Here is a 72,089-nt window from a genome sequence, read left to right as displayed (position 1 = left end):
CTTTCGGTTAACAGCCGATCGCGCTAGCCAATTGCGCCACGGAGACAGTCCTGCTCTACTCTCACCACCATCAGAACATATCTTCAAAGCTATCAGCCCAAAAAAAAAAGCGCCGCACCACCGCCGGGTGGGCTCGAAACTCCAACCGTTCGGTTAACAGCCGATCGCGCTAGCCAATTGCGCCACGGAGACAGTCCTGCTCCACTCTCACCACCATCAGAACATATCTTCATAGCTATCAGCCCAAAGAAAAAAAAGCGCTGCACCACCACCGGGTGGGCTCGAACTTCCAACGTTTCGGTTAATAGCCGATCGCGCTAGCCAATTGCCCCACGGAGACAGTCGTGCTCCACTCTCACCACCGTCAGAACAATCCTTCAGAGCTATCACCCCAAAGAAAAAAAAGCGCCGCACCACCACCGGTTGGGCTCGAACCTCCAACCTTTCGGTTAACAGCCGATCGCGCCAGCCAATTGCGCCACGAAGACAGTCCTGCTCCACTCTCACCACCATCAGAACATATCTTCAAAGCTATTACCGCAAAGAAAAAAGCGACACACCACTCCCGGGAGGGCTCGAAACTCCAACCTTTCGGTTAACAGCTGATCGCGCTAGCCCATTGCGCCACGGAGACAGTCCTGCTCCACTCTCACCACCATCAGAACATATCTTCAAAGCTATCAGCCCAAAGAAAAAAAAGCGCCGCACTACCACCGGGTGGGCTCGAACCTCCAACTCTTCGGTTAACAGCCGATGAAGCTAGCCAATTGCGCCACGGAGACAGTCCTGCTCCACTCTCACCACCATCAGAACATATCTTCAAAGCTATCAGCCCAAAGAAAAAAAAGCGCCGCACCACCACCGGGTGGGCTCGAACCTCCAACCTTTCGGTTAACAGCAGATCGCGCTAGCCAATTGCGCCACGGAGACAATTGTGCTCCACTCTCACCACCCTCAGAACATATCTTCAGAGCTATCACCCCAAAGAAAAAAAAGCGCCGCACCACCACCGGTTGGGCTCGAACCTCCAACCTTTCGGTTAACAGCCGATCGCGCTAGCCAATTGCGCCACGAAGACAGTCCTGCTCCACTCTCACCACCATCAGAACATATCTTCAAAGCTATTACCGCAAAGAAAAAAGCGACACACCACTCCCGGGAGGGCTCGAAACTCCAACCTTTCGGTTAACAGCTGATCGCGCTAGCCCATTGCGCCACGGAGACAGTCCTGCTCCACTCTCACCACCATCAGAACATATCTTCAAAGCTATCAGCCCAAAGAAAAAAAAGCGCCGCACCACCACCGGGTGGGCTCGAACCTCCGACCTTTTGGTTAACAGCCGATCGCGCTAGCCAATTGCGCCACGGAGACAGTCCTGCTCCACTCTCACCACTATCAGAACATATCTTCAAAGCTATCAGCCCAAAGAAAAAAAAGCGCCGCACTACCACCGGGTGGGCTCGAACCTCCACCTCTTCGGTTAACAGCCGATGACGCTAGCCAATTGCGCCACGGAGACAGTCCTGCTCCACTCTCACCACCATCAGAACATATCTTCAAAGCTATCAGCCCAAAGAAAAAAAAGCGCCGCACCACCACCAGGTGGGCTCGAACCTCCAACCTTTCGGTTAACAGCAGATCGCGCTAGCCAATTGCGCCACGGAGACAATTGTGCTCCACTCTCACCACCATCAGAACATATCTTCAGACCTATCACCCCAAAGAAAAAAAAGCGCCGCACCACCACCGGGAGGGCTCGAACCTCCAACCTTTCGGTTAACAGCCGATCGCGCTAGCCAATTGCCCCACGGAGACAGTCGTGCTCCACTCTCACCACCGTCAGAACATTTCTTCAGAGCTATCACCCCAAAGAAAAAAAAAGCGCCCACCACCACCGGTTGAGCTCGAACCTCCAACCTTTCGGTTAACAGCCGATCGCGCTAGCCAATTGCGCCACGGAGACAGTCCTGCTCTACTCTCACCACCATCAGAACATATCTTCAAAGCTATCAGCCCAAAGAAAAAAAAGCGCCACACCACCGCCGGGTGGGCTCGAAACTCCAACCTTTCGGTTAACAGCCGATCGCGCTAGCCAATTGCGCCACGGAGACAGTCCTGCTCCACTCTCACCACTATCAGAACATATCTTCAAAGCTATCAGTGCAAAGAAAAAAAGCGCCGCACCACCACCGGGTGGTGCTCGAACCTCCAACCTTTCGGTTAACAGCCGATCGCGCAAGCCAATTGCGCCACGAAGACAGTCCTGCTCCACTCTCACCACCATCAGAACATATCTTCAAAGCTATCAGCGCAAAGAAAAAAGCAACACACCACTCCCGGGAGGGCTCGAACCTCCAACCTTTCGGTTAACAGCCGATCGGGTAAGCCAATTGCGCCACGAAGACAGTCCTGCTCCACTCTCACCACCGTCAAAACATTTATTCAGAGCTATCACCGCAAAAGAAAAAAGCGCCGCACCACCACCGGGAGGGCTCGAAACTCCAACCTTTCGGTTAACAGCCGATTGCGCTAGCCCATTGCGCCACGGAGACAGTCCTGCTCCACTCTCACCACCATCAGAACATATCTTCAAAGCTATCAGCGCAAAGAAAAAAAGCGCCGCACCACCACCGGGTGGGCTCGAACCTCCAACCTTTCGGTTAACAGCCGATCACGCAAGCCAATTGCGCCACGGAGACAGTCCTGCTCCACTCTCACCACTATCAGAACATATCTTCAAAGCTATCAGTGCAAAGAAAAAAAGCGCCGCACCACCACCGGGTGGTGCTCGAACCTCCAACCTTTCGGTTAACAGCCGATCGCGCAAGCCAATTGCGCCACGAAGACAGTCCTGCTCCACTCTCACCACCATCAGAACATATCTTCAAAGCTATCAGTGCAAAGAAAAAAGCAACACACCACTCCCGGGAGGGTTCGAAACTCCAAGCTTTCGGTTAACAGCCAATCGCGGTAGCCAATTGCGCCACGGAGACAGTCCTGCTCCACTCTCACCACCATCAGAACATATCATCAAAGCTATCACCACAAAGAAAAAAAAGCGCCGCACCACCATCGGGTGGGCTCGAAACTCCAACCTTTCGGTTAACAGCCGATCGCGCTAGCCAATTGTGCCATGGAGACAGTCGTGCTCCACTCTCAGCCCCATCAGAACATATCTTCAAAGCTATTACCACAAAGAAAAAAGCAACACACCACTCCTGGGAGGGCTCGAACCTCCAACCTTTCGGTTAACAGCCGATCGCGCAAGCCAATTGCGCCACGGAGACAGTCCTGCTCCACTCTCACCACCATCAGAACATATCTTCAAAGCTATCAGTGCAAAGAAAAAAGCAACACACCACTCCCGGGAGGGCTCGAAACTCCAACCTTTCGGTTAACAGCCGATTGCGTTAGCCCATTTCGCCACGGGGACAGTCGTGCTCCACTCTCACCACCGTCAGACCATTTCTTCAGAGCTATCAGTGCAAAGAAAAAAGCAACACACTACTCCCGGGAGGGCTCGAACCTCCAACCTTTCGGTTAACAGCCGATCGCGTAAGCCAATTGCGCCACGAAGACAGTCCTGCTCCACTCTCACCACCGTCAAAACATTTATTCAGAGCTATCAACCCAAAGAAAAAAAGCGCCGCACCACCACCGGGAGGGCTCGAAACTCCAACCTTTCGGGTAACAGCCGATCGCGCTAGCCCATTGCGCCACGGAGACAGTCCTGCTCCACTCTCACCACCATCAGAACATATCTTCAAAGCTATCAGCACAAAGAAAAAAGCAACACACCACTCCCGGGAGGGCTCGAACCTCCAACCTTTCGGTTAACAGCCGATCGCGCTAGCCAATTGCCCCACGGAGACAGTCGTGCTCCACTCTCACCACCGTCAGAACATTTCTTCAGAGCTATCACCCCAAAGAAAAAAAAAGCGCCCACCACCACCGGTTGGGCTCGAACCTCCAACCTTTCGGTTAACAGCCGATCGCGCTAGCCAATTGCGCCACGGAGACAGTCCTGCTCCACTCTCACCACCATCAGAACATATCTTCAAAGCTATCAGCCCAAAAAAAGCGCCATACCACCACCGGGTGTGCTCGAACCTCCGACCTTTTGGTTAGCAGCTGATCGCGCTAGCCAATTGCGCCATGGAGGCAGTCCTGCTCCACTCTAACCACCATCAGAACATATCTTCAAAGCTATCAGCCCAAAGAAAAAAAGCGCCGCACCACCACCGTGTGGGCTCGAACCTCCAACTTTTCGGTTTACAGCCGATCACGCTAGCCAATTGCGCCACGGAGACAGTCCTGCTCCACTCTCACCACTATCAGAACATATCTTCAAAGCTATCAGTGCAAAGAAAAAAAGCGCCGCACCACCACCGGGTGGTGCTCGAACCTCCAACCTTTCGGTTAACAGCCGATCGCGCAAGCCAATTGCGCCACGAAGACAGTCCTGCTCCACTCTCACCACCATCAGAACATATCTTCAAAGCTATCAGCGCAAAGAAAAAAGCAACACACCACTCCCGGGAGGGCTCGAACCTCCAACCTTTCGGTTAACAGCCGATCGGGTAAGCCAATTGCGCCACGAAGACAGTCCTGCTCCACTCTCACCACCGTCAAAACATTTATTCAGAGCTATCACCGCAAAAGAAAAAAGCGCCGCACCACCACCGGGAGGGCTCGAAACTCCAACCTTTCGGTTAACAGCCGATTGCGCTAGCCCATTGCGCCACGGAGACAGTCCTGCTCCACTCTCACCACCATCAGAACATATCTTCAAAGCTATCAGCGCAAAGAAAAAAAGCGCCGCACCACCACCGGGTGGGCTCGAACCTCCAACCTTTCGGTTAACAGCCGATCACGCAAGCCAATTGCGCCACGGAGACAGTCCTGCTCCACTCTCACCACTATCAGAACATATCTTCAAAGCTATCAGTGCAAAGAAAAAAAGCGCCGCACCACCACCGGGTGGTGCTCGAACCTCCAACCTTTCGGTTAACAGCCGATCGCGCAAGCCAATTGCGCCACGAAGACAGTCCTGCTCCACTCTCACCACCATCAGAACATATCTTCAAAGCTATCAGTGCAAAGAAAAAAGCAACAACCACTCCCGGGAGGGTTCGAAACTCCAAGCTTTCGGTTAACAGCCAATCGCGGTAGCCAATTGCGCCACGGAGACAGTCCTGCTCCACTCTCACCACCATCAGAACATATCATCAAAGCTATCACCACAAAGAAAAAAAAGCGCCGCACCACCATCGGGTGGGCTCGAAACTCCAACCTTTCGGTTAACAGCCGATCGCGCTAGCCAATTGTGCCATGGAGACAGTCGTGCTCCACTCTCACCCCCATCAGAACATATCTTCAAAGCTATTACCACAAAGAAAAAAGCAACACACCACTCCTGGGAGGGCTCGAACCTCCAACCTTTCGGTTAACAGCCGATCGCGCAAGCCAATTGCGCCACGGAGACAGTCCTGCTCCACTCTCACCACCATCAGAACATATCTTCAAAGCTATCAGTGCAAAGAAAAAAGCAACACACCACTCCCGGGAGGGCTCGAAACTCCAACCTTTCGGTTAACAGCCGATTGCGTTAGCCCATTTCGCCACGGGGACAGTCGTGCTCCACTCTCACCACCGTCAGACCATTTCTTCAGAGCTATCAGTGCAAAGAAAAAAGCAACACACTACTCCCGGGAGGGCTCGAACCTCCAACCTTTCGGTTAACAGCCGATCGCGTAAGCCAATTGCGCCACGAAGACAGTCCTGCTCCACTCTCACCACCGTCAAAACATTTATTCAGAGCTATCACCCCAAAGAAAAAAAGCGCCGCACCACCACCGGGAGGGCTCGAAACTCCAACCTTTCGGGTAACAGCCGATCGCGCTAGCCCATTGCGCCACGGAGACAGTCCTGCTCCACTCTCACCACCATCAGAACATATCTTCAAAGCTATCAGCGCAAAGAAAAAAGCAACACACCACTCCCGGGAGGGCTCGAACCTCCAACCTTTCGGTTAACAGCCGATCGCGCTAGCCAATTGCCCCACGGAGACAGTCGTGCTCCACTCTCACCACCGTCAGAACATTTCTTCAGAGCTATCACCCCAAAGAAAAAAAAAGCGCCCACCACCACCGGTTGGGCTCGAACCTCCAACCTTTCGGTTAACAGCCGATCGCGCTAGCCAATTGCGCCACGGAGACAGTCCTGCTCCACTCTCACCACCATCAGAACATATCTTCAAAGCTATCAGCCCAAAAAAAGCGCCATACCACCACCGGGTGTGCTCGAACCTCCGACCTTTTGGTTAGCAGCTGATCGCGCTAGCCAATTGCGCCATGGAGGCAGTCCTGCTCCACTCTAACCACCATCAGAACATATCTTCAAAGCTATCAGCCCAAAGAAAAAAAGCGCCGCACCACCACCGTGTGGGCTCGAACCTCCAACTTTTCGGTTTACAGCCGATCACGCTAGCCAATTGCGCCACGGAGACAGTCCTGCTCCACTCTCACCACCATCAGAACATATCTTCAAAGCTATCAGCGCAAAGAAAAAAGCAACACACCACTCCCGGGAGGGCTCGAAACTCCAACCTTTTGGTTAACAGCCGATCGCGCTAGCCAATTGCGCCACGGAGACAGTCCTGCTCTACTCTCACCACCATCAGAACATATCTTCAAAGCTATCAGCCCAAATAAAAAAAAGCGCCGCACCACCGCCGGGTGGGCTCGAAACTCCAACCGCTCGGTTAACAGCCGATCGCGCTAGCCAATTGCGCCACGGAGACAGTCCTGCTCCACTCTCACCACCATCAGAACATATCTTCAAAGCTATCAGCCCAAAGAAAAAAAAGCGCCGCACCAGCACCACCACCGGGTGGGCTCGAACTTCCAACGTTTCGGTTAACAGCCGATCGCGCTAGCCGATTGCGCCACGGAGACAGTCCTGCTCCCCTCTCACCACCATCAGAACATATCTTCAAAGCTATCAGCCCAAAGAAAAAAAAGCGCCGCACCACCACCAGTTGGGCGGAACCTCCGACTTTTCGGTTAACAGCCGATCGCGCTAGCCAATTGCCCCACGGAGACAGTCGTGCTCCACTCTCACCACCGTCAGAACAATCCTTCAGAGCTATCACCCCAAAGAAAAAAAAAGCGCCGCACCACCACCGGTTGGGCTCGAACCTCAAACCTTTCGGTTAACAGCCGATCGCGCTAGCCAATTGCGCCACGAAGACAGTCCTGCTCCACTCTCACCACCATCAGAACATATCTTCAAAGCTATTACCGCAAAGAAAAAAGCAACACACCACTCCCGGGAGGGCTCGAAACTCCAACCTTTCGGTTAACAGCTGATCGCACTAGCCCATTGCGCCATGGAGGCAGTCTTGCTCCACTCTCACCATCATCAGAACATATCTTCAAAGCTATCAGCGCAAAGAAAAAAAAGCGCTGCACCACCATCGGGTGGGCTCGAACCTCCAACCTTTCGGTTAACAGCCGATCGCGCTAGCCCATTGCGCCATGGAGACAGTCTTGCTCCACACTCACCACCATCAGAACATATCTTCAAAGCTATCAGCGCAAAGAAAAAAGCAACACACCACTCCCGGGAGGGCTCGAAACTCCAACCTTTCGGTCAACAGCCGATCGCGCTAGCCAATTGCGCCACGGAGACAGTCCAGCTCTACTCTCACCACCATCAGAACATATCTTCAAAGCTATCGCCCCAAAGAAAAAAAAAGCGCCGCACCACCGCCGGGTGGGCTCGAAACTCCAACCTTTCGGTTAACAGCCGATCGCGCTAGCCAATTGCGCCACGGAGACAGTCCTGCTCCACTCTCACCACTATCAGAACATATCTTCAAAGCTATCAGTGCAAAGAAAAAAAGCGCCGCACCACCACCGGGTGGTGCTCGAACCTCCAACCTTTCGGTTAACAGCCGATCGCGCAAGCCAATTGCGCCACGAAGACAGTCCTGCTCCACTCTCACCACCATCAGAACATATCTTCAAAGCTATCAGCGCAAAGAAAAAAGCAACACACCACTCCCGGGAGGGCTCGAACCTCCAACCTTTCGGTTAACAGTCGATCGGGTAAGCCAATTGCGCCACGAAGACAGTCCTGCTCCACTCTCACCACCGTCAAAACATTTATTCAGAGCTATCACCGCAAAAGAAAAAAGCGCCGCACCACCACCGGGAGGGCTCGAAACTCCAACCTTTCGGTTAACAGCCGATTGCGCTAGCCCATTGCGCCACGGAGACAGTCCTGCTCCACTCTCACCACCATCAGAACATATCTTCAAAGCTATCAGCGCAAAGAAAAAAAAGCGCCGCACCACCACCGGGTGGGCTCGAACCTCCAACCTTTCGGTTAACAGCCGATCACGCAAGCCAATTGCGCCACGGAGACAGTCCTGCTCCACTCTCACCACTATCAGAACATATCTTCAAAGCTATCAGTGCAAAGAAAAAAAGCGCCGCACCACCACCGGGTGGTGCTCGAACCTCCAACTTTTCGGTTAAGAGCCGATCGCGCAAGCCAATTGCGCCACGAAGACAGTCCTGCTCCACTCTCACCACCATCAAAACATATCTTCAAAGCTATCAGTGCAAAGAAAAAAGCAACACACCACTCCCGGGAGGGTTCGAAACTCCAAGCTTTCGGTTAACAGCCAATCGCGGTAGCCAATTGCGCCACGGAGACAGTCCTGCTCCACTCTCACCACCATCAGAACATATCATCAAAGCTATCACCACAAAGAAAAAAAGCGCCGCACCACCATCGGGTGGGCTCGAAACTCCAACCTTTCGGTTAACAGCCGATCGCGCTAGCCAATTGCGCCATGGAGACAGTCGTGCTCCACTCTCACCACCATCAGAACATATCTTCAAAGCTATTACCACAAAGAAAAAAGCAACACACCACTCCTGGGAGGGCTCGAACCTCCAACCTTTCGGTTAACAGCCGATCGCGCAAGCCAATTGCGCCACGGAGACAGTCCTGCTCCACTCTCACCACCATCAGAACATATCTTCAAAGCTATCAGTGCAAAGAAAAAAGCAACACACCACTCCCGGGAGGGCTCGAAACTCCAACCTTTCGGTTAACAGCCGATTGCGTTAGCCCATTTCGCCACGGGGACAGTCGTGCTCCACTCTCACCACCGTCAGACCATTTCTTCAGAGCTAACAGTGCAAAGAAAAAAGCAACACACTACTCCCGGGAGGGCTCGAACCTCCAACCTTTCGGTTAACAGCCGATCGCGTAAGCCAATTGCGCCACGAAGACAGTCCTGCTCCACTCTCACCACCGTCAAAACATTTATTCAGAGCTATCACCCCAAAGAAAAAAAGCGCCGCACCACCACCGGGAGGGCTCGAAACTCCAACCTTTCGGGTAACAGCCGATCGCGCTAGCCCATTGCGCCACGGAGACAGTCCTGCTCCACTCTCACCACCATCAGAACATATCTTCAAAGCTATCAGCGCAAAGAAAAAAGCAACACACCACTCCCGGGAGGGCTCGAACCTCCAACCTTTCGGTTAACAGCCGATCGCGCTAGCCAATTGCCCCACGGAGACAGTCGTGCTCCACTCTCACCACCATCAGAACATATCTTCAAAGCTATCAGCCCAAAGAAAAAAAAGCGCCGCACCACCACCGGGTGTGCTCGAACCTCCGACCTTTTGGTTAGCAGCTGATCGCGCTAGCCAATTGCGCCATGGAGGCAGTCCTGCTCCACTCTAACCACCATCAGAACATATCTTCAAAGCTATCAGCCCAAAGAAAAAAAGCGCCGCACCACCACCGTGTGGGCTCGAACCTCCAACTTTTCGGTTTACAGCCGATCACGCTAGCCAATTGCGCCACGGAGACAGTCCTGCTCCACTCTCACCACCATCAGAACATATCTTCAAAGCTATCAGCGCAAAGAAAAAAGCAACACACCACTCCCGGGAGGGCTCGAAACTCCAACCTTTTGGTTAACAGCCGATCGCGCTAGCCAATTGCGCCACGGAGACAGTCCTGCTCTACTCTCACCACCATCAGAACATATCTTCAAAGCTATCAGCCCAAATAAAAAAAAGCGCCGCACCACCGCCGGGTGGGCTCGAAACTCCAACCGCTCGGTTAACAGCCGATCGCGCTAGCCAATTGCGCCACGGAGACAGTCCTGCTCCACTCTCACCACCATCAGAACATATCTTCAAAGCTATCAGCCCAAAGAAAAAAAAGCGCCGCACCAGCACCACCACCGGGTGGGCTCGAACTTCCAACGTTTCGGTTAACAGCCGATCGCGCTAGCCGATTGCGCCACGGAGACAGTCCTGCTCCCCTCTCACCACCATCAGAACATATCTTCAAAGCTATCAGCCCAAAGAAAAAAAAGCGCCGCACCACCACCAGTTGGGCGGAACCTCCGACTTTTCGGTTAACAGCCGATCGCGCTAGCCAATTGCCCCACGGAGACAGTCGTGCTCCACTCTCACCACCGTCAGAACAATCCTTCAGAGCTATCACCCCAAAGAAAAAAAAAGCGCCGCACCACCACCGGTTGGGCTCGAACCTCAAACCTTTCGGTTAACAGCCGATCGCGCTAGCCAATTGCGCCACGAAGACAGTCCTGCTCCACTCTCACCACCATCAGAACATATCTTCAAAGCTATTACCGCAAAGAAAAAAGCAACACACCACTCCCGGGAGGGCTCGAAACTCCAACCTTTCGGTTAACAGCTGATCGCACTAGCCCATTGCGCCATGGAGGCAGTCTTGCTCCACTCTCACCATCATCAGAACATATCTTCAAAGCTATCAGCGCAAAGAAAAAAAAGCGCTGCACCACCATCGGGTGGGCTCGAACCTCCAACCTTTCGGTTAACAGCCGATCGCGCTAGCCCATTGCGCCATGGAGACACTCTTGCTCCACACTCACCACCATCAGAACATATCTTCAAAGCTATCAGCGCAAAGAAAAAAGCAACACACCACTCCCGGGAGGGCTCGAAACTCCAACCTTTCGGTCAACAGCCGATCGCGCTAGCCAATTGCGCCACGGAGACAGTCCAGCTCTACTCTGACCACCATCAGAACATATCTTCAAAGCTATCGCCCCAAAGAAAAAAAAGCGCCGCACCATCCCCGGGTGGGCTCGAACCTCCAACCTTTCGGTTAACAGCCGATCGCGCTAGCCAATTGCGCCATGGAGACAGTCCTGCTCCACTCTCAGCACCATCAGAACATATCTTCAAAGCTATGAGCACAAAGAAAAAAAGCGCCACACCATCACCGGGTGGGCTCGAACCTCCAACCTTTCGGTTTACAGCCGATCGCGGTAGCCAACTGCGCCACGGAGACAGTCGTGCTCCACTCTCACCACCATCAGAACATATTTTCAAAGCTATCAGCGCAAAGAAAAAAGCAACACACCACTCCCGGGAGGGCTCGAACCTCCAACCTTTCGGTTAACAGCCGATCGGGTAAGCCAATTGCGCCACGAAGACAGTCCTGCTCCACTCTCACCACCGTCAAAACATTTATTCAGAGCTATCACCGCAAAGAAAAAAAGCGCCGCACCACCACCGGGAGGGCTCGAAACTCCAACCTTTCGGTTAACAGCCGATCGCGCTAGCCCATTGCGCCACGGAGACAGTCCTGCTCCACTCTCACCACCATCAGAACATATCTTCAAAGCTATCAGCGCAAAGAAAAAAGCAACACACCACTCCCGGGAGGGCTCGAAACTCGAACCTTTCGGTTAAAAGCCGATCGCGCTAGCCCTTTGCGCCACGGAGACAGTCTTGCTCCGCTCTCACCACCAACAGAACATATCTTCAAAGCTATCAACCCAAAGAAAAAAAGCGCCGCACCACCACCGGGTGGGCTCGAAACTCCAACCTTTCGATTAACAGCCGATCGCGCTAGCCAATTGCGCCATGGAGACAGTCCTGCTCCACTCTCACCATCATCAGAACATATCCTAAAAGCTGTTACCACAAAGAAAAAAAGCAACACACCACTCCCGGGAGGGCTCGAAACTCCAACCTTTCGGTTAACAGCCGATCGCGCAAGCCAATTGCGCCACGGAGACAGTCCTGCTCCACTCTCACCACCATCAGAACATATCTTCAAAGCTATCAGTGCAAGAAAAAAGCAACACACCACTCCCGGGAGGGCTTGAAACTCTAACCTTTCGGTTAACATCCGATCGCGGTAGCCCATTGCGCCACGGGGACAGTCTTGCTCCACTCTCACCACCATCAGAATATATCTTCAAAGCTATCAGTGCAAAGAAAAAAAAGCGCCGCACCACCACCGGGGGGGCTCGAACCTCCAACCTTTCGGTTAACAGCCGATCGCGCAAGCCAATTGCGCCACGGAGACAGTCCTGCTCCACTCTCACCACCGTCAAAACATTTATTCAGAGCTATCACCCCAAAGAAAAAAAAGCGCCGCACCACCACCGGGAGGGCTCGAAACTCCAACCTTTCGGTTAACAGCCGATCGCGCTAGCCCATTGCGCCACGGAGACAGTCTTGCTTCACTCTCACCACCATCAGAACATATCTTCAAAGCTATCAGCACAAAGAAAAAAAAGCACCGCACCACCACCGGGTGGGCTCGAACCTCTAAACTTTCGGTTAACAGCCGATCGCGCTAGCCAATTGCGCCATGGAGACAGTCCTGCTCCACTCTCACCACCATCAGAACATATCTTCAAAGCTATCAGCCCAAAGAAAAAAAGCGCCGCACCACCACCGTGTGGGCTCGAACCTCCAACCTTTCGGTTAACAGCCGATCGCGCAAGCCAATTGCGCCACGGAGACAGTCCTGCTCCACTCTCACCACCATCAGAACATATCTTCAAAGCTATCAGTGCAAAGAAAAAAGCAACACACCACTCCCGGGAGGGCTCGAAACTCCAACCTTTCGGTTAACAGCCGATTGCGTTAGCCCATTTCGCCACGGGGACAGTCGTGCTCCACTCTCACCACCGTCAGACCATTTCTTCAGAGCTAACAGTGCAAAGAAAAAAGCAACACACTACTCCCGGGAGGGCTCGAACCTCCAACCTTTCGGTTAACAGCCGATCGCGTAAGCCAATTGCGCCACGAAGACAGTCCTGCTCCACTCTCACCACCGTCAAAACATTTATTCAGAGCTATCACCCCAAAGAAAAAAAGCGCCGCACCACCACCGGGAGGGCTCGAAACTCCAACCTTTCGGGTAACAGCCGATCGCGCTAGCCCATTGCGCCACGGAGACAGTCCTGCTCCACTCTCACCACCATCAGAACATATCTTCAAAGCTATCAGCGCAAAGAAAAAAGCAACACACCACTCCCGGGAGGGCTCGAACCTCCAACCTTTCGGTTAACAGCCGATAGCGCTAGCCAATTGCCCCACGGAGACAGTCGTGCTCCACTCTCACCACCGTCAGAACATTTCTTCAGAGCTATCACCCCAAAGAAAACAAAAGCGCCCACCACCACCGGTTGGGCTCGAACCTCCAACCTTTCGGTTAACAGCCGATCGCGCTAGCCAATTGCGCCACGGAGACAGTCCTGCTCCACTCTCACCACCATCAGAACATATCTTCAAAGCTATCAGCCCAAAAAAAGCGCCATACCACCACCGGGTGTGCTCGAACCTCCGACCTTTTGGTTAGCAGCTGATCGCGCTAGCCAATTGCGCCATGGAGGCAGTCCTGCTCCACTCTAACCACCATCAGAACATATCTTCAAAGCTATCAGCCCAAAGAAAAAAAGCGCCGCACCACCACCGTGTGGGCTCGAACCTCCAACTTTTCGGTTTACAGCCGATCACGCTAGCCAATTGCGCCACGGAGACAGTCCTGCTCCACTCTCACCACCATCAGAACATATCTTCAAAGCTATCAGCGCAAAGAAAAAAGCAACACACCACTCCCGGGAGGGCTCGAAACTCCAACCTTTTGGTTAACAGCCGATCGCGCTAGCCAATTGCGCCACGGAGACAGTCCTGCTCTACTCTCACCACCATCAGAACATATCTTCAAAGCTATCAGCCCAAATAAAAAAAGCGCCGCACCACCGCCGGGTGGGCTCGAAACTCCAACCGCTCGGTTAACAGCCGATCGCGCTAGCCAATTGCGCCACGGAGACAGTCCTGCTCCACTCTCACCACCATCAGAACATATCTTCAAAGCTATCAGCCCAAAGAAAAAAAAGCGCCGCACCAGCACCACCACCGGGTGGGCTCGAACTTCCAACGTTTCGGTTAACAGCCGATCGCGCTAGCCGATTGCGCCACGGAGACAGTCCTGCTCCCCTCTCACCACCATCAGAACATATCTTCAAAGCTATCAGCCCAAAGAAAAAAAAGCGCCGCACCACCACCAGTTGGGCGGAACCTCCGACTTTTCGGTTAACAGCCGATCGCGCTAGCCAATTGCCTCACGGAGACAGTCGTGCTCCACTCTCACCACCGTCAGAACAATCCTTCAGAGCTATCACCCCAAAGAAAAAAAAAGCGCCGCACCACCACCGGTTGGGCTCGAACCTCAAACCTTTCGGTTAACAGCCGATCGCGCTAGCCAATTGCGCCACGAAGACAGTCCTGCTCCACTCTCACCACCATCAGAACATATCTTCAAAGCTATTACCGCAAAGAAAAAAGCAACACACCACTCCCGGGAGGGCTCGAAACTCCAACCTTTCGGTTAACAGCTGATCGCACTAGCCCATTGCGCCATGGAGGCAGTCTTGCTCCACTCTCACCATCATCAGAACATATCTTCAAAGCTATCAGCGCAAAGAAAAAAAAGCGCTGCACCACCATCGGGTGGGCTCGAACCTCCAACCTTTCGGTTAACAGCCGATCGCGCTAGCCCATTGCGCCATGGAGACAGTCTTGCTCCACACTCACCACCATCAGAACATATCTTCAAAGCTATCAGCGCAAAGAAAAAAGCAACACACCACTCCCGGGAGGGCTCGAAACTCCAACCTTTCGGTCAACAGCCGATCGCGCTAGCCAATTGCGCCACGGAGACAGTCCAGCTCTACTCTCACCACCATCAGAACATATCTTCAAAGCTATCGCCCCAAAGAAAAAAAAAGCGCCGCACCATCCCCGGGTGGGCTCGAACCTCCAACCTTTCGGTTAACAGCCGATCGCGCTAGCCAATTGCGCCATGGAGACAGTCCTGCTCCACTCTCAGCACCATCAGAACATATCTTCAAAGCTATGAGCACAAAGAAAAAAAGCGCCACACCATCACCGGGTGGGCTCGAACCTCCAACCTTTCGGTTTACAGCCGATCGCGGTAGCCAACTGCGCCACGGAGACAGTCGTGCTCCACTCTCACCACCATCAGAAATATTTTCAAAGCTATCAGCGCAAAGAAAAAAGCAACACACCACTCCCGGGAGGGCTCGAACCTCCAACCTTTCGGTTAACAGCCGATCGGGTAAGCCAATTGCGCCACGAAGACAGTCCTGCTCCACTCTCACCACCGTCAAAACATTTATTCAGAGCTATCACCGCAAAGAAAAAAAGCGCCGCACCACCACCGGGAGGGCTCGAAACTCCAACCTTTCGGTTAACAGCCGATCGCGCTAGCCCATTGCGCCACGGAGACAGTCCTGCTCCACTCTCACCACCATCAGAACATATCTTCAAAGCTATCAGCGCAAAGAAAAAAGCAACACACCACTCCCGGGAGGGCTCGAAACTCGAACCTTTCGGTTAAAAGCCGATCGCGCTAGCCCTTTGCGCCACGGAGACAGTCTTGCTCCGCTCTCACCACCATCAGAACATATCTTCAAAGCTATCAGCCCAAAGAAAAAAAGCGCCGCACCACCACCGGGTGGGCTCGAAACTCCAACCTTTCGATTAACAGCCGATCGCGCTAGCCAATTGCGCCATGGAGACAGTCCTGCTCCACTCTCACCATCATCAGAACATATCCTAAAAGCTGTTACCACAAAGAAAAAAAGCAACACACCACTCCCGGGAGGGCTCGAAACTCCAACCTTTCGGTTAACAGCCGATCGCGCAAGCCAATTGCGCCACGGAGACAGTCCTGCTCCACTCTCACCACCATCAGAACATATCTTCAAAGCTATCAGTGCAAGAAAAAAGCAACACACCACTCCCGGGAGGGCTTGAAACTCTAACCTTTCGGTTAACATCCGATCGCGGTAGCCCATTGCGCCACGGGGACAGTCTTGCTCCACTCTCACCACCATCAGAATATATCTTCAAAGCTATCAGTGCAAAGAAAAAAAAGCGCCGCACCACCACCGGGGGGGCTCGAACCTCCAACCTTTCGGTTAACAGCCGATCGCGCAAGCCAATTGCGCCACGGAGACAGTCCTGCTCCACTCTCACCACCGTCAAAACATTTATTCAGAGCTATCACCCCAAAGAAAAAAAAGCGCCGCACCACCACCGGGAGGGCTCGAAACTCCAACCTTTCGGTTAACAGCCGATCGCGCTAGCCCATTGCGCCACGGAGACAGTCTTGCTTCACTCTCACCACCATCAGAACATATCTTCAAAGCTATCAGCACAAAGAAAAAAAAGCACCGCACCACCACCGGGTGGGCTCGAACCTCTAAACTTTCGGTTAACAGCCGATCGCGCTAGCCAATTGCGCCATGGAGACAGTCCTGCTCCACTCTCACCACCATCAGAACATATCTTCAAAGCTATTAGCTCAAAGAAAAAAGCAACACACCACTCCCGGGAGGGCTCGAAACTCGAACCTTTCGGTTAACAGCCGATCGCGTTAGCCCTTTGCGCCACGGAGACAGTCTTGCTCCGCTCTCACCACCATCAGAACATATATTCAAAGCTATCAGCGCAAAGAAAAAAAAGCGCCGCACCACCACGGGGTGGGCTCGAACCTACAACCTTTCGGTTAACAGCCGATCGCACTAGCCAATTGCGCCACGGAGACAGTCGCGCTCCACTCTTACCACCATCGGAACATATCTTCAAAGCTATCAGCACAAAGAAAAAAGCAACACACCACTCCCGGGAGGGCTCGAACCTCCAACTTTTCGGTTAACAGCCGATCGCGCTGGCCAATTGCGCCACGGAGACAGTCCTGCTCCACTGTCACCACCATTAGAACATATCTTTCAAGCTATCATCCAAAGAAACAAAGCGCAGCACCACCACAAGGTGGGCTCGAACCTCCAACCTTTCGGTTAACGGCCAATCGCGCTAGCCCATTGCGCAACGGAGACAATCGTGCTCCACGCTCACCACCATCAGAAAATATCTTCAAAGCTATCAGCGCAAAGAAAAAAGCAACACACCACTCCCGGGAGGGCTCGAAACTCCAACCTTTCGGTCAACAGCCGATCGCGCTAGCCAATTGCGCCACGGAGACAGTCCTACTCTACTCTCACCACCATCAGAACATATCTTCAAAGCTATCAGCCCAAAGAAAAAAAAGCGGCATACCACCACTGGGTGGGCTTGAACCTCCGAACTTTTGGTTAAAAGCCGATCGCGCTAGCCAATTGCGCCATGGAGACAGTCCTGCTCCACTCTCACCACCATCAGAACATATTTTCAATGCTATCAGCCCAAAGAAAAAAAAGCGCCGCACCACCACCGGGTGGGCTCGAACCTCCAACTTTTCGGTTAACAGCCGATCGCGCTAGCCATTTGCGTCACGGAGACAGTCCTGCTCTACTCTCACCACCATCAGAACATATCTTCAAAGCTATCAGCCCCCAGAAAAAAAGCGCCGCACCACCACCGGGTGGGCTCGAACCTTTAACTTTTCGGTTAACAGCCGATCGCGCTAGCCAATTGCGTCACAGAGACAGTCGTGCTCCATTCTCACCACCGTCAGACCATTTCTTCAGAGCTATCGCCCCAAAGAAAAAAAAAGCGCCGCACCACCCCCGGGTGGGCTCGAACCTCCAACCTTTCGGTTAACAGCCGATCGCGCTAGCCAATTGCGCCATGGAGACAGTCCTGCTCCACTCTCAGCACGATCAGAACATATCTTCAAAGCTATGAGCACAAAGAAAAAAAGCGCCACACCATCACCGGGTGGGCTCGAACCTCCAACCTTTCGGTTTACAGCCGATCGCGCTAGCCAACTGCGCCACGGAGACAGTCGTGCTCCACTCTCACCACCATCAGAACATATCTTCAAAGCTATCAGCGCAAAGAAAAAAGCAACACACCACTCCCGGGAGGGCTCGAACCTCCAACCTTTCGGTTAACAGCCGATCGGGTAGGCCAATTGCGCCACGAAGACAGTCCTGCTCCACTCTCACCACCGTCAAAACATTTATTCAGAGCTATCACCGCAAAGAAAAAAAGCGCCGCACCACCACCGGGAGGGCTCGAAACTCTAACCTTTCGGTTAACAGCCGATCGCGCTAGCCCATTGCGCCACGGAGACAGTCCTGCTCCACTCTCACCACCATCAGAACATATCTTCAAAGCTATCAGCGCAAAGAAAAAAGCAACACACCACTCCCGGGAGGGCTCGAAACTCGAACCTTTCGGTTAACAGCCGATCGCGCTAGCCCTTTGCGCCACGGAGACAGTCTTGCTCCGCTCTCACCACCATCAGAACATATCTTCAAAGCTATCAGCCCCAAAAAAAAAAGCGCCGCACCACCACCGGGTGGGCTCGAAACTCCAACCTTTCGATTAACAGACGATCGCGCTAGCCAATTGCGCCATGGAGACAGTCCTGCTCCACTCTCACCATCATCAGAACATATCCTAAAAGCTATTACCACAAAGAAAAAAAGCAACACACCACTCCCGGGAGGGCTCGATACTCCAACCTTTCGGTTAACAGCCGATCGTGCAAGCCAATTGCGCCACGGAGACAGTCCTGCTCCACTTTCACCACCATCAGAACGTATCTTCAAAGCTATCAGTGCAAAGAAAAAAGCAACACACCACTCCCGGGAGGGCTTGAAACTATAACCTTACGGTTAACAGCTGATCGCGCTGGCCAATTGCGCCACGGAGACAGTCCTGCTCCACTGTCACCACCATTAGAACATATCTTTCAAGCTATCATCCAAAGAAAAAAAGCGCAGCACCACCACAAGGTGGGCTCGAACCTCCAACCTTTCGGTTAACGGCCAATCGCGCTAGCCCATTGCGCAACGGAGACAATCGTGCTCCACGCTCACCACCATCAGAAAATATCTTCAAAGCTATCAGCGGAAAGAAAAAAGCAACACACCCCACCCGGGAGGGCTCGAACCTCAAACGTTTTGGTTAACAGCCGATCGCGCTAGCCAATGGCGCCACGGGGACAGTCCTGCTCCACTCTCACCACCGTCAGAACATTTCTTCAGAGCTATCAGCCCAAAGAAAAAAAAAGCGCCGCACCACCACCGGGTGGGCTCGAACCTCCAACCTTTCGGTTAACAGCCGATCGCGCTAGCCAATTGCGCCACAGAGACAGTCGTGCTCCACTCTCACCACCGTCAGACCATTTCTTCAGAGCTATCGCCCCAAAGAAAGAAAAAGCGCCGCACCGCCACCGGGTGGGCTCGAACCTCCAACCTTTCGGTTAACAGCCGATCGCGCTAGCCAATTGCGCCACGGAGACAGTCCTGCTCCACTCTCACCACCGTCAGACCATTTCTTCAGAGCTATCGCCCCAAAGAAAGAAAAAGCGCCGCACCGCCACCGGGTGGGCTCGAACCTCCAACCTTTCGGTTAACAGCCGATCGCGCTAGCCAATTGCGCCACGGAGACAGTCCTGCTCCACTCTCACCACCGTCAGAACATTTCTTCAGAGCTATCAGCCCAAAGAAAAAAAAGCGCCGCACCACCACCGGGTGGGCTCGAAACTCCAACCTTTCGGTTAACAGCCAATCGCGCTAGCCAATTGCGCCATGGAGACAGTCCTGCTCCACTCTCACCACCATCAGAACATATCTTGAAAGCTATTACCACAAAGAAAAAAGCAACACACCACTCCCGGGAGGGCTCGAAACTCCAACCTTTCGGTTAACAGCCGATCGCGCTAGCCAATTGCGCCACGGAGACAGTCTTGCTCCCTTCTCACCACCATCAGAACATATCTTCAAAGCTATCAGCCCAAAGAAAAAAAAGCGCCGCACCCCCTCCGGGTGGGCTCGAACCTCCAACCTTTCGGTTAACAGCCGATCACGCAAGCCAATTGCGCCACGGAGAGTGTCCTCCTCCACTCTCACCACTATCAGAACATATCTTCAAAGCTATCAGTGCAAAGAAAAAAAAGCGCCGCACCACCACCGGGTGGTGCTCGAACCTCCAACCTTTCGGTTAACAGCCGATCGCGCAAGCCAATTGCGCCACGAAGACAGTCCTGCTCCACTCTCACCACCATCAGAACATATCTTCAAAGCTATCAGTGCAAAGAAAAAAGCAACACAGCACTCCCGGGAGGGTTCGAAACTCCAAGCTTTCGGTTAACAGCCAATCGCGGTAGCCAATTGCGCCACGGAGACAGTCCTGCTCCACTCTCACCACCATCAGAACATATCATCAAAGCTATCACCACAAAGGAAAAAAAGCGCCGCACCACCATCGGGTGGGCTCGAAACTCCAACCTTTGGTTAACAGCCGATCGCGCTAGCCAATTGCGCCATGGAGACAGTCGTGCTCCACTCTCACCACCATCAGAACATATCTTCAAAGCTATTACCACAAACAAAAAAGCAACACACCATCACCGGGTGGGCTCGAACCTCCAACCTTTCGGTTTACAGCCGATCGCGCTAGCCAACTGCGCCACGGAGACAGTCGTGCTCCACTCTCACCACCATCAGAACATATACAACCGGTGTCGGGGGGCACGACACCGGTTGGCGCAAAATGTTCACGCCGCTGCTCACCTTCCAGATCGTGGCCTGTTGGGTTGCAGACACCGTTGGCCTGGGCGACTGCGCTTGGTCACCACCCGGTGACCTACCCGTGCCCATAGCGCCCTCAAGCCATCTGGATCAACCACGGATTTCGTCACCAATCGTCAGCCCGCTGATACCAGCCCGCGCCTGCAACTACGCCTGGCAACGCTTCTCATCGTCGACGTCACCAACCACGTGGGGCCAATGCGGCCTACATAATCTTCACAACATCACCAAAAGCTCGGGGCACGACACCGGTTGGCGCAAAATGTTCACGCCGCTGCTCACCTTCCAGGTTGGTTACCTTACCCATTCTAAACAATACTATACCAATAACTACTTCCTTGTCACGGTGTCGTGCCCCTACGACTTGAAATTGCGCAACTGGCTATGTACTTGTTACAATGTGTTCACCCTACAATTGTTGTCACAGTTGATACTCTTACTATCAGGGGATGTGGAACTAAACCCCGGTCCAACTAAAGCACAGATAGAACCTCTATCAGACGCTATCAAGAAGATCGAGCAAACCGTTTTAACCATTCGTGAAGATATTAATCAGCTCAAGGCAGTACAAACTAACCATGAAACAGTTCTCTCAGCACTAACAAACCGAATCTCAGCGCTAGAAACAGTCCAAATCGAACCCTCATCGGGCGCCGTACCCGATGACACCGCCAAAATCAAACATGAAATTGAAACGCTAAAAGCTGCTAACACCGACGCTAGTAATCGACTGCGCCGCAATAACCTTCTCTTTTTAGGTATTGAGGACTCTGTTAAAGAAACTTGGGAAGAATCAGAGCTTAACGTCATAAACTTTTGTTCCGCCCAACTAGATATTACGCTCAAACCAAGAGCCATAGAACGTGCTCATCGGATCGGAAAATTTGCCCCAGACAAGAATAGGCCAATCATGATAAAGCTCGCTCACTTTAAAACAAAAGAAAAGATTTTGAGCTGCGGAATTAAGCTCAAAGATACGACCTTCGCCGTAAGAGAAGACTTTGCAGCAGCCACTCGCCTTGCACGCTCTAAATTACTCAAATTCATTCGGCCACAAAAGTGTGCATTTAAGCTGAGGGTTGACAAACTTATTGTTGGAAATAAATCATACTTCTATGACGCGAAAACTGATAAAGTCACAGAACTTCGGAACTCACCCGTCATTACATTTGAAAACAGCGCATCATCGGAAGCCACCTCTGTTGGCAGAACATGACGGGTTTGCAATCATTCCGCCTCGTGTAACACGTGTATCCGTCCTATGGCATTTCTAAACATAAACATTGCATTTACTAACATACGAAGCATAATTCCTAAACGCGACGAACTTTGCAGTTTCATAAATGATATCAGTGCTGACATGGTGATACTAACTGAAACATGGTTGCATGATGACGTCACAGATACGGAAGTGTTTCCATCCAATTTAAATTTTACAATTTTTCGCCGGGATCGCAAAAGTAAGAAAGGAGGTGGCGTGCTCATAGCTATTAAAAACACTCTAGCATCCTCACTTATTTTCCATGACGATAAAATAGAATTAATCTGGGTTCTTGTCTCCAACGGAGCCTCGAAATTTGTTTTTGGCGTCTGCTATAGGCCGCCAGACAGCCACCCCGACTTCTGCGACCTACTTCATCAATCCCTCCACACCATTACAAATAAACATTCTAATGCACCTATATTTTTGTTTGGGGACTTCAATTATCCTTCAATCAGTTGGTCGTTGCTTTCAGCGTCGAATGGGACATCATCTAAAGAGCAACAATTTTTAAACACTGCCCTTGATTTTAACCTTCACCAGGCTATTACGTGCCCTACCAGGGGCAATAACATACTAGACCTCCTGCTAACTTCGAGCCCTGACGACATAAAAACCATTAATACGCTCCCTGGTCTTAGTGACCACAACCTAATCCATATTTGCATCGCCTCCCCGCTTAAAAAGAAATCACCCACACGGAAGGTAATCACGGATTACAAGAGAGCATATTTTGATGCGATTAATCACGAACTCGCCAACTTCTTAGAAAACTTTAGGAATACGCACCTAAAACGAAGTGTCAACTGTAACTGGGAACTTTTTAAGACTACAATGCTTAACCTCAAAAACAAATACATTCCTTCTACCCTCATTAAATCAGATTCAAACTGCCAATGGTTTAACAAACAGCTAAAATTACTCTGTAACCGAAAGAAACGCTTGTACAGAACGGCCCGCCTAAGCCAAAGTTCAACTGCGTGGGAGCGCTACCGCGCGTGCGCTAATCAGTACTTAACCGAACTAAAAGCTGCAAAAATCAAATTCTTTTCCCATGACCTACTATCAATTCTTCAATCAAATCCCAGCAAATTTTGGCGCATGCTGTCCCCCAAGTCACAATCTAATCGAATAAGCCTCACTAACGCTGACGGAGAACCAATACACGCTGACCAGTGCGCTTCTGCTTTAAATGACCACTTTACGTCTGTGTTTTCCTCTGCCAACACCACTGATACCGTAACACTGCCCGAATCTGCAGCTGTAGCGATGCCAGAAATTGAAATTACCCCAGAAGGAATATTCCTACTCATTAACAATCTTAAAGTTTCATCCTCGGCGGGCTGCGACAGCATTAACAGTAAATTACTAAAAAATACCGTTTCTGTCTCAAGCCAAATACTTTGCCTAATCTTCACACAATCATTACAAACAGGAAACGTCCCAGACGATTGGAAGAAAGCTCAGGTTATTCCCATCTTTAAATCAGGCAACCGCGCAATCCCAGCTAACTACCGACCTATTTCCTTAACCAGCATCCCATCTAAAATGCTCGAACATATTATAGCTTCAAACCTAATGACATATCTGGAATCCATCAATTTTTTCTTCGATCACCAACATGGTTTCCGGAAACAACTATCATGCGAAACACAACTGGCCGAATTCACACATGATATTCTTCACTTCATGGATGAAAATCTTCAAACTGACGCCATATTTTTAGATTTCTCTAAAGCATTCGACCGTGTTCCTCATAACCTCTTACTCTCTAAACTATGCAACCTTGGAATCCCTCCCAACATAATTTTCTGGATAGAAAATTTTCTAAAAAACCGTAAGCAGTTCACCAGCGCTAATGACCACGTCTCACCTCTTTCCGACGTAACGTCCGGCGTCCCCCAAGGTGCCTGTCTCTCCCCGCTCCTTTTTCTAATATACATAAATGACTTACCCACCAATGTGCTAACCAAATTAAGACTTTTTGCCGATGACTGCGTTTTATACTCTCCAATCTGTACACCAGACGACAGCATTAAACTTCAACATGATTTAAATTTAATTGTAACTTGGTGTGATAAGTCACTAATGCCGTTAAACCTAACTAAGTGTAAAATTATGTCATTCACCCGCAAAAAGAGCCCAGAAAAATTTACCTATAGCATAAAGTCTGTTCCCATTAGCCCTACCCTATCATACAAATACCTCGGAGTGCATCTGTCATCGTCGCTATCCTGGTCAACCCATATTCAAATAATCTGTTCAGAAGCTTCACGCACTCTCGGATACCTGCGCCGCAACCTAAAATTAGCCTCACCAGACATTAAAAAATTAGCTTATGAAACGTACGTCCGACCGAAACTAGAATATGCTTGCTCAATTTGGCAACCCTCACAAACATATCTAACTAACGATTTAGAAAGGATTCAGAACCGCGCTGCCCGTTTTATTTACTCCCAATACTCTAACGATATCAGCGTTACTGCACTAAAAGAATCATTGAAACTGCCGTCCCTCGAATCTCGTCGTATCATTTCTCGATTGTGTCTGATGCATGCTTTCTATTATCACCCTCAATCACGGCACGTCCTCCTTCAACCATCACACAGAACTTCATCCCGCATAAACCACAGTCACCCTATCGCACCAATAAATGGACACACTTCTGCAATGATTACTTCCTTCTTTCAAAATGGGATAACACTGTGGAATAAACTACCTGATAATATAGTCACGTGTAATAACCGCCAAATTTTCCGCAGTAAGCTAAAATGTCACATGTCGCAATCTAACTGAATGTGCTGTTTTCCCTGCCAATGTTTAAATACTTTTTTTTAACTAATGTATAAACTGTCGTCACTTTTCTCTGGAAGCTTACCTTTGTACCATTACTTTTTTATTTGCATTTGGTAATATTGGCGTTTTACTTTGCATATTGTACCTTTTTTTTTCATTGTTCTTTGAATGTTTACGTTTTGGAACCCTTCGAGTGTTGTTGAGTTGTTCGACATACCTTGTACGCCGCCCCCCCTTATGTAATGCCTCCGGGCCTTTAAGGTGGAATAAATGAAATGAAATGAAATATCTTCAAAGCTATCAGCGCAAAGAAAAAAGCAACACACCACTCCCGGGAGGGCTCGAACCTCCAACCTTTCGGTTAACAGCCGATCGGGTAGGCCAATTGCGCCACGAAGACAGTCCTGCTCCACTCTCACCACCGTCAAAACATTTATTCAGAGCTATCACCGCAAAGAAAAAAAGCGCCGCACCACCACCGGGAGGGCTCGAAACTCCAACCTTTCGGTTAACAGCCGATCGCGCTAGCCCATTGCGCCACGGAGACAGTCCTGCTCCACTCTCACCACCATCAGAACATATCTTCAAAGCTATCAGCGCAAAGAAAAAAGCAACACACCACTCCCGGGAGGGCTCGAAACTCGAACCTTTCGGTTAACAGCCGATCGCGCTAGCCCTTTGCGCCACGGAGACAGTCTTGCTCCGCTCTCACCACCATCAGAACATATCTTCAAAGCTATCAGCCCAAAAAAAAAGCGCCGCACCACCACCGGGTGGGCTCGAAACTCCAAACTTTCGATTAACAGACGATCGCGCTAGCCAATTGCGCCATGGAGACAGTCCTGCTCCACTCTCACCATCATCAGAACATATCCTAAAAGCTATTACCACAAAGAAAAAAAGCAACACACCACTCCCGGGAGGGCTCGATACTCCAACCTTTCGGTTAACAGCCGATCGTGCAAGCCAATTGCGCCACGGAGACAGTCCTGCTCCACTGTCACCACCATTAGAACATATCTTTCAAGCTATCATCCAAAGAAAAAAAGCGCAGCACCACCACAAGGTGGGCTCGAACCTCCAACCTTTCGGTTAACGGCCAATCGCGCTAGCCCATTGCGCAACGGAGACAATCGTGCTCCACGCTCACCACCATCAGAAAATATCTTCAAAGCTATCAGCGGAAAGAAAAAAGCAACACACCCCACCCGGGAGGGCTCGAACCTCAAACGTTTTGGTTAACAGCCGATCGCGCTAGCCAATGGCGCCACGGGGACAGTCCTGCTCCACTCTCACCACCGTCAGAACATTTCTTCAGAGCTATCAGCCCAAAGAAAAAAAAGCGCCGCACCACCACCGGGTGGGCTCGAACCTCCAACCTTTCGGTTAACAGCCGATCGCGCTAGCCAATTGCGCCACAGAGACAGTCGTGCTCCACTCTCACCACCGTCAGACCATTTCTTCAGAGCTATCGCCCCAAAGAAAGAAAAAGCGCCGCACCGCCACCGGGTGGGCTCGAACCTCCAACCTTTCGGTTAACAGCCGATCGCGCTAGCCAATTGCGCCACGGAGACAGTCCTGCTCCACTCTCACCACCGTCAGAACATTTCTTCAGAGCTATCAGCCCAAAGAAAAAAAAGCGCCGCACCACCACCGGGTGGGCTCGAAACTCCAACCTTTCGGTTAACAGCCGATCGCGCTAGCCAATTGCGCCATGGAGACAGTCCTGCTCCACTCTCACTACCATCAGAACATATCTTGAAAGCTATTACCACAAAGAAAAAAACAAAACACCACTTCCGGGAGGGCTCGAAACTCCATCCTTTCGGTTAACAGCCGATCGCGCTAGCCAATTGCGCCACGGAGACAGTCTTGCTCCCTTCTCACCACCATCAGAACATATCTTCAAAGCTATCAGCCCAAAGAAAAAAAAGCGCCGCACCCCCTCCGGGTGGGCTCGAACCTCCAACCTTTCGGTTAACAGCCGATCACGCAAGCCAATTGCGCCACGGAGACAGTCCTCCTCCACTCTCACCACTATCAGAACATATCTTCAAAGCTATCATTGCAAAGAAAAAAAACGCCGCACCACCACCGGGTGGTGCTCGAACCTCCAACCTTTCGGTTAACAGCCGATCGCGCAAGCCAATTGCGCCACGAAGACAGTCCTGCTCCACTCTCACCACCATCAGAACATATCTTCAAAGCTATCAGTGCAAAGAAAAAAGCAACACACCACTCCCGGGAGGGTTCGAAACTCCAAGCTTTCGGTTAACAGCCAATCGCGGTAGCCAATTGCGCCACGGAGACAGTCCTGCTCCACTCTCACCACCATCAGAACATATCATCAAAGCTATCACCACAAAGAAAAAAAAGCGCCGCACCACCATCGGGTGGGCTCGAAACTCCAACCTTTGGTTAACAGCCGATCGCGCTAGCCAATTGCGCCATGGAGACAGTCGTGCTCCACTCTCACCACCATCAGAACATATCTTCAAAGCTATTACCACAAAGAAAAAAGCAACACACCACTCCTGGGAGGGCTCGAACCTCCAACCTTTCGGTTAACAGCCGATCGCGCAAGCCAATTGCGCCACGGAGACAGTCCTGCTCCACTCTCACCACCATCAGAACATATCTTCAAAGCTATCAGTGCAAAGAAAAAAGCAACACACCACTCCCGGGAGGGCTCGAAACTCCAACCTTTCGGTTAACAGCCGATTGCGTTAGCCCATTTCGCCACGGGGCCAGTCGTGCTCCACTCTCACCACCGTCAGACCATTTCTTCAGAGCTATCAGTGCAAAGAAAAAAGCAACACACCACTCCCGGGAGGGCTCGAACCTCCAACCTTTCGGTTAACAGCAGATCGCGTAAGCAAATTGCGCCACGAAGACAGTCCTGCTCCACTCTCACCACCGTCAAAACATTTATTCAGAGCTATCACCCCAAAGAAAAAAAGCGCCGCACCACCACCGGGAGGGCTCGAAACTCCAACCTTTCGGTTAACAGCCGATCGCGCTAGCCCATTGCGCCACGGAGACAGTCCTGCTCCACTCTCACCACCATCAGAACATATCTTCAAAGCTATCAGCGCAAAGAAAAAAGCAACACACCACTCCCGGGAGGGCTCGAAACTCGAACCTTTCGGTTAACAGCCGATCGCGCTAGCCCTTTGCGCCACGGAGAGAGTCTTGCTCCGCTCTCACCACCATCAGAACATATCTTCAAAGCTATCAGCCCAAAGAAAAAAAAGCGCCGCACCACCACCGGGTGGGCTCGAAACTCCAACCTTTCGGTTAACAGCCGATCGCGCTAGCCAATTGCGCCATGGAGACAGTCCTGCTCCACTCTCACCACCATCAGTACATATCTTAAAAGCTAATACCACAAAGAAAAAAAGCAACACACCACTCCCGGGAGGGCTCGAAACTCCAACCTTTCGGTTAACAGCCGATCGCGCAAGCCAATTGCGCCACGGAGACAGTCCTGCTCCACTCTCACCACCAACAGAACATATCTTCAAAGCTATCAGCGCAAAGAAAAAAGCAACACACCACTCCCGGGAGGGCTTCAAACTCCAACCTTTCGGTTAACAGCCGATCGCGGTAGCCCAATGCGCCACGGGGACAGTCTTGCTCCACTCTCACCACCATCAGAACATATCTTCAAAGCTATCAGTGCAAAGAAAAAAAGCGCCGCACCACCACCGGGTGGGCTCGAACCTCCAACCTTTCGGTTAACAGCCGATTGCGCAAGCCAATTGCGCCACGGAGACAGTCCTGCTCCACTCTCACCACCGTCAAAACATTTATTCAGAGCTATCACCCCATAGAAAAAAAAGCGCCGCACCACCACCGGGAGGGCTCGAAACTCCAACTTTTCGGTTAACAGCCGATCGCGCTAGCCCATTGCGCCACGGAGACAGTCTTGCTTCACTGTCACCACCATCAGAACATATCTTCAAAGCTATCAGCGCAAAGAAAAAAGCAACATACCACTCCCGGGAGGGCTCGAAACTCGAACCTTTCGGTTAACAGCCGATCGCGCTAGCCCATTGCGCCACGGAGACAAACTTGCTCCCTTCTCACCTCCATCAGAACATATATTCAAAGCTATCAGCCCAAAGAAAAAAAAGCGCCGCACCACCACCGGGTGGGCTCGAACCTCCAACTTTTCGGTTAACAGCCGATCGCACTAGCCAATTGCGCCACGGAGACAGTCGCGCTCCACTCTTACCACCATCGGAACATATCTTCAAAGCTATCAGCACAAAGAAAAAAGCAACACACCACTCCCGGAAGGGCTCGAACCTCCAAATTTTTGGTTAACAGCCGATCGCGCTGGCCAATTGCGCCACGGAGACAGTCCTGCTCCACTCTCACCACCATTAGAACATATATTGCAAGCTAACAGCCCAAAGAAAAAAAAGCGCCGCACCACCACCAGGTGGGCTCGAACCTCCAACCTTTCGGTTAACGGCCGATCGCGCTAGCCAATTGCGCAACGAAGACAATCGTGCTCCACGCACACCACCATCAGAAAATATCTTCAAAGCTATCAGCGCAAAGAAAAAAGCAACACACCCCACCCGGGAGGGCTCGAACCTCCAACTTTTTGGTTAACAGCCGATCGCGCTAGCCAATGGCGCCACGGGGACAGTCCTGCTCCACTCTCACCACCGTCAGAACATTTCTTCAGAGCTATCGCCCCAAAGAAAGAAAAAGCGCCGCACCGCCACCGGGTGGGCTCGAACCTCCAACCTTTCGGTTAACAGCCGATCGCGCTAGCCAATTGCGCCACGGAGACAGTCCTGCTCCACTCTCACCACCGTCAGAACATTTCTTCAGAGCTATCAGCCCAAAGAAAAAAAAGCGCCGCACCACCACCGGGTGGGCTCGAAACTCCAACCTTTCGGTTAACAGCCGATCGCGCTAGCCAATTGCGCCATGGAGACAGTCCTGCTCCACTCTCACTACCATCAGAACATATCTTGAAAGCTATTACCACAAAGAAAAAAACAACACACCACTTCCGGGAGGGCTCGAAACTCCATCCTTTCGGTTAACAGCCGATCGCGCTAGCCAATTGCGCCACGGAGACAGTCTTGCTCCCTTCTCACCACCATCAGAACATATCTTCAAAGCTATCAGCCCAAAGAAAAAAAAGCGCCGCACCCCCTCCGGGTGGGCTCGAACCTCCAACCTTTCGGTTAACAGCCGATCACGCAAGCCAATTGCGCCACGGAGACAGTCCTCCTCCACTCTCACCACTATCAGAACATATCTTCAAAGCTATCAGTGCAAAGAAAAAAAAACGCCGCACCACCACCGGGTGGTGCTCGAACCTCCAACCTTTCGGTTAACAGCCGATCGCGCAAGCCAATTGCGCCACGAAGACAGTCCTGCTCCACTCTCACCACCATCAGAACATATCTTCAAAGCTATCAGTGCAAAGAAAAAAGCAACACACCACTCCCGGGAGGGTTCGAAACTCCAAGCTTTCGGTTAACAGCCAATCGCGGTAGCCAATTGCGCCACGGAGACAGTCCTGCTCCACTCTCACCACCATCAGAACATATCATCAAAGCTATCACCACAAAGAAAAAAAAGCGCCGCACCACCATCGGGTGGGCTCGAAACTCCAACCTTTGGTTAACAGCCGATCGCGCTAGCCAATTGCGCCACGGAGACAGTCGTGCTCCACTCTCACCACCATCAGAACATATCTTCAAAGCTATTACCACAAAGAAAAAAGCAACACACCACTCCTGGGAGGGCTCGAACCTCCAACCTTTCGGTTAACAGCCGATCGCGCAAGCCAATTGCGCCACGGAGACAGTCCTGCTCCCCTCTCACCACCATCAGAACATATCTTCAAAGCTATCAGTGCAAAGAAAAAAGCAACACACCACTCCCGGGAGGGCTCGAAACTCCAACCTTTCGGTTAACAGCCGATTGCGTTAGCCCATTTCGCCACGGGGACAGTCGTGCTCCACTCTCACCACCGTCAGACCATTTCTTCAGAGCTATCAGTGCAAAGAAAAAAGCAACACACCACTCCTGGGAGGGCTCGAACCTCCAACCTTTCGGTTAACAGCAGATCGCGTAAGCAAATTGCGCCACGAAGACAGTCCTGCTCCACTCTCACCACCGTCAAAACATTTATTCAGAGCTATCACCCCAAAGAAAAAAAGCGCCGCACCACCACCGGGAGGGCTCGAAACTCCAACCTTTCGGTTAACAGCCGATCGCGCTAGCCCATTGCGCCACGGAGACAGTCCTGCTCCACTCTCACCACCATCAGAACATATCTTCAAAGCTATCAGCGCAAAGAAAAAAGCAACACACCACTCCCGGGAGGGCTCGAAACTCGAACCTTTCGGTTAACAGCCGATCGCGCTAGCCCTTTGCGCCACGGAGAGAGTCTTGCTCCGCTCTCACCACCATCAGAACATATCTTCAAAGCTATCAGCCCAAAGAAAAAAAAGCGCCGCACCACCACCGGGTGGGCTCGAAACTCCAACCTTTCGGTTAACAGCCGATCGCGCTAGCCAATTGCGCCATGGAGACAGTCCTGCTCCACTCTCACCACCATCAGTACATATCTTAAAAGCTAATACCACAAAGAAAAAAAGCAACACACTACTCCCGGGAGGGCTCGAAACTCCAACCTTTCGGTTAACAGCCGATCGCGCTAGCCGATTGCGCCACGGAGACAGTCCTGCTCCACTGTCACCACCATTAGAACATATCTTTCAAGCTATCATCCAAAGAAAAAAAGCGCAGCACCACCACAAGGTGGGCTCGAACCTCCAACCTTTCGGTTAACGGCCAATCGCGCTAGCCCATTGCGCAACGGAGACAATCGTGCTCCACGCTCACCACCATCAGAAAATATCTTCAAAGCTATCAGCGGAAAGAAAAAAGCAACACACCCCACCCGGGAGGGCTCGAACCTCAAACGTTTTGGTTAACAGCCGATCGCGCTAGCCAATGGCGCCACGGGGACAGTCCTGCTCCACTCTCACCACCGTCAGAACATTTCTTCAGAGCTATCAGCCCAAAGAAAAAAAAGCGCCGCACCACCACCGGGTGGGCTCGAACCTCCAACCTTTCGGTTAACAGCCGATCGCGCTAGCCAATTGCGCCACAGAGACAGTCGTGCTCCACTCTCACCACCGTCAGACCATTTCTTCAGAGCTATCGCCCCAAAGAAAGAAAAAGCGCCGCACCGCCACCGGGTGGGCTCGAACCTCCAACCTTTCGGTTAACAGCCGATCGCGCTAGCCAATTGCGCCACGGAGACAGTCCTGCTCCACTCTCACCACCGTCAGAACATTTCTTCAGAGCTATCAGCCCAAAGAAAAAAAAGCGCCGCACCACCACCGGGTGGGCTCGAAACTCCAACCTTTCGGTTAACAGCCGATCGCGCTAGCCAATTGCGCCATGGAGACAGTCCTGCTCCACTCTCACTACCATCAGAACATATCTTGAAAGCTATTACCACAAAGAAAAAAACAAAACACCACTTCCGGGAGGGCTCGAAACTCCATCCTTTCGGTTAACAGCCGATCGCGCTAGCCAATTGCGCCACGGAGACAGTCTTGCTCCCTTCTCACCACCATCAGAACATATCTTCAAAGCTATCAGCCCAAAGAAAAAAAAGCGCCGCACCCCCTCCGGGTGGGCTCGAACCTCCAACCTTTCGGTTAACAGCCGATCACGCAAGCCAATTGCGCCACGGAGACAGTCCTCCTCCACTCTCACCACTATCAGAACATATCTTCAAAGCTATCATTGCAAAGAAAAAAAAACGCCGCACCACCACCGGGTGGTGCTCGAACCTCCAACCTTTCGGTTAACAGCCGATCGCGCAAGCCAATTGCGCCACGAAGACAGTCCTGCTCCACTCTCACCACCATCAGAACATATCTTCAAAGCTATCAGTGCAAAGAAAAAAGCAACACACCACTCCCGGGAGGGTTCGAAACTCCAAGCTTTCGGTTAACAGCCAATCGCGGTAGCCAATTGCGCCACGGAGACAGTCCTGCTCCACTCTCACCACCATCAGAACATATCATCAAAGCTATCACCACAAAGAAAAAAAAGCGCCGCACCACCATCGGGTGGGCTCGAAACTCCAACCTTTGGTTAACAGCCGATCGCGCTAGCCAATTGCGCCATGGAGACAGTCGTGCTCCACTCTCACCACCATCAGAACATATCTTCAAAGCTATTACCACAAAGAAAAAAGCAACACACCACTCCTGGGAGGGCTCGAACCTCCAACCTTTCGGTTAACAGCCGATCGCGCAAGCCAATTGCGCCACGGAGACAGTCCTGCTCCACTCTCACCACCATCAGAACATATCTTCAAAGCTATCAGTGCAAAGAAAAAAGCAACACACCACTCCCGGGAGGGCTCGAAACTCCAACCTTTCGGTTAACAGCCGATTGCGTTAGCCCATTTCGCCACGGGGCCAGTCGTGCTCCACTCTCACCACCGTCAGACCATTTCTTCAGAGCTATCAGTGCAAAGAAAAAAGCAACACACCACTCCCGGGAGGGCTCGAACCTCCAACCTTTCGGTTAACAGCAGATCGCGTAAGCAAATTGCGCCACGAAGACAGTCCTGCTCCACTCTCACCACCGTCAAAACATTTATTCAGAGCTATCACCCCAAAGAAAAAAAGCGCCGCACCACCACCGGGAGGGCTCGAAACTCCAACCTTTCGGTTAACAGCCGATCGCGCTAGCCCATTGCGCCACGGAGACAGTCCTGCTCCACTCTCACCACCATCAGAACATATCTTCAAAGCTATCAGCGCAAAGAAAAAAGCAACACACCACTCCCGGGAGGGCTCGAAACTCGAACCTTTCGGTTAACAGCCGATCGCGCTAGCCCTTTGCGCCACGGAGAGAGTCTTGCTCCGCTCTCACCACCATCAGAACATATCTTCAAAGCTATCAGCCCAAAGAAAAAAAAGCGCCGCACCACCACCGGGTGGGCTCGAAACTCCAACCTTTCGGTTAACAGCCGATCGCGCTAGCCAATTGCGCCATGGAGACAGTCCTGCTCCACTCTCACCACCATCAGTACATATCTTAAAAGCTAATACCACAAAGAAAAAAAGCAACACACCACTCCCGGGAGGGCTCGAAACTCCAACCTTTCGGTTAACAGCCGATCGCGCAAGCCAATTGCGCCACGGAGACAGTCCTGCTCCACTCTCACCACCAACAGAACATATCTTCAAAGCTATCAGCGCAAAGAAAAAAGCAACACACCACTCCCGGGAGGGCTTCAAACTCCAACCTTTCGGTTAACAGCCGATCGCGGTAGCCCAATGCGCCACGGGGACAGTCTTGCTCCACTCTCACCACCATCAGAACATATCTTCAAAGCTATCAGTGCAAAGAAAAAAAGCGCCGCACCACCACCGGGTGGGCTCGAACCTCCAACCTTTCGGTTAACAGCCGATTGCGCAAGCCAATTGCGCCACGGAGACAGTCCTGCTCCACTCTCACCACCGTCAAAACATTTATTCAGAGCTATCACCCCATAGAAAAAAAAGCGCCGCACCACCACCGGGAGGGCTCGAAACTCCAACTTTTCGGTTAACAGCCGATCGCGCTAGCCCATTGCGCCACGGAGACAGTCTTGCTTCACTGTCACCACCATCAGAACATATCTTCAAAGCTATCAGCGCAAAGAAAAAAGCAACATACCACTCCCGGGAGGGCTCGAAACTCGAACCTTTCGGTTAACAGCCGATCGCGCTAGCCCATTGCGCCACGGAGACAAACTTGCTCCCTTCTCACCTCCATCAGAACATATATTCAAAGCTATCAGCCCAAAGAAAAAAAAGCGCCGCACCACCACCGGGTGGGCTCGAACCTCCAACTTTTCGGTTAACAGCCGATCGCACTAGCCAATTGCGCCACGGAGACAGTCGCGCTCCACTCTTACCACCATCGGAACATATCTTCAAAGCTATCAGCACAAAGAAAAAAGCAACACACCACTCCCGGAAGGGCTCGAACCTCCAAATTTTTGGTTAACAGCCGATCGCGCTGGCCAATTGCGCCACGGAGACAGTCCTGCTCCACTCTCACCACCATTAGAACATATATTGCAAGCTAACAGCCCAAAGAAAAAAAAGCGCCGCACCACCACCAGGTGGGCTCGAACCTCCAACCTTTCGGTTAACGGCCGATCGCGCTAGCCAATTGCGCAACGAAGACAATCGTGCTCCACGCACACCACCATCAGAAAATATCTTCAAAGCTATCAGCGCAAAGAAAAAAGCAACACACCCCACCCGGGAGGGCTCGAACCTCCAACTTTTTGGTTAACAGCCGATCGCGCTAGCCAATGGCGCCACGGGGACAGTCCTGCTCCACTCTCACCACCGTCAGAACATTTCTTCAGAGCTATCGCCCCAAAGAAAGAAAAAGCGCCGCACCGCCACCGGGTGGGCTCGAACCTCCAACCTTTCGGTTAACAGCCGATCGCGCTAGCCAATTGCGCCACGGAGACAGTCCTGCTCCACTCTCACCACCGTCAGAACATTTCTTCAGAGCTATCAGCCCAAAGAAAAAAAAGCGCCGCACCACCACCGGGTGGGCTCGAAACTCCAACCTTTCGGTTAACAGCCGATCGCGCTAGCCAATTGCGCCATGGAGACAGTCCTGCTCCACTCTCACTACCATCAGAACATATCTTGAAAGCTATTACCACAAAGAAAAAAACAACACACCACTTCCGGGAGGGCTCGAAACTCCATCCTTTCGGTTAACAGCCGATCGCGCTAGCCAATTGCGCCACGGAGACAGTCTTGCTCCCTTCTCACCACCATCAGAACATATCTTCAAAGCTATCAGCCCAAAGAAAAAAAAGCGCCGCACCCCCTCCGGGTGGGCTCGAACCTCCAACCTTTCGGTTAACAGCCGATCACGCAAGCCAATTGCGCCACGGAGACAGTCCTCCTCCACTCTCACCACTATCAGAACATATCTTCAAAGCTATCAGAGCAAAGAAAAAAAAACGCCGCACCACCACCGGGTGGTGCTCGAACCTCCAACCTTTCGGTTAACAGCCGATCGCGCAAGCCAATTGCGCCACGAAGACAGTCCTGCTCCACTCTCACCACCATCAGAACATATCTTCAAAGCTATCAGTGCAAAGAAAAAAGCAACACACCACTCCCGGGAGGGTTCGAAACTCCAAGCTTTCGGTTAACAGCCAATCGCGGTAGCCAATTGCGCCACGGAGACAGTCCTGCTCCACTCTCACCACCATCAGAACATATCATCAAAGCTATCACCACAAAGAAAAAAAAGCGCCGCACCACCATCGGGTGGGCTCGAAACTCCAACCTTTGGTTAACAGCCGATCGCGCTAGCCAATTGCGCCATGGAGACAGTCGTGCTCCACTCTCACCACCATCAGAACATATCTTCAAAGCTATTACCACAAAGAAAAAAGCAACACACCACTCCTGGGAGGGCTCGAACCTCCAACCTTTCGGTTAACAGCCGATCGCGCAAGCCAATTGCGCCACGGAGACAGTCCTGCTCCCCTCTCACCACCATCAGAACATATCTTCAAAGCTATCAGTGCAAAGAAAAAAGCAACACACCACTCCCGGGAGGGCTCGAAACTCCAACCTTTCGGTTAACAGCCGATTGCGTTAGCCCATTTCGCCACGGGGACAGTCGTGCTCCACTCTCACCACCGTCAGACCATTTCTTCAGAGCTATCAGTGCAAAGAAAAAAGCAACACACCACTCCTGGGAGGGCTCGAACCTCCAACCTTTCGGTTAACAGCAGATCGCGTAAGCAAATTGCGCCACGAAGACAGTCCTGCTCCACTCTCACCACCGTCAAAACATTTATTCAGAGCTATCACCCCAAAGAAAAAAAGCGCCGCACCACCACCGGGAGGGCTCGAAACTCCAACCTTTCGGTTAACAGCCGATCGCGCTAGCCCATTGCGCCACGGAGACAGTCCTGCTCCACTCTCACCACCATCAGAACATATCTTCAAAGCTATCAGCGCAAAGAAAAAAGCAACACACCACTCCCGGGAGGGCTCGAAACTCGAACCTTTCGGTTAACAGCCGATCGCGCTAGCCCTTTGCGCCACGGAGAGAGTCTTGCTCCGCTCTCACCACCATCAGAACATATCTTCAAAGCTATCAGCCCAAAGAAAAAAAAGCGCCGCACCACCACCGGGTGGGCTCGAAACTCCAACCTTTCGGTTAACAGCCGATCGCGCTAGCCAATTGCGCCATGGAGACAGTCCTGCTCCACTCTCACCACCATCAGTACATATCTTAAAAGCTAATACCACAAAGAAAAAAAGCAACACACTACTCCCGGGAGGGCTCGAAACTCCAACCTTTCGGTTAACAGCCGATCGCGCAAGCCAATTGCGCCACGGAGACAGTCCTGCTCCACTCTCACCACCAACAGAACATATCTTCAAAGCTATCAGCGCAAAGAAAAAAGCAACACACCACTCCCGGGAGGGCTTGAAACTCCAACCTTTCGGTTAACAGCCGATCGCGGTAGCCCATTGCGCCACGGGGACAGCCTTGCTCCACTCTCACCACCATCAGAACATATCTTCAAAGCTATCAGTGCAAAGAAAAAAAAGCGCCGCACCACCACCGGGTGGGCTCGAACCTCCAACCTTTCGGTTAACAGCCGATTGCGCAAGCCAATTGCGCCACGGAGACAGTCCTGCTCCACTCTCACCACCGTCAAAACATTTATTCAGAGCTATCACCCCAAAGAAAAAAAAGCGCCGCACCACCACCGGGAGGGCTCGAAACTCCAACTTTTCGGTTAACAGCCGATCGCGCTAGCCCATTGCGCCACGGAGACAGTCTTGCTTCACTGTCACCACCATCAGAACATATCTTCAAAGCTATCAGCGCAAAGAAAAAAGCAACACACCACTCCCGGGAGGGCTCGAAACTCGAACCTTTCGGTTAACAGCCGATCGCGCTAGCCCATTGCGCCACGGAGGCAAACTTGCTCCCTTCTCACCTCCATCAGAACATATATTCAAAGCTATCAGCCCAAAGAAAAAAAAGCGCCGCACCACCACCGGGTGGGCTCGAACCTCCAACTTTTCGGTTAACAGCCGATCGCACTAGCCAATTGCGCCACGGAGACAGTCGCGCTCCACTCTTACCACCATCGGAACATATCTTCAAAGCTATCAGCACAAAGAAAAAAGCAACACACCACTCCCGGAAGGGCTCGAACCTCCAACTTTTTGGTTAACAGCCAATCGCGCTGGCCAATTGCGCCACGGAGACAGTCCTGCTCCACTCTCACCACCATTAGAACATATATTTCAAGCTATCAGCCCAAAGAAAAAAAAAGCGCCGCACCACCACCAGGTGGGCTCGAACCTCCAACCTTTCGGTTAACGGCCGATCACGCTAGCCAATTGCGCAACGGAGACAATCGTGCTCCACGCTCACCACCATCAGAACATATCTTCAAAGCTATCAGTGCAAAGAAAAAAGCAACACACCACTCCCGGGAGGGCTCGAAACTCCAACCTTTCGGTTAACAGCCGATCGCGCTAGCCCTTTCCGCCACGGGGACAGTCGTGCTCCACTCTCACCACCGTCAGACCATTTCTTCAGAGCTATCGCCCCAAAGAAAGAAAAAGCGCCGCACCACCACCGGGTGGGCTCGAACCTCCAACCTTTCGGTTAACAGCCGATCGCGCTAGCCAATTGCGCCACGGAGACAGTCCTGCTCCACTCTCAACACCATCAGAACATATCTTCAAAGCTATCAGTGCAAAGAAAAAAGCAACACACCTCTCCCGGGATGGCTCGAAACTCCAACCTTTCGGTTAACAGCCGATCGCGCTAACCCATTGCGCCACGGGGACAGTCTTGCTCCACTCTCACCACCATCAGAACATATCTTCAAAGCTATCAGCGCAAAGAAAAAAAAGCGCCGCACCACTCCCGGGCGGGCTCGAAACTCCAACCTTTCGGTTAACAGCCGATCGGGCTAGCCCATTGCGCCACGGAGACAAACTTGCTCCCTTCTCACCTCCATCAGAACATATCTTCAAAGCTATCAGCCCAAAGAAAAAAAAGCGCCGCACCACCACCGGGTGGGCTCGAACCTCCAACCTTTCGGTTAACAGCCAATCGCACTAGCCAATTGCGCCACGGAGACAGTCGCGCTCCACTCTTACCACCATCGGAACATATCTTCAAAGCTATCAGCACAAAGAAAAAAGCAACACACCACTCCCGGGAGGGCTCTAACCTCCCACTTTTCGGTTAACAGCCAATCGCGCTGGCCAATTGCGCCACGGAGACAGTCCTGCTCCACTCTCACCACCATTAGAACATATCTTTCAAGCTATCAGCCCAAAGAAAAAAAAGCGCCGCACCACCACCAGGTGGGCTCGAACCTCCAAACTTTCGGTTAACGGCCGATCGCACTAGCCAATTGCGCAACGGAGACAATCGTGCTCCACGCTCACCACCATCAGAAAATATCTTCAAAGCTATCAGCGCAAAGAAAAAACCAACACACCCCACCCGGCAGGGCTCGAACCTCCAACTTTTTGGTTAACAGCCGATCGCGCTAGCCAATGGCGCCACGGGGACAGTCCTGCTCCACTCTCACCACCATCAGAACATTTCTTCAGAGCTATGAGCCCAAAGAAAAAAAAGTGCCGCACCACAACCGGGTGGGCTCGAACCTCCAACCTTTCGGTTAACAGCCGATCGCGCTAGCCAATTGCGCCACAGAGACAGTCGTGCTCCACTCTCACCACCGTCAGACCATTTCTTCAGAGCTATCGCCCCAAAGAAAGAAAAAGCGCCGCACCGCCACCGGGAGGGCTCGAACCTCCAACCTTTCGGTTAACAGCCGATCGCGCTAGCCAATTGCGCCACGGAGACAGTCCTGCTCCACTCTCACCACCGTCAGAACATTTCTTCAGAGCTATCAGCCCAAAGAAAAAAAAGCGCCGCACCACCACCGGGTGGGCTCGAAACTCCAACCTTTCGGTTAACAGCCGATCGCGCTAGCCAATTGCGCCATGGAGACAGTCCTGCTCCACTCTCACCACCATCAGAACATAACTTGAAAGCTATTACCACAAAGAAAAAAGCAACACACCACTCCCGGGAGGGCTCGAAACTCCAACCTTTCGGTTAACAGCCGATCGCGCTAGCCCATTGCGCCACGGAGACAGTCTTGCTCCCTTCTCACCACCATCAGAACATATCTTCAAAGCTATCAGCCCAAAGAAAAAAAAGCGCCGCGCCACCACCGTGTGGGCTCGAACCTCCAACCTTTCGGTTAACAGCTGATCACGCAAGCCAATTGCGCCACGGAGACAGTCCTGCTCCACTCTCACCACCATCAGAACATATCTTCAAAGCTATCAGTGCAAAGAAAAAAGCAACACACCACTCCCGGGAGGGTTCGAAACTCCAACCTTTCGGTTAACAGCCAATCGCGCTAGCCAATTGCGCCATGGAGACAGTCGTGCTCCACTCTCACCACCATCAGAACATATCTTCAAAGCTATTACCACAAAGAAAAAAGCAACACACCACTCCTGGGAGGGCTCGAACCTCCAACCTTTCGGTTAACAGCCGATTGCGCAAGCCAATTGCGCCACGGAGACAGTCCTGCTCCACACTCACCACCATCAGAACATATCTTCAAAGCTATCAGTGCAAAGAAAAAAGCAACACACCAATCCCGGGAGGGCTCGAAACTCCAACCTTTCGGTTAACAGCCGATCGCGCTAGCCCTTTCCGCCACGGGGACAGTCGTGCTCCACTCTCACCACCGTCAGACCATTTCTTCAGAGCTATCGCCCCAAAGAAAGAAAAAGCGCCGCACCACCACCGGGTGGGCTCGAACCTCCAACCTTTCGGTTAACAGCCGATCGCGCTAGCCAATTGCGCCACGGAGACAGTCCTGCTCCACTCTCAACACCATCAGAACATATCTTCAAAGCTATCAGTGCAAAGAAAAAAGCAACACACCTCTCCCGGGATGGCTCGAAACTCCAACCTTTCGGTTAACAGCCGATCGCGCTAACCCATTGCGCCACGGGGACAGTCTTGCTCCACTCTCACCACCATCAGAACATATCTTCAAAGCTATCAGCGCAAAGAAAAAAAAGCGCCGCACCACCACCGGGTGGGCTCGTACCTCCAACCTTTCGGTTAACAGCCGATCGCGCTAGCCAATTGCGCCCGGGAGACAGTCCTGCTCCACTCTCACCGCCATCAGAACATATCTTCAAAGCTATCAGCCCAAAGAAAAAAAAGCACCGCACCTCCACCGGGTGGGCTCGAACCTCCAACCTTTCGTTTAACAGCCAATCGCTCTAGCCAATTGCGCCAAGGAGACAGTCCTGCTCCACTCTCACCACCATCAGAACATATCTTCAAAGCTATCAGCACAAAGAAAAAAAAGCGCCGCACCACCACAGGGTGGGCTCGAAACTCCAACCTTTTGGTTAACAGCCGATCGCGCAAGCCAATTGCACCACGGAGACAGTCCTGCTCCACTCTCACCACCATCAGAACATATCTTCAAAGCTATCAGCACAAAGAAAAAAAGCGCCGCACCACCCCCGGGTGGGCTCGAAACTCCAACCTTTCGGTTAACAGCCGATCGCGCTAGCCAATTGCGCCATGGAGACAGTCCTGCGCCACTCTCACCACCATCAGAACATAATTCAAAGCTATTACCACAAAGAAAAAAGCAACACACCACACCTGGGAGGGCTCGACACTCCAACCTTTCGGTTAACAGCCGATCGCGCTAGCCCATTGCGCCACGGAGATAGCCTTGCTCCACTCTCAACACCATCAGAACATATCTTCAAAGCTGTTAGCGCAAAGAAAAAAAGCACCGCACCACCACCGGGTGGGCTCGAACCTCCAACCTTTCGGTTAAAAGCCGATCGCACTAGCCAATCGCGCCACGGAGACAGTCCTGCTCCACTTTCACCACCATTAGGACATATCTTCAAAGCTATTAGTGCAAAGAAAAAAGCAACACACCATTCCCGGGAGGGCTCGAAACTCCAACCCTTCGGTTTACAGCCGATCGCGCTAGCCCATTGCGCCACGAGGACAGTCTTGCTCCACTCTCACCACCATCAGAACATATCTTCAAAGCTATCAGCCCAAAGAAAAAAAAGCACCGCACCACCACCGGGTGGGCTCGAACCTCCAACCTTTCGGTTAACAGCCGATCGCGCTAGCCAATTGCGCCACGAAGACAGTCCTGCTGCACTCTCACCACCATCAGAACATATCTTCAAAGCTATTACCGCAAAGAAAAAAGCAACACACCACTCCCGGGAGGGCTCGCAATTCCAACCTTTCGGTTAACAGCCGATCGCGCTAGCCCATTGCGCCACGGAGACAGTCTTGCTCCACTCTCACCACCATCGGAACACATCTTCAAACAATCAACGCAGAGAAAAAAAACGCCGCACCACCACCGGGTGGGCTCGAAACTCCAACATTTCGGTTGACAGCCGATCGTGCTTGCCCATTGCGCCACGGGGACAGTCTTGCTACACTCTCACCACCATCAGAACATATCTTCAAAGCTATCAGCGCAAAGAAAAAAAAGCGCCGCACCACCACCGGGTGGGCTCGAACCTCCATTCTTTCGGTTAACAGCCGATCGCGCAAGCCAATTGCGCCACGGAGACAGTCCTGCTCCACTCTCACCACCATCAGAACATATCTTCAAAGCTATCAGCACAAAGAAAAAAAGCGCCACATCATCACCGGGTGGGCTCGAACCTCCAACCTTTCGGTTAACAGCCGATCGCGCTAGCCAACTGCGCCATGGAGACAGTCGTGCTCCGCACTCACCACCATCAGAACATATCTTCAAAGCTATCAGCGCAAAGAAAAAAGGAACACACCACTCCCGGGAGGGCTCGAAACTCCAATCTTTCGGTTAACAGCCGATCGCGCTAGCCAATTGCGCCACGGAGACAGTCCTGCTCTACTCTCACCACCATCAGAACATATCTTCAAAGCTATCAGCCCAAAGAAAAAAAAGCGCCGCACCACCACCGGGTGGGCTCGAACCTCCAAATTTTCTGAAAACAGCCGATCACGCTAGCCAATTGCGTCACGGAGACAGTCCTGCTCTACTCTCACCACCATCAGAACATATCTTCAAAGCTATCAGCCCCCAGAAAAAAAGCGCCGCACCACCACCGGGTGGGCTCGAACCTCTAACTTTTCGGTTAACAGCCGATCGCGCTAGCCAATTGCGCCACAGAGACAGTCGCGCTCCACTCTCACCACCGTCAGACCATTTCTTCAGAGCTATCACCCCAAAGAAAAAAAAGCGCCGCACCACCCCCGAGTGGGCACGAACCTCCAACCTTTCGGTTAACAACCGATCACGCAAGCCAATTGCGCAACGGAGACAGTCCTGCTCCACTCTCACCACTATCAGAACATATCTTCAAAGCTATCAGTGCAAAGAAAAAAAAGCGCCGCACCACCACCGGGTGGTGCTCGAACCTTCAACCTTTCGGTTAACAGCCGTCCGCGCAAGCCAATTGCGCCACGAAGACAGTCCTGCTCCACTCTCACCACAATCAGAACATATCTTTAAAGCTATCAGTGCAAAGAAAAAAGCAACACACCACTCCCGGGAGGGTTCGAAACTCCAACCTTTCGGTTAACAGCCAATCGCGCTAGCCAATTGCGCCACGGAGACAGTCCTGCTCCACTCTCACCACCATCAGAACATATCATCAAAGCTATCACCACAAAGAAAAAAAAAGCGCCGCACCACCATCGGGTGGGCTCGAAACTCCAACCTTTCGTTTAACAGCCGATCGCGCTAGCCAATTGCGCCATGAAGACAGTCGTGCTCCACTCTCACAACCGTCAGACCATTTCTTCAGAGCTATCGCCCCAAAGAAAGAAAAAGCGCCGCACCACCACCGGGTGGGCTCGAACCTCCAACCTTTCGGTTAACAGCCGATCGCGCTAGCCAATTGCGCCACGGAGACAGTCCTGCTCCACTCTCACCAACATCAGAACATATCTTCAAAGCTATCAGTGCAAAGAAAAAAGCAACACACCACTCCCGGGATGGCTCGAAACTCCAACCTTTCGGTTAACAGCCGATCGGGCTAACCCATTGCGCCACGGGGACAGTCTTGCTCCACTCTCACCACCATCAGAACATATCTTCAAAGCTAGCAGCGCAAAGAAAAAAAAGCGCCGCACCACCACCGGGTGGGCTCGAACCTCCAACCTTTCGGTTAACAGCCGATCGCACTAGCCAATTGCGCCACGGAGACAGTCGCGCTCCGCTCTTACCACCATCGGAACATATCTTCAAAGCTATCAGCACAAAGAAAAAAGCAACACACCACTCCCGGAAGGGCTCGAACCTCCAACTTTTTGGTTACCAGCCGATCGCGCTGGCCAATTGCGCCACGAAGACAGTCCTGCTCCACTCTCACCACCATTAGAACATATATTTCAAGCTATCAGCCCAAAGAAAAAAAAAGCGCCGCACCACCACCAGGTGGGCTCGAACCTCCAACCTTTCGGTTAACGGCCGATCGCGCTAGCCTATTGCGCAACGGAGACAATCGTGCTCCACGCTCACCACCACCAGAAAATATCTTCAAAGCTATCAGCGCAAAGAAAAAAGCAACACACCCCACCCGGGAGGGCTCGAACCTCCAACTTTTTGTTAACAGCCGATCGCGCTAGCCAATGGCGCCACGGGGACAGTCCTGCTCCACTCTCACCACCGTCAGAACATTTCTTCAGAGCTATTAGCCCAAAGAAAAAAAATCGCCGCACCACCACCGGGAGGGCTCGAAACTCCAACCTTTCGGTTAACAGCCGATCGCGCAAGCCAATTGCGCCACGAAGACAGTCATGCTCCACTCTCACCACCATCAGAACATATCTTCAAAGCTATCAGTGCAAAGAAAAAAGCAACACACCACTCCCGGGAGGGTTCGAAACTCCAACCTTTCGGTTAACAGCCAATCGCGCTAGCCAATTGCGCCATGGAGACAGTCGTGCTCCACTCTCACCACCATCAGAACGTATCTTCAAAGCTATTACCACAAAGAAAAAAGCAACACACCACTCCTGGGAGGGCTCGAACCTCCAACCTTTCGGTTAACAGCCGATTGCGCAAGCCAACTGCGCCACGGAGACACTCCTGCTCCACACTCACCACCATCAGAACATATCTTCAAAGCTATCAGTGCAAAGAAAAAAGCAACACACCACTCCCGGGAGGGCTCGAAACTCCAACCTTTCGGTTAACAGCCGATCGGGCTAACCCATTGCGCCACGGGGACAGTCTTGCTCCATTCTCACCACCATCAGAACATATCTTCAAAGCTAGCAGCGCAAAGAAAAAAAAGCGCCGCACCACCACCGGGTGGGCTCGAACCTCCAACCTTTCGGTTAACAGCCGATCGCGCTAGCCAATTGCGCCAGGGAGACAGTCCTGCTCCACTCCCACCGCCATCAGAACATATCTTCAAAGCTATCAGCCCAAAGAAAAAAGCAAAACACCACTCCCGGAAGGGCTCGAACCTCCAACTTTTTGGTTACCAGCCGATCGCGCTGGCCAATTGCGCCACGAAGACAGTCCTGCTCCACTCTCACCACCATTAGAACATATATTTCAAGCTATCAGCCCAAAGAAAAAAAAAGCGCCGCACCACCACAGGGTGGGCTCGAAACTCCAACCTTTCGGTTAACAGCCGATCGGGCTAACCCATTGCGCCAAGGAGACAGTCCTGCTCCACTCTCACCACCATCAGAACATATCTTCAAAGCTATCAGCACAAAAAAAAGCGCCGCACCACCACAGGGTGGGCTCGAAACTCCAACCGTTTGGTTAACAGCCATCGCGCAAGCCAATTGCGCCACGGAGACAGTCCTGCTCCACTCTCACCACAATCAGAACATATCTTCAAAGCTATCAGCACAAAGAAAAAAAAGCGCCGCACCACCCCCGGGTGGGCTCGAAACTCCAACCTTTCGGTTAACAGCCGATCGCGCTAGCCAATTGCGCCATGGAGACAGTCCTGCTCCACTCTCACCACCATCAGAAAATATTTCAAAGCTATTACTACAAAGAAAAAAGCAACACACCACTCCTGGGAGGGCTCGAAACTCCAACCCTTCGGTTAACAGCCGATCGCGCTAGCCCATTGAGCCACGGAGATAGCCTTGCTCCACTCTCAACACCATCAGAACATATCTTCAAAGCTATTAGCGCAAAGAAAAAAAGCGCCGCACCACCACCGGGTGGGCTCGAACCTCCAACCTTTCGGTTAAAAGCCGATCGCGCCAGCCAATCGCGCCACGGAGACAGTCCTGCTCCACTTTCACCACCATCAGAACATATCTTCAAAGCTATTAGTGCAAAGAAAAAAGCAACGCACCATTCCCGGGAGGGCTCGAAACTCCAACCCTTCGGTTTACAGCCGATCGCGCTAGCCCATTGCGCCACGAGGACAGTCTTGCTCCACTATCACCTCCATCAGAACATATCTTCAAAGCTATCAGCACAAAGAAAAATCAAGCGCAGCACCACCACCGGGTGGGCTCGAACCTCCAACCTTTCGGTTAAAAGCCGATCGCGCTAGCCAATTGCGCCAGGGAGACAGTCCTGCTCCACTCTCACCGCCATCAGATCATATCTTCAAAGCTATCAGCGCAAAGAAAAAAAAGCACCGCACCACCACCGGGTGGGCTCGAACCTCCAACCTATCGGTTAACAGCCGATTGCGCTAGCCAATTGCGCCACGAAGACAGTCCTGCTGCACTCTCACCACCATCAGAACATATCTTCAAAGCTATTACCGCAAAGAAAAAAGCAACACACCACTTCCGGGAGGGCTCGCAATTCCAACCTTTCGGTTAACAGCCGATCGCGCTAGCCCATTGCGCCACGGAGACAGTCTTGCTCCACTCTCACCACCATCGGAACACATCTTCAAACAATCAACGCAAAGAAAAAAAACGCCGCACCACCACCGGGTGGGCTTGAAACTCCAACATTTCGGTTGACAGCCGATCGTGCTTGCCCATTGCGCCACGGGGACAGTCTTGCTACACTCTCACCACCATCAGAACATATCTTCAAAGCTATCAGCGCAAAGAAAAAAAAGCGCCGCACCACCACCGGGTGGGCTCGAACCTCCATTCTTTCGGTTAACAGCCGATGGCGCAAGCCAATTGCGCCACGGAGACAGTCCTGCTCCACTCTCACCACCATCAGAACATATCTTCAAAGCTATCAGCACAAAGAAAAAAGAGCGCCACATCATCACCGGGTGAGCTCGAACCTCCAACCTTTCGGTTAACAGCCGATCGCGCTAGCCAACTGCGCCACGCAGACAGTCGTGCTCCACACTCACCACCATCAGAACATATCTTCAAAGCTATCAGCACAAAGAAAAAAAAAGCGCCGCACCACCACCGGGTGGGCTCGAACCTGCAACATTTCGGTTGACAGCCGATCGTGCTTGCCCATTGCGCCACGGGGACAGTCTTGCTACACTCTCACCACCATCAGAACATATCTTCAAAGCTATCAGCGCAAAGAAAAAAAAGCGCCGCACCACCACCGGGTGGGCTCGAACCTCCATTCTTTCGGTTAACAGCCGATCGCGCAAGCCAATTGCGCCACGGAGACAGTCCTGCTCCACTCTCACCACCATCAGAACATATCTTCAAAGCTATCAGCACAAAGAAAAAAAGCGCCACATCATCACCGGGTGGGCTCGAACCTCCAACCTTTCGGTTAACAGCCGATCGCGCTAGCCAACTGCGCCATGGAGACAGTCGTGCTCCACACTCACCACCATCAGAACATATCTTCAAAGCTATCAGCGCAAAGAAAAAAGGAACACACCACTCCCGGGAGGGCTCGAAACTCCAATCTTTCGGTTAACAGCCGATCGCGCTAGCCAATTGCGCCACGGAGACAGTCCTGCTCTACTCTCACCACCATCAGAACATATCTTCAAAGCTATCAGCCCAAAGAAAAAAAAGCGCCGCACCACCACCGGGTGGGCTCGAACCTCCAAATTTTCTGAAAACAGCCGATCACGCTAGCCAATTGCGTCACGGAGACAGTCCTGCTCTACTCTCACCACCATCAGAACATATCTTCAAAGCTATCAGCCCCCAGAAAAAAAGCGCCGCACCACCACCGGGTGGGCTCGAACCTCTAACTTTTCGGTTAACAGCCGATCGCGCTAGCCAATTGCGCCACAGAGACAGTCGCGCTCCACTCTCACCACCGTCAGACCATTTCTTCAGAGCTATCACCCCAAAGAAAAAAAAGCGCCGCACCACCCCCGAGTGGGCACGAACCTCCAACCTTTCGGTTAACAACCGATCACGCAAGCCAATTGCGCAACGGAGACAGTCCTGCTCCACTCTCACCACTATCAGAACATATCTTCAAAGCTATCAGTGCAAAGAAAAAAAAGCGCCGCACGACCACCGGGTGGTGCTCGAACCTTCAACCTTTCGGTTAACAGCCGTCCGCGCAAGCCAATTGCGCCACGAAGACAGTCCTGCTCCACTCTCACCACAATCAGAACATATCTTTAAAGCTATCAGTGCAAAGAAAAAAGCAACACACCACTCCCGGGAGGGTTCGAAACTCCAACCTTTCGGTTAACAGCCAATCGCGCTAGCCAATTGCGCCACGGAGACAGTCCTGCTCCACTCTCACCACCATCAGAACATATCATCAAAGCTATCACCACAAAGAAAAAAAAAGCGCCGCACCACCATCGGGTGGGCTCGAAACTCCAACCTTTCGTTTAACAGCCGATCGCGCTAGCCAATTGCGCCATGAAGACAGTCGTGCTCCACTCTCACAACCGTCAGACCATTTCTTCAGAGCTATCGCCCCAAAGAAAGAAAAAGCGCCGCACCACCACCGGGTGGGCTCGAACCTCCAACCTTTCGGTTAACAGCCGATCGCGCTAGCCAATTGCGCCACGGAGACAGTCCTGCTCCACTCTCACCAACATCAGAACATATCTTCAAAGCTATCAGTGCAAAGAAAAAAGCAACACACCACTCCCGGGATGGCTCGAAACTCCAACCTTTCGGTTAACAGCCGATCGGGCTAACCCATTGCGCCACGGGGACAGTCTTGCTCCACTCTCACCACCATCAGAACATATCTTCAAAGCTAGCAGCGCAAAGAAAAAAAAGCGCCGCACCACCACCGGGTGGGCTCGAACCTCCAACCTTTCGGTTAACAGCCGATCGCGCTAGCCAATTGCGCCAGGGAGACAGTCCTGCTCCACTCCCACCGCCATCAGAACATACCTTCAAAGCTATCAGCCCAAAGAAAAAAGCAACACACCACTCCCGGAAGGGCTCGAACCTCCAACTTTTTGGTTACCAGCCGATCGCGCTGGCCAATTGCGCCACGAAGACAGTCCTGCTCCACTCTCACCACCATTAGAACATATATTTCAAGCTATCAGCCCAAAGAAAAAAAAAGCGCCGCACCACCACCAGGTGGGCTCGAACCTCCAACCTTTCGGTTAACGGCCGATCGCGCTAGCCTATTGCGCAACGGAGACAATCGTGCTCCACGCTCACCACCACCAGAAAATATCTTCAAAGCTATCAGCGCAAAGAAAAAAGCAACACACCCCACCCGGGAGGGCTCGAACCTCCAACCTTTCGGTTAACAGCCGATCGGGCTAACCCATTGCGCCACGGGGACAGTCTTGCTCCCTTCTCACCTCCATCAGAACATATATTCAAAGCTATCAGCCCAAAGAAAAAAAAGCGCCGCACCACCACCGGGTGGGCTCGAACCTCCAACCTTTCGGTTAACAGCCGATCGCGCTGGCCAATTGCGCCACGAAGACAGTCCTGCTCCACTCTCACCACCATTAGAACATATATTTCAAGCTATCAGCCCAAAGAAAAAAAAGCGCCGCACCACCACCAGGTGGGCTCGAACCTCCAACCTTTCGGTTAACGGCCGATCGCGCTAGCCTATTGCGCAACGGAGACAATCGTGCTCCACGCTCACCACCACCAGAAAATATCTTCAAAGCTATCAGCGCAAAGAAAAAAGCAACACACCCCACCCGGGAGGGCTCGAACCTCCAACTTTTTGTTAACAGCCGATCGCGCTAGCCAATGGCGCCACGGGGACAGTCCTGCTCCACTCTCACCACCGTCAGAACATTTCTTCAGAGCTATTAGCCCAAAGAAAAAAAATCGCCGCACCACCACCGGGAGGGCTCGAAACTCCAACCTTTCGGTTAACAGCCGATCGCGCAAGCCAATTGCGCCACGAAGACAGTCATGCTCCACTCTCACCACCTTCAGAACATATCTTCAAAGCTATCAGTGCAAAGAAAAAAGCAACACACCACTCCCGGGAGGGTTCGAAACTCCAACCTTTCGGTTAACAGCCAATCGCGCTAGCCAATTGCGCCATGGAGACAGTCGTGCTCCACTCTCACCACCATCAGAACGTATCTTCAAAGCTATTACCACAAAGAAAAAAGCAACACACCACTCCTGGGAGGGCTCGAACCTCCAACCTTTCGGTTAACAGCCGATTGCGCAAGCCAACTGCGCCACGGAGACACTCCTGCTCCACACTCACCACCATCAGAACATATCTTCAAAGCTATCAGTGCAAAGAAAAAAGCAACACACCACTCCCGGGAGGGCTCGAAACTCCAACCTTTTGGTTAACAGCCGATCGGGCTAACCCATTGCGCCACGGGGACAGTCTTGCTCCATTCTCACCACCATCAGAACATATCTTCAAAGCTAGCAGCGCAAAGAAAAAAAAGCGCCGCACCACCACCGGGTGGGCTCGAACCTCCAACCTTTCGGTTAACAGCCGATCGCGCTAGCCAATTGCGCCAGGGAGACAGTCCTGCTCCACTCCCACCGCCATCAGAACATATCTTCAAAGCTATCAGCCCAAAGAAAAAAGCAAAACACCACTCCCGGAAGGGCTCGAACCTCCAACTTTTTGGTTACCAGCCGATCGCGCTGGCCAATTGCGCCACGAAGACAGTCCTGCTCCACTCTCACCACCATTAGAACATATATTTCAAGCTATCAGCCCAAAGAAAAAAAAAGCGCCGCACCACCACAGGGTGGGCTCGAAACTCCAACCTTTCGGTTAACAGCCGATCGGGCTAACCCATTGCGCCAAGGAGACAGTCCTGCTCCACTCTCACCACCATCAGAACATATCTTCAAAGCTATCAGCACAAAAAAAAGCGCCGCACCACCACAGGGTGGGCTCGAAACTCCAACCGTTTGGTTAACAGCCATCGCGCAAGCCAATTGCGCCACGGAGACAGTCCTGCTCCACTCTCACCACAATCAGAACATATCTTCAAAGCTATCAGCACAAAGAAAAAAAAGCGCCGCACCACCCCCGGGTGGGCTCGAAACTCCAACCTTTCGGTTAACAGCCGATCGCGCTAGCCAATTGCGCCATGGAGACAGTCCTGCTCCACTCTCAACACCATCAGAACATATCTTCAAAGCTATTAGCGCAAAGAAAAAAAGCGCCGCACCACCACCGGGTGGGCTCGAACCTCCAACCTTTCGGTTAAAAGCCGATCGCGCCAGCCAATCGCGCCACGGAGACAGTCCTGCTCCACTTTCACCACCATCAGAACATATCTTCAAAGCTATTAGTGCAAAGAAAAAAGCAACACACCATTCCCGGGAGGGCTCGAAACTCCAACCCTTCGGTTTACAGCCGATCGCGCTAGCCCATTGCGCCACGAGGACAGTCTTGCTCCACTATCACCTCCATCAGAACATATCTTCAAAGCTATCAGCACAAAGAAAAATCAAGCGCCGCACCACCACCGGGTGGGCTCGAACCTCCAACCTTTCGGTTAAAAGCCGATCGCGCTAGCCAATTGCGCCAGGGAGACAGTCCTGCTCCACTCTCACCGCCATCAGATCATATCTTCAAAGCTATCAGCGCAAAGAAAAAAAAGCACCGCACCACCACCGGGTGGGCTCGAACCTCCAACCTATCGGTTAACAGCCGATTGCGCTAGCCAATTGCGCCACGAAGACAGTCCTGCTGCACTCTCACCACCATCAGAACATATCTTCAAAGCTATTACCGCAAAGAAAAAAGCAACACACCACTTCCGGGAGGGCTCGCAATTCCAACCTTTCGGTTAACAGCCGATCGCGCTAGCCCATTGCGCCACGGAGACAGTCTTGCTCCACTCTCACCACCATCGGAACACATCTTCAAACAATCAACGCAAAGAAAAAAAACGCCGCACCACCACCGGGTGGGCTTGAAACTCCAACATTTCGGTTGACAGCCGATCGTGCTTGCCCATTGCGCCACGGGGACAGTCTTGCTACACTCTCACCACCATCAGAACATATCTTCAAAGCTATCAGCGCAAAGAAAAAAAAGCGCCGCACCACCACCGGGTGGGCTCGAACCTCCATTCTTTCGGTTAACAGCCGATGGCGCAAGCCAATTGCGCCACGGAGACAGTCCTGCTCCACTCTCACCACCATCAGAACATATCTTCAAAGCTATCAGCACAAAGAAAAAAGAGCGCCACATCATCACCGGGTGAGCTCGAACCTCCAACCTTTCGGTTAACAGCCGATCGCGCTAGCCAACTGCGCCACGCAGACAGTCGTGCTCCACACTCACCACCATCAGAACATATCTTCAAAGCTATCAGCACAAAGAAAAAAAAAGCGCCGCACCACCACCGGGTGGGCTCGAACCTCCAAACTTTCGGTTAACAGCCGATCGCGCTAGCCAATTGCGCCACGGAGACCGTCCTGCTCCACTCTCACCACCATCAGAACATATCTTCAAAGCTATCAGCGCAAAGAAAAAAGCAACACACCACTCCCGGGAGGGCTCGAAACTCGAACCTTTCGGTTAACAGCCGATCGCGCTAGCCCTTTGCGCCACGGAGACAGTCTTGCTCCGCTCTCACCACCATCAGAACATATCTTCAAAGCTATCAGCGCAAAGAAAAAAGCAACACACCACTCCCGGGCGGGCTCGAAACTCCAACCTTTCGGTTAACAGCCGATCGGGCTAGCCCATTGCGCCACGGAGACAAACTTGCTCCATTCTCACCTCCATCAGAACATATCTTCAAAGCTATCAGCCCAAAGAAAAAAAAGCGCCGCACCACCACCGGGTGGGCTCGAACCTCCAACCTTTTGGTTAACAGCCGATCACACTAGCCAATTGCGCCACGGAGACAGTCGCGCTCCACTCTTACCACCATCGGAACATATCTTCAAAGCTATCAGCACAAAGAAAAAAGCAACACACCACTCCCGGGAGGGCTCGAATCTCCAACTTTTCGGTTAACAGCCGATCGCGCTGGCCAATTGCGCCACGGAGACAGTCCTGCTCCACTCTCACCACCGTCAGAACATTTCTTCAGAGCTATCATCCCAAAGAAAGTAAAAGCGCCGCACCGCCACCGGGTGGGCTCGAACCTGCAACCTTTCGGTTAACAGCCGATCGCGCTAGCCAATAGCGCCACGGAGACAGTCCTGCTCCACTCTCACCACCATCAGAACATTTCTTCAGAGCTATCAGCCCAAAAAAAAGCGCCGCACCACCACCGGGTGGGCTCGAAACTCCAACCTTTCGGTTAAAAGCCGATCGCGCTAGCCAATTGCGCCATGGAGACAGTCCTGCTCCACTCTCACCACCTTCAGAACATATCTTCAAAGCTATTACCACAAAAAAAGCAACACACCACACCCGGGAGGGCACGAAACTCCAACCTTTCGGTTAACAGCCGATCGCGCTAGCCCATTGCGCCACGGAGACAGTCTTGCTCCCTTCTCACCACCATCAGAACATATCTTCAAAGCTATCAGCCCAAAGAAAAAAAAGCGCCGCACCACCACCGGGTGGGCTCGAACCTCCAACCTTTCGGTTAACAGCCGATCACGCAAGCCAATTGCGCCACGGAGACAGTCCTGCTCCACTCTCACCACTATCAGAACATATCTTCAAAGCTATCAGTGCAAAGAAAAAAAAGCGCCGCACCACCACCGGGGGGTGCTCGAACCTCCAACCTTTCGGTTAACAGCCGATCGCGCAAGCCAATGGCGCCACGAAGACAGTCCTGCTCCACTCTCACCACCATCAGAACATATCTTCAAAGCTATCAGCGCAAAGAAAAAAGCAACACACCACTCCCGGGAGGGCTCGAAACTCGAACCTTTCGGTTAACAGCCGATCGCGCTAGCCCTTAGCGCCACGGAGACAGTCTTGCTCCGCTCTCACCACCATCAGAACATATCTTCAAAGCTATCAGCCCAAAGAAAAAAAAGCGCCGCACCACCACCGGGTGTGCTCGAAACTCCAACCTTTCGGATAACAGCCGATCGCGCTAGCCAATTGCGCCATGGAGACAGTCCTGCTCCACTCTCACCACCATCAGAACATATCTTAAAAGCTATTACCACAAAGAAAAAAAGCAACACACCACTCCCGGAAGGGCTCGAAACTCCAACCTTTCGGTTAACAGCCGATCGCGCAAGCCATTTGCGCCACGGAGACAGTCCTGCTCCACTTTCACCACCATCACAACATATCTTCAAAGCTATCAGTGCAAAGAAAAAAGCAACACACCACTCCCGGGAGGGCTTGAAACTCCGACCTTTCGGTTAACAGCCGATCGCGGTAGCCCATTGCGCCACGGGGACAGTCTTGTTCCACTCTCACCACCATCAGAACATATCTTCAAAGCTATCAGTGCAAAGAAAAAAAAGCGCCGCACCACCACCGGGTGGGCTCGAACCTCCAACCTTTCGGTTAACAGCCGATCGCGCAAGCCAAACGCGCCACGGAGACAGTCCTGCTCCACTCTACCAACCGTCAAAACATTTATTTAGAGCTATCACCCCAAAGAAAAAAAAAGCGCCGCACCACCACCGGGAGGGCTCGAAACTCCAACCTTTCGGTTAACAGCCGATCGCGCTAGCCCATTGCGCCACGGAGACAGTCTTGCTTCACTCTCACCACCATCAGAACATATCTTCAAAGCTATCAGCACAAAGAAAAAAAAGCGCCGCACCACCACCGGGTGGGCTCGAACCTCCAAACTTTCGGTTAACAGCCGATCGCGCTAGCCAATTGCGCCACGGAGACAGTCCTGCTCCACTCTCACCACCATCAGAACATATCTTCAAAGCTATCAGCGCAAAGAAAAAAGCAACACACCACTCCCGGGAGGGCTCGAAACTCGAACCTTTCGGTTAACAGCCGATCGCGCTAGCCCTTTGCGCCACGGAGACAGTCTTGCTCCGCTCTCACCACCGTCAGAACATATCTTCAAAGCTATCAGCGCAAAGAAAAAAGCAACACACCACTCCCGGGCGGGCTCGAAACTCCAACCTTTCGGTTAACAGCCGATCGGGCTAGCCCATTGCGCCACGGAGACAAACTTGCTCCATTCTCACCTCCATCAGAACATATCTTCAAAGCTATCAGCCCAAAGAAAAAAAAGCGCCGCACCACCACAGGGTGGGCTCGAACCTCCAACCTTTTGGTTAACAGCCGATCACACTAGCCAATTGCGCCACGGAGACAGTCGCGCTCCACTCTTACCACCATCGGAACATATCTTCAAAGCTATCAGCACAAAGAAAAAAGCAACACACCACTCCCGGGAGGGCTCGAATCTCCAACTTTTCGGTTAACAGCCGATCGCGCTGGCCAATTGCGCCACGGAGACAGTCCTGCTCCACTCTCACCACCGTCAGAACATTTCTTCAGAGCTATCAGCCCAAAGAAAAAAAAGCGCCGCACCACCACCGGGTGGGCTCGAACCTCCAACCTTTCGATTAACAGCCGATCGCGCTAGCCAATTGCGCCAGAGAGACAGTCGTGCTCCACTCTCACCACCGTCAGACCATTTCTTCAGAGCTATCGCCCCAAAGAAAGTAAAAGCGCCGCACCGCCACCGGGTGGGCTCGAACCTCCAACCTTTCGGTTAACAGCCGATCGCGCTAGCCAATAGCGCCACGGAGACAGTCCTGCTCCACTCTCACCACCATCAGAACATTTCTTCAGAGCTATCAGCCCAAAAAAAAGCGCCGCACCACCACCGGGTGGGCTCGAACCTCCAACCTTTCGGTTAACAGCCGATCACGCAAGCCAATTGCGCCACGGAGACAGTCCTGCTCCACTCTCACCACTATCAGAACATATCTTCAAAGCTATCAGTGCACAGAAAAAAAGCGCCGCACCACCACCGGGGGGTGCTCGAACCTCCATCCTTTCGGTTAACAGCCGATCGCGCAAGCCAATTGCGCCACGAAGACAGTCCTGCTCCACTCTCACCACCATCAGAACATATCTTCAAAGCTATCAGTGCAAAGAAAAAAAGCAACACACCACTCCCGGGAGGGTTCGAAACTCCAACCTTTCGGTTAACAGCCAATCGCGCTAGCCAATTGCGCCACGGAGACAGTCTTGCTCCACTCTCACCACCATCAGAACATATCATCAAAGCTATCACCACAAAGAAAAAAAAGCGCCGCACCACCATCGGGTGGGCTCGAAACTCCAACCTTTCGGTTAACAGCCGATCGCGCTAGCCAATTGCACCATGGAGACAGTCGTGCTCCACTCTAACCACAATCAGAACATATCTTCAAAGCTATTACCACAAAGAAAAAAGCAACACACCGCTCCTGGGAGGGCTCGAACCTCCAACCTTTCGGTTAACAGCCGATCGCGCAAGCCAATTGCGCCACGGAGACAGTCCTGCTCCACTCTCACCACCATCAGAACACATCTTCAAAGCTATCAGTGCAAAGAAAAAAGCAACACACCACTCCCGGGAGCGCTCGAAACTCCAACCTTTCGGTTAACAGCCGATCGCGCTAGCCCATTCCGCCACGGGGACAGTCGTGCTCCACTCTCACCACCGTCAGACCATTTCTTCAGAGCTATCGCCCCAAAGAAAGAAAAAGCGCCGCACCACCACCGGGTGGGCTCGAACCTCCAACCTTTCGGTTAACAGCCGATCGCGCTAGCCAATTGCGCCATGGATACAGTCCTGCTCCACTCTCACCACCATCAGAACATATCTTCAAAGCTATCAGTGCAAAGAAAAAAGCAACACACCACTCCCGGGAGGGCTCGAAACTCCAACCTTTCGGTTAACAGCCGATCGCGCTAACCCATTGCGCCACGGGGACAGTCTTGCTCCACTCTCACCACCATCAGAACATATCTTCAAAGCTATCAGCGCAAAGAAAAAAAAGCGCCGCACCACCACCGGGTGGGCTCGAACCTCCAACCTTTCGGTTAACAGCCGATTGCGCTAGCCAATTGCGCCAGGGAGACAGTCCTGCTCCACTCTCACCGCCATCAGAACATATCTTCAAAGCTATCAGCCCAAAGAAAAAAAAGCACCGCACCACCACCCGGTGGGCTCGAACCTCCAACCTTTCGTTTAACAGCCAATCGCGCTAGAAATTGCGCCACGGAGACAGTCCTGCTCCACTCTCACCACCATCCGAACATATATTCAAAGCTATCAGCACAAAGGAAAAAAAGCGCCGCACCACCACCGGGTGGGCTCGAAATTCAAACCTTTCGGTTAACAGCCGATCGCGCTAGCCCTTTGCGCCACGGAGACAGTCTTGCTCCGCTCTCACCACCATCAGAACATATCTTCAAAGCTATCAGCGCAAAGAAAAAAGCAACACACCACTCCCGGGCGGGCTCGAAACTCCCACCTTTCGGTTAACAGCCGATCGGGCTAGCCCATTGCGCCACGGAGACAAACTTGCTCCATTCTCACCTCCATCAGAACATATCTTCAAAGCTATCAGCCCAAAGAAAAAAAAGCGCCGCACCACCACCGGGTGGGCTCGAACCTCCAACCTTTTGGTTAACAGCCGATCACACTAGCCAATTGCGCCACGGAGACAGTCGCGCTCCACTCTTACCACCATCGGAACATATCTTCAAAGCTATCGGCACAAAGAAAAAAGCAACACACCACTCCCGGGAGGGCTCGAATCTCCAACTTTTCGGTTAACAGCCGATCGCGCTGGCCAATTGCGCCACGGAGACAGTCCTGCTCCACTCTCACCACTATCAGAACATATCTTCAAAGCTATCAGTGCAAAGAAAAAAAAGCGCCGCACCACCACCGGGGGGTGCTCGAACCTCCAACCTTTCGGTTAACAGCCAATCGCGCAAGCCAATGGCGCCACGAAGACAGTCCTGCTCCACTCTCACCACCATCAGAACATATCTTCAAAGCTATCAGCGCAAAGAAAAAAGCAACACACCACTCCCGGGAGGGCTCGAAACTCGAACCTTTCGGTTAACAGCCGATCGCGCTAGCCCTTTGCGCCACGGAGACAGTCTTGCTCCGCTCTCACCACCATCAGAACATATCTTCAAAGCTATCAGCCCAAAGAAAAAAAAGCGCCGCACCACCACCGGGTGGGCTCGAAACTCCAACCTTTCGGATAACAGCCGATCGCGCTAGCCAATTGCGCCATGGAGACAGTCCTGCTCCACTCTCACCACCATCAGAACATATCTTAAAAGCTATTACCACAAAGAAAAAAAGCAACACACCACTCCCGGAAGGGCTCGAAACTCCAACCTTTCGGTTAACAGCCGATCGCGCAAGCCATTTGCGCCACGGAGACAGTCCTGCTCCACTTTCACCACCATCACAACATATCTTCAAAGCTATCAGTGCAAAGAAAAAAGCAACACACCACTCCCGGGAGGGCTTGAAACTCCGACCTTTCGGTTAACAGCCGATCGCGGTAGCCCATTGCGCCACGGGGACAGTCTTGTTCCACTCTCACCACCATCAGAACATATCTTCAAAGCTATCAGTGCAAAGAAAAAAAAGCGCCGCACCACCACCGGGTGGGCTCGAACCTCCAACCTTTCGGTTAACAGCCGATCGCGCAAGCCAAACGCGCCACGGAGACAGTCCTGCTCCACTCTACCAACCGTCAAAACATTTATTTAGAGCTATCACCCCAAAGAAAAAAAAAGCGCCGCACCACCACCGGGAGGGCTCGAAACTCCAACCTTTCGGTTAACAGCCGATCGCGCTAGCCCATTGCGCCACGGAGACAGTCTTGCTTCACTCTCACCACCATCAGAACATATCTTCAAAGCTATCAGCACAAAGAAAAAAAAAGCGCCGCACCACCACCGGGTGGGCTCGAACCTCCAAACTTTCGGTTAACAGCCGATCGCGCTAGCCAATTGCGCCACGGAGACAGTCCTGCTCCACTCTCACCACCATCAGAACATATCTTCAAAGCTATCAGCGCAAAGAAAAAAGCAACACACCACTCCCGGGAGGGCTCGAAACTCGAACCTTTCGGTTAACAGCCGATCGCGCTAGCCCTTTGCGCCACGGAGACAGTCTTGCTCCGCTCTCACCACCGTCAGAACATATCTTCAAAGCTATCAGCGCAAAGAAAAAAGCAACACACCACTCCCGGGCGGGCTCGAAACTCCAACCTTTCGGTTAACAGCCGATCGGGCTAGCCCATTGCGCCACGGAGACAAACTTGCTCCATTCTCACCTCCATCAGAACATATCTTCAAAGCTATCAGCCCAAAGAAAAAAAAGCGCCGCACCACCACAGGGTGGGCTCGAACCTCCAACCTTTTGGTTAACAGCCGATCACACTAGCCAATTGCGCCACGGAGACAGTCGCGCTCCACTCTTACCACCATCGGAACATATCTTCAAAGCTATCAGCACAAAGAAAAAAGCAACACACCACTCCCGGGAGGGCTCGAATCTCCAACTTTTCGGTTAACAGCCGATCGCGCTGGCCAATTGCGCCACGGAGACAGTCCTGCTCCACTCTCACCACCGTCAGAACATTTCTTCAGAGCTATCAGCCCAAAGAAAAAAAAGCGCCGCACCACCACCGGGTGGGCTCGAACCTCCAACCTTTCGATTAACAGCCGATCGCGCTAGCCAATTGCGCCAGAGAGACAGTCGTGCTCCACTCTCACCACCGTCAGACCATTTCTTCAGAGCTATCGCCCCAAAGAAAGTAAAAGCGCCGCACCGCCACCGGGTGGGCTCGAACCTCCAACCTTTCGGTTAACAGCCGATCGCGCTAGCCAATAGCGCCACGGAGACAGTCCTGCTCCACTCTCACCACCATCAGAACATTTCTTCAGAGCTATCAGCCCAAAAAAAAGCGCCGCACCACCACCGGGTGGGCTCGAACCTCCAACCTTTCGGTTAACAGCCGATCACGCAAGCCAATTGCGCCACGGAGACAGTCCTGCTCCACTCTCACCACTATCAGAACATATCTTCAAAGCTATCAGTGCAAAGAAAAAAAGCGCCGCACCACAACCGGGGGGTGCTCGAACCTCCAACCTTTCGGTTAACAGCCGATCGCGCAAGCCAATTGCGCCACGAAGACAGTCCTGCTCCACTCTCACCACCATCGGAACATATCTTCAAAGCTATCAGTGCAAAGAAAAAAAGCAACACACCACTCCCGGGAGGGTTCGAAACTCCAACCTTTCGGTTAACAGCCAATCGCGCTAGCCAATTGCGCCACGGAGACAGTCTTGCTCCACTCTCACCACCATCAGAACATATCATCAAAGCTATCACCACAAAGAAAAAAAAGCGCCGCACCACCATCGGGTGGGCTCGAAACTCCAACCTTTCGGTTAACAGCCGATCGCGCTAGCCAATTGCACCATGGAGACAGTCGTGCTCCACTCTCACCACAATCAGAACATATCTTCAAAGCTATTACCACAAAGAAAAAAGCAACACACCGCTCCTGGGAGGGCTCGAACCTCCAACCTTTCGGTTAACAGCCGATCGCGCAAGCCAATTGCGCCACGGAGACAGTCCTGCTCCACTCTCACCACCATCAGAACACATCTTCAAAGCTATCAGTGCAAAGAAAAAAGCAACACACCACTCCCGGGAGCGCTCGAAACTCCAACCTTTCGGTTAACAGCCGATCGCGCTAGCCCATTCCGCCACGGGGACAGTCGTGCTCCACTCTCACCACCGTCAGACCATTTCTTCAGAGCTATCGCCCCAAAGAAAGAAAAAGCGCCGCACCACCACCGGGTGGGCTCGAACCTCCAACCTTTCGGTTAACAGCCGATCGCGCTAGCCAATTGCGCCATGGATACAGTCCTGCTCCACTCTCACCACCATCAGAACATATCTTCAAAGCTATCAGCCCAAAGAAAAAAAAGCGCCGCACCACCACCGGGTGGGCTCGAACCTCCAACCTTTTGGTTAACAGCCGATCACACTAGCCAATTGCGCCACGGAGACAGTCGCGCTCCACTCTTACCACCATCGGAACATATCTTCAAAGCTATCAGCACAAAGAAAAAAGCAACACACCACTCCCGGGAGGGCTCGAATCTCCAACTTTTCGGTTAACAGCCGATCGCGCTGGCCAATTGCGCCACGGAGACAGTCCTGCTCCACTCTCACCACCGTCAGAACATTTCATCAGAGCTATCAGCCCAAAGAAAAAAAAGCGCCGCACCACCACCGGGTGGGCTCGAACCTCCAACCTTTCGATTAACAGCCGATCGCGCTAGCCAATTGCGCCACAGAGACAGTCGTGCTCCACTCTCACCACCGTCAGACCATTTCTTCAGAGCTATCGCCCCAAAGAAAGTAAAAGCGCCGCACCGCCACCGGGTGGGCTCGAACCTCCAACCTTTCGGTTAACAGCCGATCGCGCTAGCCAATAGCGCCACGGAGACAGTCCTGCTCCACTCTCACCACCATCAGAACATTTCTTCAGAGCTATCAGCCCAAAAAAAAGCGCCGCACCACCACCGGGTGGGCTCGAACCTCCAACCTTTCGGTTAACAGCCGATCACGCAAGCCAATTGCGCCACGGAGACAGTCCTGCTCCACTCTCACCACTATCAGAACATATCTTCAAAGCTATCAGTGCAAAGAAAAAAAAGCGCCGCACCACCACCGGGGGGTGCTCGAACCTCCAACCTTTCGGTTAACAGCCGATCGCGCAAGCCAATTGCGCCACGAAGACAGTCCTGCTCCACTTTCACCACCATCAGAACATATCTTCAAAGCTATCAGTGCAAAGAAAAAAAGCAACACACCACTCCCGGGAGGGTTCGAAACTCCAACCTTTCGGTTAACAGCCAATCGCGCTAGCCAATTGCGCCACGGAGACAGTCTTGCTCCACTCTCACCACCATCAGAACATATCATCAAAGCTATCACCACAAAGAAAAAAAAGCGCCGCACCACCATCGGGTGGGCTCGAAACTCCAACCTTTCGGTTAACAGCCGATCGCGCTAGCCAATTGCACCATGGAGACAGTCGTGCTCCACTCTCACCACAATCAGAACATATCTTCAAAGCTATTACCACAAAGAAAAAAGCAACACACCGCTCCTGGGAGGGCTCGAACCTCCAACCTTTCGGTTAACAGCCGATCGCGCAAGCCAATTGCGCCACGGAGACAGTCCTGCTCCACTCTCACCACCACCAGAACACATCTTCAAAGCTATCAGTGCAAAGAAAAAAGCAACACACCACTCCCGGGAGCGCTCGAAACTCCAACCTTTCGGTTAACAGCCGATCGCGCTAGCCCATTCCGCCACGGGGACAGTCGTGCTCCACTCTCACCACCGTCAGACCATTTCTTCAGAGCTATCGCCCCAAAGAAAGAAAAAGCGCCGCACCACCACCGGGTGGGCTCGAACCTCCAACCTTTCGGTTAACAGCCGATCGCGCTAGCCAATTGCGCCATGGATACAGTCCTGCTCCACTCTCACCACCATCAGAACATATCTTCAAAGCTATCAGTGCAATAAAAAAAGCAACACACCACTCCCGGGAGGGCTCGAAACTCCAACCTTTCGGTTAACAGCCGATCGCGCTAACCCATTGCGCCACGGGGACAGTCTTGCTCCACTCTCACCACCATCAGAACATATCTTCAAAGCTATCAGCGCAAAGAAAAAAAAGCGCCGCACCACCACCGGGTGGGCTCGAACCTCCAACCTTTCGGTTAACAGCCGATTGCGCTAGCCAATTGCGCCAGGGAGACAGTCCTGCTCCACTCTCACCGCCATCAGAACATATCTTCAAAGCTATCAGCCCAAAGAAAAAAAAGCACCGCACCACCACCGGGTGGGCTCGAACCTCCAACCTTTCGTTTAACAGCCAATCGCGCTAGCCAATTGCGCCACGGAGACAGTGCTGCTCCACTCTCACCACCATCCGAACATATATTCAAAGCTATCAGCACAAAGGAAAAAAAGCGCCGCACCACCACCGGGTGGGCTCGAAATTCAAACCTTTCGGTTAACAGCCGATCGCGCTAGCCAATTGCGCCATGGAGACAGTCCTGCTCCACTCTCACCACCATCAGAACATATCTTCAAAGCTATTACCACAAAGAAAAAAGCAACACACCACCACCGGGTGGGCTCGAACCTCCAACTTTTCGGTTAACAGCCGATCGCGATAGCCAATTGCGCCAGGGAGACAGTCCTGCTCCACTCTCACCGCCATCAGAACATATCTTCAAAGCTATCAGCCCAAAGAAAAAAAAGCACCGCACCACCACCGGGTGGGCTCGAACCTCCAACCATTCGTTTAACAGCCAATCGCGCTAGCCAATTGCGCCACGGAGACAGTCCTGCTCCACTCTCACCACCATCAGAACATATCTTCAAAGCTATCAGCACAAAGAAAAAAAAGCGCCGCACCACCACCGGGTGGACTCGAACCTCCAACCATTCGTTTAACAGCCAATCGCGCTAGCCAATTGCGCCACGGAGACAGTCCTGCTCCACTCTCACCACCATCAGAACATATCTTCAAAGCTATCAGCACAAAGAAAAAAAAGCGCCGCACCACCACCGGGTGGGCTCGAAACTCCAACCTTTCGGTTAACAGCCGATCGCGCTAGCCAATTGCGCCATGGAGACAGTCCTGCTCCACTCTCACCACCATCAGAAGATATCTTCAAAGCTATTACCACAAAGAAAAAAGCAACACACCACTCCTGGGAGGGCTCGAACCTCCAACCTTTTTGTTAACAGCCGATCGCGCAAGCCAATTGCGCCACGGAGACAGTCCTGCTCCACTCTCACCACCATCAGAACATAATTCAATGCTATTACCACAAAGAAAAAAGCAACACACCACTCCTGGGAGGGCTCGACACTCCAACCTTTCGGTTAACAGCCGATCGCGCTAGCCCATTGCGCCACGGAGATAGCCTTGCTCCACTCTCAACACCATCAGAACACATCTTCAAAGCTATTAGTGCAAAGAAAAAAAGCGCCGCACCACCACCGGGTGGGCTCGAACCTCCAACCTTTCGGTTAAAAGCCGATCGCGCTAGCCAATCGCGCCACGGAGACAGTCCTGCTCCACTTTCACCACCATCAGAACATATCTTCAAAGCTATTAGTGCAAAGAAAAAAGCAACACACCATTCCCGGGAGGGCTCGAAACTCCAACCCTTCGGTTTACAGCCGATCGCGCTAGCCCATTGCGCCACGAGGACAGTCTTGCTCCACTCTCACCACCATCAGAACATATCTTCAAAGCTATCAGCACAAAGAAAAAAAAGCGCCGCACCACCACCGGGCGGGCTCGAACCTCCAACCTTTCGGTTAACAGCCGATCGCGCAAGCCAATTGCGCCACGGAGACTTTTTCTTTTTTTTCTTTATTGCCTTGGAAATCATGACTGTTCACATTTTACATATTTACATATTGGTCCATATTCAAGTGCGTCACAAAATACACCCACAGAATTCATTGAGGTACCGTCAGCTCTTGGCTGACTATTAATCAATACTTGGGCATTCGTAACAATCGCTCAATGCACCCAATCCAGTCTGGCACATCCTCTTGGCTTTTCAGCATTTCAAGAAAATGGCACACAGATTTGCAAAAATATTGGCGCACAGCTAGCACCTCTACATTCGCGTTTTCAAAGGCACATCGGGTTTTCCATATACTGTGCAGGCCCAGAAGCATGATAAGGTCATAAGGTACACCTGCCTCGTTTTTAACCAAAAGAAAACGGATGCCATGTGGACTTAACAGTAATTCTTTTTTCAAGGTTCTTTGCAGTATATCCCAGAAAATGACCCCGCTCCAGCAATCTATAAACCCGTGTTCAATTGTTTCCGGTTTATTACACAAGTGGCAATTTGTGCTCCATGGCACGAATATATCCTTATCCTGCAACCACGTTTTAACTGGTAAGGTACCAGTATGTAATTTAAAGAAGAAAGTTTTGACCCCTGGCGCTACAAGCATTCTTTTAACACGTTTCAGAACATTCTGTCCTGGGCCTGCACAATATAGCTGACGGTACAATGGAACAGGCAAAAAACATCGACAAGGTCTCTATACAATTTTTTACGTGGTACTTCAGTCAGATACTCTAACGAAAATCTTACTGACAAAAAGCGGAAAGACGAAACAACTTCTTTTAAATACCCTTGTATTGGTCCTTGCATATTTGATGATGATACGAGAAATCCCGGCAGCACTCTAGGTAACCTTACTTGTATAACAGTTCTCAAAAAGGGGTCATCCACATCACGCAGAAAAAGGAAACGATTGACAAGTTGTCTTATGTACAAATGAACTAATCCGAGTCCACCATCTCTAACTTTTCTGAAAAGGTTTGTGCGGCTTGACCTTTCCCATACAGAGCTCCATATGAAAGTTGCAAATACTCGGTGTATTTTCTGTACACTTATTCTACTGCAGTGCAAAACCTGCATTACGTACCACAGCTTGCTCACCAGAAACAAGTTGCATGTTGTGGCCCGTGCGAATATCGAAATACCCCAACCTTTCCATTTTTCTACATCATTGCGCAACGCCTGTGTTTCTTTTTTCCAATACGGTTCACTGTCATGATAGAACTCCAGCGGCACTCCTAAATACTTCACTGGTGTTTCCTGCCATTTAATGTTTAGAAATACTCTTGGCGTGACGTCCCATTCCCCATGCCAAAAGCGAAGGCACTTATCCCAGTTCACGGCACTACCACTCGCCTGGCAAAAAGTTTTCACGGCATTTACAGCATGCATTATACTCTCATAATTTGTACAGAAAACTGCAATGTCGTCTGCGTATGCGAGGAGGCTAACCTCAGCTTCATGCAGTTTAAAGCCGCTTATTGCAGGGTTATTAATTACACTTAAGCAGAAAGGTTCAATGAAAATAGCAAAAAGCAGGGGCGATAGTGGACACCCCTGTCTCACTGACCGCAGCACAGGTATACGCTCACCCGCAGTTTTATTTAATACCAATCTCGTCGTGCATCCAGTGTAAGCCATGCGCACTCCTTCGCTAATCAAACTCCCTACGTTGATGTGCTCAAGTAATGAAAGGAGCACGTCGTGCGGCACGCGATCAAATGCCTTTTTGAGGTCAATTTGAAGCATGGCAACATTAAAATGCATAACGTCACAACTTTCTAGGATTGATCGTGCTATGTTTATGTTGGTCATTATTTTCCTTCCCTTTATGCCACAAGTTTGGTGGGGCCCAATCAGTTTTGTCATAACTGTCTGGAGTTTTCTGGCCAATATTTTCATCAATATTTTATAGTCAACATTAGTTAGGCTAATTGGTCTATATGCAGTAACACTTCTTAACTCCGCGGGATCTTCTGTTTTAGGTATTAAGACCGTGTGGGCTGACGAAAACGATTGTGGAAGTTGTTTACACTTAAAAGCCTCGTTAAATACCTCCCTCAAAATAGGTGAAACTACGTGTTTGAATTCCTTGTACACTGCAGCACTAAGGCCATCTGGTCCTGGAGACTTACCATTGTTTAACTTATCAATTGCTTTTTCAACTTCTCGCTCTGTTATAGGCAATTCTAAAATTTTCTTTCTTTCGTCATCAAGTCTTGGCATTAATGAAATGAAATCGCTATTAAAACGTTCTGCGTGTACACTGGTTGGTGTGAATAACTCTTTGTAATATTTGAAAAAAGCACCGGCGATTGCTTCTTTCGCATGGCACCTTGTTCCTTTATATTCTATTTCTTTTATTTCATTCTTACAGGCATGTCTCTTCTCAGCTCCAAGAGCTCGTTTTGTTGGCGTTTCTCCCGCTACCAAGTTTTCTGCTCGAGCTCGAATCAATGCTCCACGATAACGTTTTTGGTCTATCAACTCTAGCTTCTGTTTAGTTATGTTTATCTCCTCTGAAAATGTTCCGGCCTGAGTACATTCATCCACTACTAACTGTTGCAAGTTTTCACGCAAGCGCACTTCAAGTTCTTTTTCAGCATGTCTCAGGATACTGGCTCTCTCAAGTGCTTTCAGTTTAATGGTCTGTTTAAATATTTCCCACTTATGTCCCCAGGATTCAAGTGTTCTATTTGCTAAGTCTTCTATGCCCTCTAGAAAAATCCGATTAAACTCTTCATCCTTTAGTAGCTTTACATTAAATTTCCAGAGGTCCCAAGAGAAATGTTTGTTATTCTTTTTATGTTTACCCATTGAGAATGAAACCAAACAATGATCACTAAACGTAACAGGTGTAACTCTGTAATCATGGCACGAAGGAATGATTTCGGAAGACACATATACTCTGTCAAGTCTAGCATGGCTTGAACGCTGAAAGTGGGTAAACATAACCGCTTTTCCACTGCAAAGACATTCACCCACGTCCTCTAGCTGAGCTTTCGCCACCATATCAATTAGAACGGCAGTGCTTAAATCTCTGTATGGCCTGGAACTTTATTTATCTATACTCGAACAAACGCAGTTGAAATCCCCAGCCAAAATTAGTTTACGTTCACATTTTAAATACACATCAAGTTTTTCAAAAAACTCCTTTCGATCTTGAATCACAGTGGGTGCGTACACACAGATTACTCTCCATTTTTCTCTTGGTAGGGATAAATCACATATAATAAAACGACCCGCCTCGCAGGTAAATACAGACTCCACTTTCGCATTAAGGCTCTGCCGAATTAACAAGAGGCAACCTGCAGATGTACCCACTGCGTGACAAACGCACACATCAAACAGTCTCGTGAAAGGCTGCACCATTCGCTCAGCGTGCTCTTCACTCTCTACTTTAGTTTCCTGTACAGCGACGATGTCCAGATCTTGTTCTATAATCAGGCGGTAAAGCTGGTTTTGCCGCCGTTTGGCAGAAAGCCCACGTACATTTAGCGTCGCAAATCTAATCATCGCCATCGTGATGAGAGAAAGCCGAGCGAAAGACGCTTACCTTACCAACACCTAAACAACTGTCCGGCCGACGATCAAGGCGTCGTCCCGTCGCCGCCGCGTGAAAGCGACGACGAACGCAGGCGGCCAGCACCTCGAGACTTTTTGGAGCCAGCCACTCGCCAGTGCCCTTGATCTTCCTGGGTCAGACGCTGCCGGGACGCCGCGTCTCCCTCATTCAGGCGTCGCTTTACTGGCGTAGCCTCAACTGTATCCATGTCCGAAGTAGCGTCGGACCCGATTACTGGTTCAGCCTTGTGCTGGGTTTCCATTTGAGTCGAACGCCGTGGCGTTAGAGTGCCCACAAACGTAATTTTATCTGTGCCTGCGTCTTGCTTAGGTGTCTCCGTCTTTTCCTCGCTGGTCGCCACTGCATGAGACGCCTCCTCTCCTGCCTTCGACGCCGCGGCCCTCTCTGCTTCCTCTTTATCCATGAGCAATTCACTGTGGTCGGCATTTGTTGCTCGACTTGCTGCACTGGCATAGGAACGAGTACAGTCCGCCTGCTCATGCCCAAAAGCGCGAGAACCAGCGCACCTGGGCACCCTGCAGTCGCGACGAATGTGTCCCGTGTTCCGGCAACGCAGGCACAGCGCTGCTCTTCCTGGCACGACCACCAGTGCCATGCCGCTTCCGAGACGCATCTGGTGGGGTATGCGATCCGTAGTAACGCCTTCTTTAGGTAGTAGCCGAACGAATCTTGTGGTTGACTCAACTCCTTCGAAGTCTTCGTCTCTCCACTTGTCGCTGATAACTTCTTTCACTTCACCGTACTCCCGGAAAGCACGCCGTACAGTCTCTGCGTTGACGTCAAAGGCTACCCAATGCAACTTGAGACGCACCTCTTGCCTTTCTGGGTCGACGACGACGAAGGCCGGTCTTTCACGGAGAGTAGGCCAGCGTCCAGAACTATCTTTTTGGCTTCATCTGTCTTCATGTTAAGAAGCCAGACGTGCGACATCTGATACGCTCCTATGCCGCTTACCTCTTGAATGATGCCTAGTTCCTTGAGCGGCTTTCGGAAGTCGTTAATCCCGTACGGACGCGCTGCGATGTCGCAGTGCAGAACCAACGTGCGTCTGAATCCTTCTCCTGTGGGCAGTGGTGGCAGAATTAAACGGTAGTCCTTGGGAAGCGATGTGCACGAGAAACCGCGGCCAGCGTCGGCCGCTGTAACAGCTCTTGAGGAGCCTGCCATCCTGCGTCCGCACGCGTCGGTGACCAGAAGCAGAATGATTGCGCCACGGAGACAGTCCTGCTCCACTCTCACCACCATCAGAACATATCTTCAAAGCTATCAGCGCAAAGAAAAAAAAGCGCCGCACCACCACCGGGTGGGCTCGAACCTCCAAGCTTTCGGTTAACAGCCGATCGCGCAAGCCAATTGCGCCACGGAGACAGTCCTGCTCCACTCTCACCACCATTAGAACATATCTTCAAAGCTATCAGCCCACAGAAAAAAAAGAACCGCACCACCACCGGGTGGGCTCGAACCTCAAACCTTTCGGTTAACAGCCAATCGCGCTAGCCAATTGCGCCACGGAGACAGTCCTGCTCCACCCTCCACCATCAGAACATATCTTCAAAGCTATCAGCACAAAGAAAAAAAAGCGCCGCACCACCACCAGGTGGGCTCGAAACTCCAACCTTTCGGTTAACAGCCGATCGCGCTAGCCAATTGCGCCACGGAGACAGTCCTGCTCCACTTTCACCACCATCAGAACATATCTTCAAAGCTATTAGTGCAAAGAAAAAAGCAACACACCACTCCCGGGAGGGCTCGAAACTCCAAACATTCGGTTAACAGCCGATCGCGCTAGCCCAATGCGCCACGGGGACTGTCTTGCTCCACTCTCACCACCATCAGAATATATCTTCAAAGCTATCAGCACAAAGAAAAAAAAAGCGCCGCACCACCACCGGGTGGGCTCGAACCTCCAAACTTTCGGTTAACAGCCGATCGCGCAAGCCACTTGCGCCACGGAGACAGTCCTGCTCCACTGTCACCACCATCAGAACATATCTTCAAAGCTATCAGCCCAAATAAAAAAAGCACCGCACCACCACCGGGTGGGCTCGAACCTCCAACCTTTCGGTTAACAGCCAATCGCGCTAGCCAATTGCGCCACGGAGACAGTCCTGCTCCACTCTCACCACCCTCAGAACATATCTTCAAATCTATCAGCACAAAGAAAAAAAAGCGCCACACCATCACCGGGTGGGCTCGAACCTCCCACGTTTCGGTTAACAGCCGATCGCGCAAGCCAATTGCGCCACGGAGAAAGCCCTGCTCCACTCTCACCACCGTCAAAACATTTATTCAGAGCTATCACCCCAAAGAAAAAAAAGCGCCGCACCACCACCGGGAGGGCTCGAAACTCCAACCTTTCGGTTAACAGCCGATCGCGCTAGTCCATTGCGCCACGAAGACAGTCTTGCTCCCTTCTCACCACCATCAGAACATATCTTCAAAGCTATCAGCCCAAATAAAAAAAGCGCCGCACCACCACCGGGTGGGCTCGAACCTCCAACCTTTCGGTTAACAGCCGATCGCACTAGCCAATTGCGCCACGGAGACAGCCGTGCTCCACTCTTACCACCATCAGAACATATCTTCAAAGCTATCAGCGCAAAGAAAAAGGCAACACACCACTCCCGGGAGGGCTCGAACCTCCAACGTTTCGGTTAACAGCCGATCGCGCTGGCCAATTGCGCCACGGAGACAGTCCTGCTCCACTCTCACCACCATTAGAACATATCTTTCAAGCTATCAGCCCAAAGAATAAAAAGCGCCGCAACACCATCGGGTGGGCTCAAACCTCCAGCCTTTTGGTTAACGGCCGATCGCGCTAGCCAATTGCGCCACGGAGACAATCGTGCTCCACGCTCACCACCATCATACCATTTCTTCAGAGCTATCGCCCCCCCCCCCGAAAAAAGCGCCGCATCACCACCGGGTGGGCTCGAACCTCCAACCTTTCGGTTAACAGCCGATCGCGCTAGCCAATTGCGCCACGGAGACAGTCCTGCTTCACTCTCACCGCCGTCAGAACATTTCTTCAGAGCTATCAGCCCAAAGAAAAAAAAGCGCCGCACCACCACCGGGTGGGCTCGAAACTGCAACCTTTCGGTTAACAGCCGATCGCGCTAGCCAATAGCGCCATGGAGACAGTCCTGCTCCACTCTCACCACCATCAGAACATATCTTCAAAGCTATTACCACAAAGAAAAAAGCAACACACCACTCCCGGGAGGGCTCGAAACTCCAACCTTTCGGTAAACAGCCGATCGTGCTAGCCCAATGCGCCACGGAGACAGTCTCGCTCCACAACACCATCAGAACATATCTTCAAAGCTATCAGCGCAAAGAAGAAAAAGCGCCGCACCACTCCCGGGAGGGCTCGAAACTCCAACCTTTCGGTTAACAGCCCATCGCGCCAGCCAATTGCGCCACGGGGACAGTCTTGCTCCACTCTCACCACCATCAGAACATATCTTCAAAGCTATCAGCGCAAATAAAAAAAAGCGCCGCACCACCACCGGGTTGGCTCAAACCTCCAGCCTTTCGGTTAATAGCCGATCGCGCAAGCCAATTGCGCCACGGAGACAGTCCTGCTCCACTCTCACCACCATCAGAACATATCTTCAAAGCTATCAGCACAAAGAGAAAAAAGCGCCGCACCACCACCGGGTGGGCTCGAAACTCCAACCTTTCGGTTAACAGCCGATCGCGCTAGCCAATTGCGCACTG

At 51.9% G+C, this 72,089-nt stretch overlaps 1 non-coding gene across 1 annotated transcript; it reads right to left on the bottom strand.

The window, feature by feature from the left end:
- Positions 1–39,838: 39,838 nt before the first annotated feature.
- Positions 39,839–39,912, bottom strand: TRNAN-GUU (transfer RNA asparagine (anticodon GUU)). The gene has a single exon. It is a non-coding gene; the product is annotated as a tRNA-Asn (tRNA).
- Positions 39,913–72,089: the final 32,177 nt, after the last annotated feature.

Source organism: Rhipicephalus microplus, unplaced genomic scaffold (assembly GCF_043290135.1).
Source record: "Rhipicephalus microplus isolate Deutch F79 unplaced genomic scaffold, USDA_Rmic scaffold_14, whole genome shotgun sequence".
In the NCBI taxonomy this organism is placed as follows: domain Eukaryota; kingdom Metazoa; phylum Arthropoda; class Arachnida; order Ixodida; family Ixodidae; genus Rhipicephalus; species Rhipicephalus microplus.
This window is presented reverse-complemented; position numbering and strand designations above follow the sequence as displayed.